Consider the following 72,089-nt stretch of genomic DNA (forward strand, 5'->3'; position numbering starts at 1 on the left):
TGCACTTTCACTTGCATATCCCTACCTTTTTTCTGTTGCCAAAAGGGGGAGAATTTTGGGGATTGATTAGGTAGTCCACATTGTATATGCACCATATGCTTTACATTATCATTTTATACGTGTGCATATAGTGAGGGGGAGCATTGCCCTATTATTTATGCTAGTCTAGTTATCTCCTACCTCCCTAATCAATTTGTTTGCCATCATAAAAAATGGGGAGAATGTAAGCCCAAGGGTTCCCATGGGTCTAATAATTCACCTTACCTTCTTGTTTTGATGCTAGCAAACTCAAATTGATTAGCATTTATGGACTAATGTGTTACTTTGAGGTGTTGTGTTGTATACATGATTTTCATGTCATAATTGACATTACACAACTCTTCTCAACACATGGCTTGTGAATCAAGGATCAAGGATCAAGGATCAAAGGAACTAAGAGCTTGCACCTACACTTGAGACATCATCATTTGAAGATGTTCAAGTCAATAAGCTTGAAGATGAAGATTCCACAAGTTCCTAACAAGTGTCAAGAAGGAGCTTGGAGTTGAACATGCCATGGTGGCACCTAATGTACCATTCAACATGCATTGAAGATTCAAGGAGAAGTCACATGAGCCATATCAAGTTGAAGATGTTCTCTCAAGCCAAAGAAATCCAAGAAAGTGCAAAGGAGCAAATACAATCCAAGAAGACTCATGGTGTGCACTTTTAGATTGTATTTAGAGTCATCTTGATTTATGTAAAATGCACTTTTAAATGGTTTTCATACTTAACTTTTTATATCTTTAGAAACCATTAACACACACAAAAATGTGTCTGAAAACCTAGGACTTAAGCACAAAGATCATGGCCCAAAACCCCTGGAACTTTAAAGTTAAAATAGAATTTTAACCAGGGCCAGTTGACCGGGGGTCTCCCGGGCGACCGTGGAAGCAAGGCTGGAAATCCAGCACTTGCGCTCCAAAGGCGGGCCGGTCGACCGGGGTGAGCCGGGCGACCGCGGAAATGGTTCTGTCGAAACAGAACCATTCTAGCATGGTTTGGGACGGACGACCGCCAAGGGCTGGCGACCGCAAAAAGGTTTTGTGCTTAAATTTTTTAAGAAACAGGTAGCCCTAACCGGGCGACCGCCATTGGGCCGGTCAACTGCGACGGTTTGAATTTTGAAAATAAAAAAGGTGCCCGATAGGGGCGGGCCACCGCCGTGGCCCAGTCGATCGCGCCAGTCTGACAAAAGAGCTGTTGGGACTTTTGCAGGTTGACTTTTTCAACCCAGTTTATTACAGTTTTACCCCAAACGGTCATATTTTCAAATGGGCTATATATACATCATAAAAACCTTTCTAAATAATCTTTTTGCAAGATAAAATCCTATCTTAGTGAGCTTAAACTTTTAAATCAAAGGTTGTTCCTCTTTTGAACTCGATTTTTACATTCTATCAAGAGGATTCTCCATAGGGCTTCTACATTTTCATTTTTTGGAGATATTGTGAGCTATCAAAGTTTGTAATCCACCTATCTAGAGGCATTGAGAGTTCTTCCTTTTTTATTTTCTTCAATTGTATTCAAGGGTCTTCGATTCAGCCCGTTAACAACGGTGAATCATTGTAAGAGGGTGTGACCCCTCGGCAAGGCTTCGTGCAGAAATGGTTTATTCCCTTTGAAGATTAGAGGAGTTGGGTGTACGGCTTCGAGATTCGCCCTTTGAATAATCTCATTGTTTTAGTGGAGCGCCCCATGGAGGTAAACTTGGAAGAGTGAAGTAGGTCTTGTGATAGACCGAACCACTATAAATCTTGTGCCTTGTGAATGCCTTTTCCTCTTCCTCCTCTCTCTCTTTCACATTTTGGTGATTGGTAATCTCTACCCTTTTCTTGTTTTTTGTGTTTCATTGAACAAGGGTTAGAGAGTATAGACTTAAAGTAATATCTAAACCATAGCTTTCATCATCTTGAATATGGCAAATTAATTTCTAATAATCCAACTAATTGGGCCCAAAAATTTTAACTGACCAATTCACCCCCCTGTTGGATTGTCACACCTACATTTCAAGTACGCTTGCTTGATATGACAAAGCATGATGATGTATCTATTAATTTAATAGCTAAGAAGATGCAATTTAAGTTTGATAAGTATTGGAAGGAATGCAATGTGATGTTTGCTATTGCAGTGGTTTTAGATCCCATGTATAAGATTGAATATCTTAGCTTTATGTATAATGAAATTTTTTCCAAGGATGAAGCTAAAGCACAAGTTTCATGTATTAAGCGGGAGACATTTGCAATTTATGCTGTGTATGTATCCACTTACAATTCAAGGCAAAAGCGTGTTGTACACTCAGTGGAAAAAGAGCCAGAAGTGGATAGTGGAACTTGTAGTAGTGAGAGAAGGATTTCTAATATGAAAACATATTTTTCAAGATGAATGCAGCGAAAATCAGAGTTTGAACAATACTTGGAAGAAAAAAATCATCCCACTAATGACTTCGATATTTTGAGTTGGCAGAAAATTAACAGCTCAAAATATCCGCTACTTTCTCAGATGGGTCGTGATATCTTGGCCATTCATGTATCTACGGTTCCTTCAGAGTCAACTTTTAGCACTGGAAGTAGAGTTCTTGATAATTATCGAAGTTTATTGAGTCCTGGCGTTGTGCAAGCATTAGTGTAACACTCAAGATTGGCTACGAGATGATACATGTGGAGAGAATATGAATGAAGAAGTTGAAGTCTACCAACATGAAAATGATATTGAAATCATTGAATCGGGTAATTAATAACTCATTTGCTTTGATAAGTATGAATATATTTGAAAAATTCGTATGTATTTTGATTCCTTTTTTTAAGGCCTCACCGAACCTCTACAAATTCCGTAGCATGTAACAATCTTGCCATATCTATACCATATTTTGAGATGGGGTAACTTTCATATGTGAATTTTTAATCATGTATGTTATTTTTAATCATGTTTCAAGAACAAAGACTCACATATTCCTTTTATGCTTTGCTAAATAGTTGAGTGATCATCTTTTCTTTCTGGTTGCAGAGTTGAATGATGTGTTAGGCGTCGTTATGTGTTCATCGCTCCGGAGCTTGATGACTAAGATTGAAAGCCTCACCTCTGTTTTGTTCGGCTCTATTATGATGTTACAAATTAAATTCAGGTTTTCATTTTTGTAGAATGACTCTCTTTTTGCATTTCAAACTCTCTTATATGTGTCACAGTTGCAGTTGTGATTATGTGTCACGGTTGCAGTTGTGATTTTGTTAGTTGTGATTATGGGTCACGGTTACAATTGTGGTTATGTTAGATGAAATGCCACAAAGATGGAGCATTCCTTTTCTTTTGTGTTGAATGTTCAAGAACGATTGACTCGGTCCACTGCATTTTTCTTATTTTTTAATTTGAAGTTGATCATTCTAAATGGTTAGCTATAACACTATGACACTTTCTAATAGTCTAACTGCATCTAGATAAAGGACAATTATATGCAAGCAAACTAAAGTCATAATTCACTAAGATGAGAAATTTGTGAGGTCAGTCTCTTCTAGTTCTAGTTCACTTTATGTAAGTTTTAAATTTTCAATGCTTTCGACTCTAGATTGCCTTCTTTTGACACTTTATGTGCACGTTTTACTCTATTTGACACTTTCTTTTGATTAGATGTAATATATGCCCATGTCCTCATGAGGAGAAATCATATACCACTTCTGCAAATGTGAGTTTTTCAAGATATCCCAACATGTCAGTGGAATAAGACTTCTTGACACAATTATAGTTGATTCTGAATCAAGATAAGTGTGTACTCTCTGATTCTTTCCTCTAATTTTTACGGTGAGTTAGCAATTTGATGCTCTTTCGATACACTTATAAATTATAATTGTATCATAAATTTAAAAAAATGTGTTCTTTGAAGCACTCCTTTGATATATATATATATATATATATATATATATATATATATATATATATATATATATATATATATATATATATATTATGGTGATGAGAGCTTCACATTTTGGTGCTTCCAAAGCTTACATACTTTTCTTGATTTAGGATCTTATTGTTAGAGTATGTGCCCTAAAAGCCAGTATATTTCGCAAGTTAATCAATAAAAGTTTCTTTTTATGATAATTAATGGGTAACTATAAGTTAAATATGTGTGGCATGCTACTTGTTATTGACACGTATTTGTCCTTAGGTAGCAAAGTAGGAAACCCATGCTCATGAATTCACAGATCCTAGGGAGCAAGGAGATATGGGATTCTGGTTCTTTGCAGACCTTAATAGTTCCTAGTTGGGGTTGAAGTTTGACACCTCTTTTTGTATACAACTAGCATCTATCTTGCCAACATGCACGAGATGTGGAGTGACTTATCTCAATCACTCGGGTAGTGGACCCTAAGCAAGATAGAATGGGTCTGATAATGAGGTTGCGTACTGAACGGGATAATATTAGAATAGCTTGTGGACATGAGATAGTTGAGCTATTCAACCAGACAGAACCATTTTCATGTTCTTTGACCTGAGGGGTCATATTGGTCTGTTGGCGAGTCTCTCATTCTTGGTCTATCTAACCGTGATTCTCTTGGAGTCATTAGAGGATAGTGGTGGAGTGTTGGACAAACCTTCAAAGTCAATAGTGATGCCCGACATGGAATTCTCCACCTATTTCATAGGATAACATCTACGGTTTTGGTCAGAGCAATAGGCTTTGAAAAATACCTAGCCAGGTGGATTTGATAAAATGTTTATCAAAAGAATTTCACAAAATAAGTTTTGAAATGTTTTCAGCAAATGCATTTGCGGGCCAACACTGCTTGACTGAAAGGTATACCGTGAGTGAGCCCAGGGGATAGTTGATATTCACCCCCATAGGACTCAACTAAGTAGATGTGAACTTGGATAAAGGACTTGCACATTTGATGTGATTAGGGGTATGATGATTTGATGATTATCTTTAGGGTTACGTCTCGATAGAAGCCACTGACTCAATGCGATTGTAGCATTGGCTACGGAGCAATAATCGCAGTGGGGCCCACTTGTGGGTTCTGCAGGATCTACCGTTGAATCCCTCCTACGATCCCACTCACTACTTGATTGACCTATTATTATTATCTATTAGATAGAAGTTCCGCATTTATTTGGTTGCTTACACGAACTAGTTCCGTGGCATTGGATGCATTGAAAGGATATATACAATGTATATATTTATATGCACTATGGAATACATTGGGAATACCATAATGGTTAAGTATAAACCATAAGGGTATTTTAGAAATTATACAAAAATATGGATGGAGCTTTTTATCCCATTGGATGGGAGAAAATATGTTTATTTAATTAAAAGAATTAAATAAATAATTATGAGTTTAGCTTATAGACTGGTTTTACTAAAACAGTCATAACTTACTCATCTCTGGTCAAAAACTAATGTGTAGTACTCGTTTCGAAGGATTTTTGAAAGATCTACTACAACTTTGTAGTTTATGATCTTTTCTAATTCGGTCATTTACTTGTCCAAAAATAATGTCGAAATTTGACCTATAGGCTTATAGCGGGAATGTTGAAAAAGGAAACAATGTGTGAGATATTTTTGGGATTATTTTTATCCAATTAAGCAACCACGTTTTTTACTTGGAAAAAACTCAATTTAGGAATTTCTAAAAGTCCAAGAATTTTTAAAAACACCCCCACATTGTTTGGTTTCTATTTTGAAAAAGCCAACTAGCTTGTTTTCAAATTAGAGCATCTAATTGTAGCTAGTTTCCATGTTTTGTGAGATTTCTCTAGAAGCTTTCGGTTGTGTATATGGAAATTGAGAACTCTATAAATACAAGACAAAGGAATGGAATTTGCAAGAGCTCTTCCATAATTTCATGTGTTGAAAATTGGTAGAGACATCCCAAAGTCTTTTTCTTCTTCTTCAATTCCATCAACTAGTTTTGTCTTTTCTAAGTCAAAGACAAACATCCAACAAAGCTCCATTGAAGTAAATACATATTCCCACATTTTAATCTGATTTAGATCAGGTTAAAAAGTAAACAAAGAGTTGTTTACAAGAACATTTGTGCAAAGAAATGAATCAATCGGTTCAACTTGCGGTTTTGCATCGATTAGATCGTTGACGGATTTTTCGAAGAGTAAATCACGCAGACGTTTTTCTTCTCATCAGTAAAATAAGGTATTTATATTTATGTTTATTAAATCACATTAAAATCAATTTGTCCCTTGGAATCCTGGGTTAGAGCAAAATTTTATTCTACATGGTTTATTCTTCCGTAACGTGTAGCAATTTTGCTCGGAATTTAACAACCAATCTAACACTCATTGTTACATCCAGGTTAAACAATCTTAACAAGCAAGAGCGTAGGAATAGCGTGAACTGGTGATCAACTTTGAGCATAGGAATGGCGTTAACTTTGAATTGTTGCGAAAATGTCAGTGTTGTGCTATTATGCTACATCTTTCATCAGTTATACTACTTATTAGTTATTAGTCTACTTTGTGCTACTCGTTAGTTTCCTTTGTCAAGTATTTTGTTTATTGTAGCTTCTATAGTTGCTACCTAACCTTTGTGATGTTGTCTTAAAAAAATTAGTGAATTGATGTCTTTGTAGGTCTAGGTTTAAGTGAACTGCCGTCATAAAAAAAAAATTGAATAAAGCCAAAGACGACGATATGAAAAAACCCAACCCGGCCCTACCCGGCCCGAGAAACTACCTCAGGTAGGGCCGGGTTTAAGAATCCTGGGTTTTCCAAAAAGAAGACCCGACCCGACCCGACCCAAGATAGTTTCTTGGGTAGGGTAGGGTTTTAGAAAACCCGACCCGCCCAACCCGAGTTGCAACCCTACTAGCAACCTATGAATAAGAAGAATCGATGGCAAAGAAACAGATTTCAAGCTCGTCAGATTGTCTTTGGTTCCCAAAGGAGCTAGATGCGCCTCTTTTGCACAAGGCTATCTAGGCAGATAGCTTGAGTGAACTTGATGCCCTACTATTTTCAGAGGTCTATCATCTTTTGACTCTACTTCCAGAATTTGTTGCTTTTGAGCCTTTGGGGGTGAATCTAGAGGTTTCTTTGTTTCTGATGGCCGTTCTGTCATTTGAGAATGAGCAACATCTTTACACTCATTTTTATTTTGTTCCATTGGCTCTGCTTGATGGTTGTTTCTTTGTTTTCCATTGACTGTTCCATTTTCTTTCGTTTTCGCTTCACAGTTATCATTGGTTGAATCCAAGTAATTACTACCTTCAGTATCTGAGTCTTCTTCCTGAGTTCTGTCTAGTAAAGAGTAGACGTTCTTCAAGGGAATTTCGCTATGTTAGATTTGTGTGCTTTCAAGGTCCGGAGTTTGCTCTTGTGCGATAGTGCCTTCTTTTTCTTTACCTTTGGTAGCTCCAAAGCTAGTAGGTCTTCATTCTTTGCGGTACTTTAATTCTTTCGCTCTCTTTTCTTGGGCAAGCTTCAGAGGAGTCACTAAAATTCTTCCGTTGTCGCAGCTTCTGTGTCGAAAATCATATTCAACCTTGTGGAATTGGGGCCCTTTTGAAGTGTGGATTGTTGTTTCTTCAGAAATTCCATACCGTCTTCCACACACAACCGAGCAAAATTTAATCGTGAACCTTCGGACGTTGGAGAGTCCATGTATAAAGACTTGCCAAGGTTGCTTCCTATTTTGCTTATACCCTTTGCACTCTAAAATCGAAGAGGAGAGCCCAGTAGACGGATCCAGATGGGAATCGAAGTAAGAACAAGTTTTTTCACGAGGATTCTGGATGTCCACCTTCATAGTATACGGGGCCGGCCAGCGTATGAATGATATGTTGCTTCAAGAACTTGGTAACAATCCTCTTGGCAGCTAAATTTGAACAGAAAAATTCCATTACTGAGAGTAAATAGCCGCAATTCTCCATGAAGTTTCCACTTCTTTAAGAGAATGTCCTTCAAGGCCCAAAAGTAGGGGCGTTTGCCTAGAAAATACCTCACAAGACAATTATCCCACCGTCTCCCTAATTCTTTGATCTCATCTTCATCGAATGCGATGATGGAAGTTCCTTCTATGTCTTTCTCTGGTTCTATAAATTCCAGAGCCGAAGCTTGGTGGCTCTTGTTCTTGGCAAACAAAGCACTCCATGTCCAAATGGGAAGGTATACTTCTGGGTTTTGTACTTTATTATTTCCTTCCAAGATTTTTTCAGGATTTGAAGTTTGAAGAACATAATTTTCCTACTCACCTCAAATTTCGTTTAAATTTTTCGGGGTTGGGATGTTCCTGGTGAGATTTGCCTTTCGCCAGGAATTTTGACAGCTTGTGGGCCCTGCTATAAAGGCGGTTTCCTTGAAACCATTGCCGGCGCCCCTTGGTTTTGCCTTTCTGCTGGATTTTCTACTTCTGTGCAACTAAGCCTGTTTGCATGAATTTGGACATTTTCTTTTTGACCTTTTTGACCTTGCCCAAGACTTTTCATTTCGAGGGTTGTGTTCAACCTTGCGTTTCCGAGGGCAGGGGTGGAGGGAATAGCAGTGCTAAGTTTTTCTTCCAGGTATTCTGCTAAGGTTGGGGACGCTGGTGGTGGCTTTTCTTCCAATGTTAGTTGGGGCATTACTTTTCTGTGGTTGGGTCTTTTTATTCCTGCTGGAGGATTTTTCTGTCAATTTTTCATTTCGAAGAACTGGAGAAACGTTTGTGGGCTTTTCCTCCAGAGGTACTGCCAGTGTTGGGGCTACCGGTTGGTGCTTAACTTCTCCATTGCCCTCTATTGGACAAGAGACGTCTTGTTATTGTAAACTATCATATTTGGCCATCTCCTTTAGCCTTTGAAACCTCTCTGCAATTTCGGGACTGGGGCAACTTCCATCATTTGCTCACTGAAATTTTTCCAGGATTTAGGGTCATCCTTCCGGGGGGCGAGATCTGGTATTTGTATTTTTGTTTTTACTCTTTGGAGAAGAGCTCTGATCTTTTGATAGCAATTCGTTCATCTAGTTACGCGTGGCCATGGAATCTGTGATTTCTACAAGAGAAAAAACCCGAGCAAACCCTCTCAAAACTCCCACCCCTTTTCATTCTCCGTGAAGAACGTAAACCCTAATCTCCTTTGAAACCTGAAACCCACATAGACAGATCTTCTTGGAAGCTTCTAGGAGAACATGGACGAGCAGGGTTTTGACACAGGGAGAAAAGAACAGGAAAACAGAGCAGATAGAGAAGAGACTATTTTCACTGTGAGGGAGAGAGAGAGAGAGAGCAAATAAACCGTTTTCTCAAAGAAACAAAATTACCTCTAAGAGAACATAAATATAAATCCCTCCCTCGATCAGTGCTCACCATCACATCCTCGACATTCACAAGCTCCACCGATGCCAAAAAAAAAAACCCTAAATCCTCTATTTTTTTTTGCCTTGGAAGAGTCGAAGAGAGAACCCCCAAACTATCATATGTTTTTTTGGGAAATGATATCTGCGCGAAAGTGTTTTGATAAACATGTGCTCCACTAGTATGTCGTGTAGTATTTAAATAGCTTTAAGAGTTTTTTGAGAACCGTAATATCCTCTAACATACTACACGACAGACAAGTGGAGCTCCTGTTTATCAAAATACTCTGGCGCTGATATCATTTCCCATTTTTTAATCATACTTACTATAAATACACACACTTTATGTGAGAGTATTCTGTCATTTTCTATGATGTAGGGGTATTTTAGTTCATTTTTCATGAGATAAAGGTATTTTGGTCATTTAGTATGAGATTTGAGTATTTTAGTTACTTTCTAAAACTTAGGATATTATGGTCATTTTGGATGACATTGGTATTTTGATCATTTTTAATGAGATAGGAGTATTTTGGTCAATTCTCATACAATGTAAGTGCTTTAAGATTTTTTTTTGTTATTTTTAGGATTTTGTAAAATTCTAGTTTATAGTTTTCATTTTTTATCCCGAGTACGTGAAATTCCATCTTTCATCTACAATTTCAGTTGCTCATTTTCTAGGTTAAAGTCAAAAGTTAGCATTAATTTTGTCCGAGACTGTTCTTCAACAGAAGCTGCTGAATAACTTCTTATTCTCGAATAATTTCTGCCCCCAAAAAATTATCTTCCAATATAAATGGCCCATAAAGAAAACAAAATATATGGTAAAAAAGGCACCCCGGGGATAGCTACCCAAGGGACAATTATCCCTGTGCTGGGCAGGCCAATTATAACCGTTATGTGCAAATAGTATTTAACATTACATGCATCTGAATGTAAGATTATGCGAATACTTTCTAGAGGGATCCAAAGCGGCCTTGAGGCACACAATTTCATCATGTGATGACCTTTGTCCGAAGATTGTTAATATTAGGGGAGTTCACCCCTAATCGCACAGATTAAGTTAGGTTTCAACTCGACCAAGCTGTCACGCCAGACTGAAGCATTCCTTTTTAACATTGTGGTGTTCTCAGTACCCTGCTTGTGCTTAGCCTACCAAAGTAAATGCAAACATGAGACGTTGGAGTTTTCAATTGCTGACTTTACTAATGTCATAAAAAAACTGAAATAGTACAAGTATGAGCTGAAAGTACGAATTGCTAAGAACTGGGTCACAAGACATTATCAATCTCTACAAAGATGTAGTAGCAACAGACATTAAGGGATTGATGTACAAAATTCTGCATTGTCATCTCTTGTAAACCATCTGTAATCAAACAGAATACAGTTTAGCAACTTTACAGAGACACAACACAGACAAAACTCCATGACTGTACCAAAAACTTACAAGAACCCTTTGCAATCAAAAGGAAGAGAAAAGAGGAGCAGAAGTCCAAATCATAAGTAGGGTCCCGTAACAAAAAGTAGAAAATATGTTAGTTTTGAGCTCAAAAGCTTTGAGAAACACCGAGTCTATCCAAAGTCTTAAGGAGTTCCCTAAACACCCAACCAAACCATGAGCCTTGAGCTTGAATTTTCATTCCCTCATCTTAGTTTTTGACCTAAGTCAGACTGATCCAAGCCTTTGCTAATATGGGCCCCTTGATTCATGTCTCCTGAGTTTTGACTTCACAGGCTTGGCGTGTACGTACCAACCCCCTTGCCTTTCAATAAGTTGATTTTGATTCATATCTCTTTAGTTTCGACTTCTTAGACTTGGGGGTGTGTGTATCAAAATCATTGTCACTTCCGTCATCAACCTTTTTATTGGATTTCTTACCGCTCGGTCCACAAACCGATACCTTGAACTTCCTTTCCTCCTTTCCTTGCACAGATTCAGCGTTCTCTTTGGGCCTCCAAATGAAAATAGACCTGACAGTATTAACAAAAGAAGAATAAATGTACATTAGATTAGCCATGCAAACAACAAAACCATTCATATATTCTAATCCATGGTGGAGTTGATTCTAGAAGCAATCTTCCATTTTCAAGTCAGCCAATTGAAAGAATTGGACCTATAGAGATATAATAAGTCAATTAACAATGCATTGATGCTCAACTTGATGATTTTTTATGGCTCTGTTTCTTTCGTCATAAATTGGGTGTGAAATTTGTTTATGCCCATTTTAAACTTTTAAAAGGATCCTACGGAAAATACTAAGCCCGGCTACGCCTACTGCTCCAAGACTAGGACTCCCTACATTTCACACAGAGTTAGGGGCCGTATCCCTAAAATCAGGCCAGTTGGACAATCCTAACAGCTCAATATGAAAAGGTCTGCTTGGAAATCCAATGTTGACAGTTGTCCATTAATGACCAGATGGCTAAGAAGCCACATGGCCATGAATTTGGGGCTACAGCCATCTAGTTGGTGCCCCAGCAGATCAACGGCTCTGATAACCAGCTCTGATCGCCATCACATGTGCCTCCAGGAAATCAAGTGTCATCTGGGTAACTAACAGTGAAGTTCGTTTAGTTATTTGATATATATATATATATATATATATATATATATATATATATATATATATATATAGGAAATGGTTAGTGAGCAGCTGCTCAGATAAGCTTATCTGAGCATAGCTCAGAAACCATAGAGGGGCCCGCATTTTGGGGGTGAGAAGAGAGAGAGAGAGAGCGGTTTCTACACACGTGTAGATAAGTTATCTACACACTAGCTTAAAATACAGTGGAGGGCACATTGTTTGGGTGATCCAAACCATTCATTTGATTGGCCCTCACATAGATAGGGTGTCCATAAAAAAATCAGCTCCATTGGATCATCCCAACCCTACGATTTGTTGAGGTAAAATGGACGTGTATAAACCTTCACAAATCTGTCCATTTTTTGCCTCCACGGTTCGAATGGTTATGATGATCCTATGGAGCTGATTTTTTGTGGACACCCTATCTATGTGAGGGCCATCAAATGAATGGTTTGGATCACCCAAACAATGTGGGCCTCCACTGTATTTTAAGCTAGTGTGTAGATAACTTATCTACACATGTATGTAGAAACCGTTTTCTCATATATATATATATATATATATATATATATATATATATATGGGAGAGGTGAGCGTACTCGGTCGAGTAGATAAGCTTATCTACTCGGTCGGGTTAAAAACAGTGGGGGACCACATTTTTTGGGTGATCCAAACCATTCATTTGAAAGACCCTTACCTAGATAGGGTGTCCACAAGAAATCAGCCTCATAGGATCATCCTAACCCATCCAACAGTGGAGGGGAAAATGGGCAGATTTGTGGACAAACTGTGTTTGTCCATTTTTTTCCCATTTTTCCCTCCACATTTGGATGGGTTAGGATGATCCTATGGGGCTGATTTTTTGTTGACACCCTATCTAGGTAAGGGCCTTTCAAATGAATGGTTTGGATCACCCAAAAAATGTGGGCCCCCACTGTTTTTAACCCGACCGAGTAGATAAGCTTATCTACTCGACCAAGTACGCTCACTTTTCCCTATATATATATATGAGGAAAATGATTGTAAGCTTGAGCGCTATGAAGCACGGGTGCGGGTGCGACACGACACGGGTCCGTGATTTTCCAAAACACTTGGGTGCGGGTGCGTTGAATATTATAATATTTTTTATTAAAAAAAAATTAAAAAATAGGAAAGCAATCTAATAACAATAACATCACCATTCACCAAAATGGAAAATTCTAATATTACTCTTCATTTCATACGTGATTAAGTTCATCATTAAAGCACCAAAATAACATAAAGCACCAAAATAACATAAAGTACCAATGCATCATCAATCCTAGAAGTCAGTCGCTTCTCCAATATCGACAACATCGTCCTCTACGTCGTCGGTAAAAACAATGGACTCCAACTCCGGCTCATCCAAAGAAAGACTAGCAACTTCAAGAACCCCTACATCCTCGAAGGAATCAAATGTATCTCCACCTATGTCCCACATCTTTGTCTCTCCTTGCTTATATTGTGGAGTTTGTCTTGAGAGAAGCCGAAGATTGCTATGAACGAAAACCAAATCTTCAGCTCGTTGTGGAGTTATCTTGTTCCTCTTGAGAGAATGCACAAAAGAGTAAGTGCTCCAATTCCTCTCGGCACAAGATGACGATGAAGGTTGCATAAGAATCTTCAAAGCTATGCTTTGAAGCATAGGGGCACATGTACCATGGACGGCCTACCACTCATGAGGCTTGATAGTGAACCGTTCATTGATGGAATCAACATCATTGAATAATCCGGACTTCATGGAGAATTGTGCGAACTCCACATTAGCTCTTGTGCGGTCCGAGGAATTGGTGAAGTACCTCTTGAAGCACTTCATCCTCTCGGTATAAATTTCTGCATCCTTATGTGGAGGCACCCGACTTGAATCTTCACTAAGCCATTGCTCACTATAATACCTTTAAGAAAGAAAAACTAATTTAGCTTCAAATTTCAAGTCAAAAGTTAGAACTTAGAAATAAACATAAATAACTAATAATCCAAATAAATTTAAAGTCACCTAACCTTGGATTCAATGAATGAGCCAAGCAATGAAGTGAAGTGTTGCTCTTGTTCTAACGAGCAACAAGAATCTCGTGCACCACGTCAAAAAATTTGGACTCTTCTTTCCTCTTTCCTTCCTTCCTATATATTGCCGCCCTTACTTTCTCTATCATGGTATCCCACAAATCATAAACTAAGTGAAGGCAAGACGTATCCGTGTCACACTCTCTAAGCATGTCATAGATAGGGGATGTAAATGCGAGTATGTAGTCGATAGAATCCCACCATACGTCATCCAACACCTTCTCTTTTACAAACCTCGTTTTTCCCATGCCATCCTCCCTATAACAAGTCCATTTGTCGTTAATAACCATTGCTTGAAGACCTTGCTTTAAGAGTTTCAATCTCTTAAGCATAACAATAACACTCGCAAATCGAGTCTCCGCCACGGAAAGCAACTTCAAAGTGTTGAACTCGTTGAATATGGCTAGTCTCAAGGAATGATTCATTATGAAATTCTTAATAATGCTAGCATCTCCCGAAACATCCGTTATCCAACTACATTCGTCATATGTAACTTGATTTGCTTCCACATTCTTTGCCGCACATATGTTCTTCAAAGCAAGGTTGAGGGTGTGCACCACACATGGGGTCCAAAAGATGGAAGAAAATTGTGCCTCAATAAGTTGCCCGACCGCCTTGCAATTTGCGGCGTTCTCGGTAATTACTTGGACAACATTTTCATGCCCAACTTCCATAATTACCTCCTTCAACAAGTTGGCAATGAAATGTTTGTCCTTTGTCTCCCCCGAACAATCTACCGCCTTTAGAAACATAGGCCTACCCTCGGTTACCGCCATAAAGTTAATGAGAGGCCGCCTTTGTGAGTCACTCCATCCATCACTAACAATGCTCACCCCTTTATCCTTCCATGTCTCTCTAAGGGGTTGCAACAACCTCTCAACATTTGCCCTCTCTTTTTGTAGTAGAGTTGTTCTTAGCAAGTTGTACCCCGAAGGCAAATAACCAGAAATTGGATTGTTAGCCGCATAAGAGTATGAACACGCATAGTGTGGGTTCCTTGCTAGATGAAATGGCAAGCCACCGGAGTAAAACATCCGAGCAATCACGCCATGTAGGTGATCGCGGGCCGCCATGTTAAATGCCTTTTCAATAGCACTCACACTTCCACTTGGACCACTTGTCTTCCTCCTCTTTAGATCAAAACTTGGAGGGACAAACATACTACTTGGGTAACTCAATGATCCACTACTTGATGATGGCGGCAATGGCACTCTCTTGGGAGCATTTTGCTTCATAGCCTCCTTGCATTCTTCCTCCAACCTTTGCATTCCGAGTAGGTCATTTGCTTTCACCTTAGGACACGCTCTGATTCCTTATCCTGATACCTTCAACAAGTGCGCTGTAACCCTTGTGTATGAGCTATTCCAACTCTTATGACAAATTCCATTCCCATCTTACATTCCCTCCACCCTTAGGATCTTTATCAAATCTAGTGGCATACCTTCATAAGGGCTTCGAGAGGTCTTCATCATTAGAAGTAGAAGGTGGTGCATTTGTGGCTTGGGCGGCACTACTAGCCCCGGATGAAGACATTCTATTAAAAGAACAAACACAAATTTAGTAAGCAAATAAGATTATTGGACTCCCAATCGGTTGTCACAAGACTCATAATCTTATATCTTGATAGTCTAAAGTCTAAACCCCTAATTGAGAGCCCAAATCAAGTTATTGGAGTCAAAATTAAACATAATTTTGACTCCTAAAATCAGTTTTAGGCTCCCAATCGATTGTCACAATCTTAAATTAACATGGCCCTAAAGGGTAAAGGATAAAGCCCTAACGACCTAACCCCTCTAATTGAGCCCAAAACGGATTTTGGGTGTCAAAATTAAACATAATTTTTGACTCCTAAAATCAGTTTTGGGCTCCCAATCGATTGTCACAATCTTAAATTAACATGGCCCTAAAGGGGAAAGGCTAAAGCCCTAACGACCTAACCCCTCTAATTGAGCCCAAAACGAATTTTGGGGGTCAAAATTAAACATAATTTTTTACTCCTAAAATCAGTTTGGGCTCCCAATCGATTGTTACAATCGTAAATTAGCATGGCCCTAAAGGGTAACGGGCTAAAGGCTAAAGCCCTAATGACCAAACCCCTCTAATTGAGCCCTAAAGGGCTCCCAATTGAATATCACAATCTCAAATTAACATGGCCTAAAAGCTCACAATTGGAAATTTGGGATTAGGGCTTTAGGCCCTAAAGCCCTAAATCCCAAATTCCCAATTGTGACCTCCAAACTGAAAATCAGTTTAGGGCTTCAAAATCACAATCCATTTTAAGATTATGCCAACCGATTGTGAGCTCCAAATTGATTTTTATGTGACTCACAATCGGTTAGGGCTTTAGGCTATTTTTTAGGGCAAATCACAAATAAAATAATGCAAATCACAAATAAAAATAAAGGAAAGAGAGAAAGAGAGTAGAGATATAAAAAAAAGAGTAGAGAGAGATACAAAGAGAAAGAGAGAAGTAGAGAGAGATAGTACCTTTAAGTAGGGTTAGGTTAGGGCTCCGACGGTGGCGGAGGCGGCGGTAGTAGTTGCAGGGAGAGAGGAGAAACCGAGAGGGAGAGGAGAAAATGAGAGAAGCCCGAGAGAGTGTGAGAGAGGAGAGTTGCAAGGAGAGAGAGAGAAAGAGAGAGACGCAGAGAGAGAGGAGACGCGGAGTGAGAGAGAGAGAGAGTTGCAGACGAGAGAGGGTGAGGCCATGAGGGACGAGACAGAGAGGGTGAGGGAGAGAGTTGCGTGAGTGTGAGTGAGGGGGTTTGGGTTTTAAAACCCCTTTTATATAATTTAAACACCCCCCCCCCAAATTGCTATTGGCAGCCTCTTTTTTTTGTTTTTTTTTTAAACACTTAAAAACGTGTCGGGTGCGTCGGGGTGCGCACCCCAACCGCACCAAACCGTAAAAATTAGAAAAAAAAAAGGTTTTTAAATCGGGTGCGCACCCGACACGCACCTAGGAAGCACCCGAGCGCACCCGTGTCGGATACGCACCCGATACGGGTACGCGGGCCATTTTGAAGCACTCGTGCTTCAGAGCTTGAGCGCACCAAGCTTAGGTGAGCTTGAGGGCGCAAAACTCATGAGTCCCACATTTTTTGTGGGGATCCAAACCATTCATTTGCAAGGCCTCATCATAGATAGGGTGTGTACCAAAAATCAGCTCCATTGGATCATCCTAACCCCTCCAAAGGCGGAGGGGAAAATGGGCAGATTTGTGGCAAACGGTGTCTGTCTATTTTGCCCTCCACTTTTGGATGGGTTAGGATGATCCTATGGAGCTGATTTTTTATACACACCCTATCTATGTAAGGGCCTTTCAAATGAATGCTTTGGATCATCCTAACAATGTGGGCCCACATGAGTTTTGGGCCCTCAAGCTCACCAAAGCTTGGTGCGCTCAAGCTATATATATATATATCAACTGCTCAGATAAGCTTATCTGAGCATAGCTCACAAACCATAGGGGGGCCCACATTTTGGGGGTGATATATATATATATATATATATATATATATATATATATATATATATATAGAGAGAGAGAGAGAGAGAGAGAGAGACAGAGAGAAAAATGTTTCTGCACTGCAGCACAGGGAGTTCCCTGCGTTGTAGCGCGTTATAACCGCCTCCCATTGGTCACTTTTGTGGCCCCGCAAAGTAAGACCCGCTAAACGAACCAATGGGGGGCGTTATAAACACGCTACGGCTGCAGCGCAGAAACACTTTCCTCACCAAACTTATGGTGAGCTTAAGCGCCCCAATCACATGGGTCCCACATTTTATGTGGTGATCCAAACCATTCATTTGCAAGGCCCTATCATAGATAGGGTGTATCCCAAAAATCAGCTCCATAGGATCATCCTAACCGGGCAGATTTGTGGACAAATAATGTCTGTCCATTTTGACCTCCACAAATGGATGGGTTAGGATGATCCTATGGAGCTGATTTTTGGTACACGCCCCATCTATGTAAGGGCCTTTCAAATGAATGCTTTGGATCATCCTAACAAAGTAGGCCCCAATGTGATTGGGCGCTTAAGCTCACCATAAGTTTGGTGAGCTTAAGCTCACCAACACTTTCCTCATATATATATATATATATATATATATATATATATATATATATATATATATATATGAGAGAGAACGGTTTCTACACACAAGTGTAGACAAGTTATCTACACACTAGCTTAAAATATAGTGGGGGCCCACATTGTTTGCGTGATCCAAAGCATTCATTTGATGGGCCCTCGCATAGATAGGGTGTCCATAAAAAATCAGCTTCATAGGATCATCCTAACCCTTCGAACCATAAAGGTAAAAAATGGACAGATTTGTGAAGGTTTATACACGTCCATTTTATCTCCACAAATCGTAGGTTGGGATGATCATATGGAGCTGATTTTTTGTGGACACCCTATCTATGTGAGGGCCAATCAAATGAATGGTTTGGATCACCCAAACAATATGCCTTCCACTGTATTTTAAGCTAGTGTGTAGATAACTTATCTACACTTGTGTGTAGAAACCATTTTCTATATATATATATATATATATATATATATATATATATATATATATAGTGAATTGGACAGGTTTTTTCAAAAAGCTAGAATAGAGTAAAATTAGTCGATAGTATTTGAACCTTGAGCTCCCAGACGCCATGATATCATCTCGAGGATGTAGCTTATTCACAGGACTGATAGTCGTAATGTTTGGTTCCATCACCTCGGCAACAAGTTGCCCTGTGCTGGTGTCTATGAAATCAATGGGATGCAACGCAACTCCATTATAGTTCTCACTTATGTAACGACCAATAACTGCAAGAGACTCTGAAGGATCCTGTAATTGTCAAACATTTAGATCCAAAGATGCATGGAAGTTTTCTGTGACTATAAATATGAAAACAAATCACCTTTGGATCCCACTCAGCTCGGAAACAGGTCAAATGCCGGTGGAAATCATGGCTGTGCACAATCTCTCTGCTTGGGGACTCCAAATTTCCAAAGATAGAATCCCATACTCGAATGCGGTTGTCTTGAGAAGTAGTTAAAATTTTGCTCCCAGTCAGTGGAGAGAAATATGCAGAGTTTACAACACGGCCGTGAGCCATGCTGCTCAGTGAAAATCCAGCTTCCAATCGACGCATATCCCAAATACGTGCCTGGGAGGGGGAAAAACCATTACTGCATGGTAATAATCATTACAGGTGTATTCTCAAAAAAAATAACCATTACAAGTGTACTCCAAAAAAAAAATCATTACTAGTGTAAAGTAAAATAGCTCAACAATGAAGACAGCTAAGGAAGAAAACCAAACATGTATAGATTCATAAACACAAGTGTACTCCTATGGAAATGATTTATGGAGTAAGGCCTATTTACGTTGTGGCCCAACAAAAGAACGGTTAGGATCATCCTATGAAGTGTGCCCCACTGTAATTTTTGCAAACATACCGTACTTCACGTGGACATATAAAATCCATTATATATAAGGAAAGAGTCATGGACTGCATCGACAACCATTATCTAAAGGAAAGAATAATGGATGACAAATATACAATCCAACATCTAATGGGTAACAAAAGCCAGTACTTACCACTTGTGCTAAAGTTTAGATCTACATCTTCAGAGGTCTCGGGAACAATAATTGGTTGGAACAGTACACTTACAAACAGAACACTTGAATGCATTTTTACTACCTACATCTCATTGTTCGTGCAATTTACTGAGCTGAAGCCGAAATCCATGCAGCTTTGGTCTTAAATTGCAACCACAAAGCCGTTCTATAGAACCACTGTTGGTGCTTTCAGATGTCAAGAGTGCTGTCAAGTTTCTTTTCATACCTGGTTATGGATTGAGTAAAGAACAATCTTCCAAAAGTTCTGCAATTGCAAGTCCAAAATGACAACTGGTCTTCATTAGAACTCAGCTCTTGCACATGTGTTTCACTTGCTCTTGTTGCTGACAAGTGTTAGGCCCTTGCTTGATTTGTCTTGTAAATTGAACAGGGTCAGTGAGCTCACATTTCTGAACATTTTTGCAGTCTCAGTTCCCATGTGTGAGCACAAATTCTTGCAAGCCCTTATTTCATGCCAGAATATACTAAAAGTAATTACATGTATTATGGCTTGATAGTTGGTAATTGAAAATGTTGCATTAAAGAACATAGCTACTACCAGTCCAGGTGGTGCATGTGCTAAAATACAGTGCAGAGTCTCTAGCTCAATTGTATATTTTCAGCTTAGTAATGAAAGCTGACTAGTGAATATGACCGATTGATCATCCATTTTCAGGAATAGATTTCAAAGCCTAGGAGTACATTGGAGAAAAGGCTGCAAAGCACACCAAGTCCCTTCCCTTAAGTATGCAGACTTTTCAAGAAAAGGAGTGAGAAAGGCATATGAGAGATGAGTATGAGTAGTGCATTACACACATCAGTCCCAAGACACTCTTCGTGTGTGTATGGTGATAGAGAGATGGAGATCCCCAAGTTCCATCGAGGAATGCCAGATGACGAGATCTTTGCTTGGAAGAGCATCGTTAAGGAATTTTTCCAAGTCCAAAGAGTTCATCCAGAGCGTTAAGTACCTTTGGCCACTTCCAAATTCCGTGGCGAGGCTCGTATATGGTGGCATAGCTTACTACATCGTCGACGGGAGATTGACGATCCTCTGATCCAAACATGGGAGGAGATGAGGAAGGTACTTGAGCTTGAGCTGATTCCATACTACTATCCGTGTCTGGTGCGACAGAGGTCTGGGATCCAAGAGTGCATTCCATCGCCAGCACCACCAATACTACGCGTCACTCCGCCTACTCCTGTTAAAGCACCAGTAAGATGCATTTGATGTGGTATGCTTGACCATAGTTGCCAGGTCGGGAAACGGAAGCGTGAAACGGAAACGTGAAACGGAAACGTGAAACGCTTGAAAAAAATCAAAGGAGAAACGTGAAACGCGTTTTCTTGAAACCTTTTCCCTCTTTTTACCAATATATTGACCTAATTTTTTACTTGTAACAGCCCACTTTAGAGTATTTATGGCTCCTCTTTTTCACTAGATGGGGTAGTCCCAGCAAACTATTGGGGCTAATACTTTATGCGGGTAAGTGATATATTCACCCCATTTTCTTACTTGGAACAGCCCCCTTTAGTGTATTTATGACTCATCTTTTACACTAGATGGGGTTGTCCCCAGTAATTTAATCTCTGCTTAAACCATCTTGTCCTTTTTAGTATTTAAAGAGCTGTCAAAAGGCATTACATTTCCCCAAAAAAGGCTCTCAAAAGCCGATTGAAGAAGAAAAGACAGCTGTGCAAATCAAAATATGGTTGTGATGTATTGCCCCTTTTGTTTACTGGGGACAGCCCCACCTAGCATAAAAGATGAGCCATAAATACACTAAAGGGGGCTGCTCCAAGTAAAAAAATGGGACGAATATTTTTAATATCTAAAGAACAGTCAAAAGGTTATTACATTTCCCAAAAAAGCTCTCACAGCTCACAAGCCAAATAAAAGAAGAAAAGACAGCAAAATATGGTTGTGATGTATAGCCCTTTTCGTTTACCGAGGACAGCCCCATCTAGTGTAAAAAATGAGTCATAAATACACTAAAGGGGTTGTTCCAAGTAAAAACTGGGGTGAATATCTAACTTCCCTACATAAAGTATTCGCACTTCTTTTTAATGGGACAGCCCCATCTAGTGTAAAAGAGGAGTCATGATTCATGAATACACTAAAGGGGGCTGTTCCAAGTAAAAAATGAGGTGAATATATCACTAAACTTTTTTCAACAAAACCCCAACTCTGCCATCTCTCTCTCTCTCTCTCTCTCTCTCTCTCTCTCTCTCTCTCTCATTAGCACCGGCCGAGCCGCCGAGAACTGAAGAAAGAAGAAGGGCAAAATGACCTCTCTCTCTCTCTCTCTCTCTCTCTCTCTCTCTCTCTCTCTCTCTCTCTCTCTCTCTCTCCGCCATACGTTTTACATCCGTTTCCCAAGAGTTTCCAGCACGTTTCTCAGGAGTTTCCAGCACGTTTCCCATCCGTTTCAAGGTTTTTTTCATTGCGTATCGTTTCCGTTTTGGAAACGCGTTTCCCACTTTGCCCCAACGTTTCCTGCATCTATGTGCTTGACCATGATATGTGGAGCCGCCCGACTCGATGTCCACCTCCACCGATGGCCGCTACCATTGAAGCTGATGATGACAGACAGCCAGAGTTTCAAGATGCCGGCGAGGAGACCATTATTCTAGAGCCAGACACGGACGGTGATGAGCTTGGAACTAGGGTTGATGATGAAGCTAGTAATGAGCCTATTGTTGGTGATGTTGTGGTTGAGACGGAGCATACAAAGACGGAGCATATAGAGAGCAATGTGGCTGAGGAAAGTGATTCCTTGACCCCCATAAACACAAATAAAGAGCATGAGTATACCGATGTAGTAGATAGTCCCATACCATAGTCACAAAGGAGATTTTGGCAGACATTGTTCATGTAGATATGGTGCTGCCTATGAATATTACACTTGACAAGGGCGGGATCTTTTATGCGCTTACCTCGAGTGGCCATTTACAATCGATGATTGGCCTGGGCCGGGTTACCACTATTCCATTATGCCACACTTGCCAGGATGGACCGCTTTTGATGGCCTATATAAAAGGCGACTTCGACGGCCTTCTATTCCTATTGCAAGAGTGGATCATTTTACGTATATGACAGGCAGATTACCACAACAGCATGGCTGAAAGGGAACTCGGAGACGAGTTCTTTCAAGCAACCCCTTAGGGTAGTTTGTTTTTATTTCATACGGTGGCTAATTTTTCTCATTTCTTGTCTTTAGTGGCCTTTTCCATTGGTAGGGGTAGTTTGGTTATTTTGTGGTTTAGTTGTCTTTTTGGGTCATTTTGGCTTAGTTAGAATATACTTGTCTTTTACATTGTAGGGCAACTTTATATAAGCCCATTGCCCTCTCATTTTGTAGTAGCTTTGGATTTGAATTTAAAAATTGAAAGGGAATCCCAGCATAGGGAAATTGGAGTGAAAATTTCCTTCTTGGAAGGAGCTTCTTCGTATTTTCATGGAGATTGGAGGATTGTGAGCTGAATTTCCAGCTTTTTTCTTCAAATTCCAGCATATTCTTCCTTGTTAAGCAAGGATTTCCATCAAGATCAATGATTCAACGTCCCATCGCTGAATCTACATACAATTTTTTAAAGAAAATCCAAAAAAGAAACCAGATCAGCCACAATTGGAGCGATTCCATTTCCTCTGCATCTCATGTATCCAAGTCCACTTCAATGAAGCAGGAATCGTCATTCAGAGTGGGGAATCGCGATTCCGAATTGGGAATCGAGTCAATTCCTCAAAAATCAAGAATCATGGTTCAGATTCATGGGAATTGCAGTTTTGATTTTGGGAATCACGATTCCAAAATTTTGGAAATCGAAGTTTTAGGAAGGTGGGAATCGTGGTTTTACACAACAGGATTCGCGTTTTTTTGCTAATGGGAATCGGGGTTTTACATCGACAAGAATCGCGAATTATGTTTTACGGAAATCTCGTCTCCCATTTTAGGAGAATCACTGAGAACCGCGATTCCCAATTGTTAGGTTTTTGGATATGTTTTAAACAAAAATTACAAAATGTGCCATCTTCTTTCTCTGTTATTTTATTTTTTTAAAGGGTTGTCTCGTCTTTTTAGTTTTAAAACCCTAACTATATAAGTAAGAGATTTCTCTCTTCTTCACTTTCACCCTAACCCTACTATCTCCCTCTCCACTCTGGCCGTTTTCCACTCTCCGGCATCTCACTCTCCAGCGTCTCACTCTCCGGCGGATCTCTGGCTAAGGGAAGAAGCGGCAGAAGAAGAAAAGGTTAGTGGGTTTTTTTTCATTTTTTCGCTTGATTTTTCGTTTTCCTTTGCCTTTAAAAATTAAACAACACTACCAAGTTTTGATATTTGCACAAGGCATCGTGTCTTTTCTGTTTGGAGATTGTAGGAATTTTTTGGAAAAGTCTGGAAAGGAAAAATATTTCTAAATTTTCCTACTGATTTTTAGTTTTTTACTGAGAAAAACTTAACTTGAATCATTTTCCTCTAAATTTTGGAAAGAAAAAAAATTATGGAGAAGAGATTTCCATCAGAAATGTTTTACTTGCAAATCCAAACAGGGCTTTAGTATTACAGGAGTTTTTTCTTTTACTTTTTATAGTCCTGTATTTTTTAAAAAGTATTGTACGGACCACATTTCCAAACCGTCCATGTGATGGGCCATATTGTGCCCAAAAAAGCATTTCTATAGGATCATCTCAACCATCTGCATGATCCAAAGTTCCAAACCGTCCATGTGATGGGCCATATTGTGCCCAAAAAATCATTCTATAGGATCAACCCAACCCTCTGACTGCATAGTATGGATACCTCTTTAGATCAGAGGGCTAGGATCATCTTATGGAGATGATTTTTGGGGACCAACCTATTAAAATCACATGGACGTTTGGACTTCGGATCATCCTATGATGTGGTCCGTAGACTCCGTAGTCCGTACAGTACTTTTTGAAAAATAAGGGACTATAAGGTCTGTAAGTAGTTAAAGAAAAGAAAAGACAAGATGAACTATGCAATTATCAAAACTTTAAAACATGGTTGTCCTGAAGCTGAACTGCTGATATCATTTTCCTTTTTTTATCATTTTCAAACAAGGCATTAGTAGTTAAAGAACTGTTGGATTTTTTTTTGCTTATGCTTCTCATGTAAGATGACTTCGTTAGTTGATAGTTGATACTTGGTACTTGTTAGGTTAGTTTAGTTTGTCAGTTATTGTTCTTTTACTTCCATGCTTATGTTTCAGTTTCTTACCACAATGTAACTAAGAATTGTTTATACGTAGTTATGTACAGGAGTGGACATGGTTCTGGTTCAACCCGAAGAATCGAACCGAACCGGCCTATTTGGTTTGGTTCGGTTCTGGGTTTGGGATCCTAGAACCGAGAACCAAGTAGGATCATATCCCCCCCCCCCCCCCCCCCCAAATCGGATAAAATCACCCTCCCCCAAAACGGTTTTCGTGAGAAAAAAATGCTTTAGACTTTACACTTGCTGCTTGAGGATAAATTCACCCCACTTAATGTTTTGCTTTGCCTTTTAAAGTTTTAATCGTAAGTTATTAAAAACGAATAAAATCTCAATCGTTATGGGTAAACCTAGAACCGAACTGAACCGATCAAGTTCGATTCGGTTCCGGTTTAGTTCGGTTCCAAAGATATATGGTTCGGTTCTGGTTCCAAATTCTAGGAACCGATTGCATATGGTTCGGTTCTGGGTATACCCCGGAACCGAACCGAACCATGTCCACCCCTAGTTATGTACATCAAGCGTTATAAACTTATTATCAAAATAGATCCTGTATTTTTTTATGGATTTTCCTGTAATAGGATTTTTTGTTTTAGAACTCACACTCAACTCTCAATCATCCAAATTCCAAAACATATAGGGTGGAGAGTGGGATGGCTCAAGCTGACAATGGTTTGTTGGCATGGATCAATGGGTTGACTTCCGTGGAAGTCATTAATCTTGGCAGCGTGGGACTATGCACCTTACCCTTTCTTGCCTCTATTCGTGTTGATTAGGGTTTGATTCGGGCCGCAATCAGATTCTGGGATCCCGACATGCACGTCTTTTGTTTTGGAATGCAAGAGCTTTGCCCGATTCATGAAGATGTTTGCACGATGCTCAAAATTTCCGACGATGGTCCCTTATTCAAGCCTTCCTTTAAGCATGGCTATGATAACGCATTGAGCCATCTGATTAGCGTGCCAAAGAAGTCCGTAACTCACTACCGTGATTCGCGTGGTATCTTCATGCCCAAGCCAGGAGAAACCTTCTCACAAATACGCTACTGGATGAGAAGTATCGATGGTGCCATGGAAATGCCAAAGCACTATGTGCTTATCCAACTTTTCTCTTTCCGTCGGACTTGATCCCTTCATATTTTGTCAACTTGGTCGATCAAGTTCGTCAATGTCCACGTGCAAATCTATCTCCTACTATCTTGGCCAAACTTTTTGATAACCTAGATAGTGCTTGCTGATCTCCTAGATCTGACTTTTTAGGAAGTTCCGTCATTCTTTATGTAAGTATATGATGATTTATGGAACATTGCTGGTATGTTCTTGATCATGGATAATTATTCTGGACTTTCTTTTTTATTTAGGTCTGGTTAGTGGATAAATTACAAATTTTGGCTCCACCTTCACCGAAAAGCCCTTGGTTGATGAATTTAAATACTAGGAAGGTGTTGGTTTCGAATCCCGCCAGTTGGGCTATATGGCTTGAGGGTCGCGGAAGTATGGACATTGAATACTCTCCCATGGTTGCTGATTCGCTCTGCAGTCCTTGAGACTTTTGATCAAAAGTGCATTCGGATAATGGGTTTTCAGAGCACTTCCTTTTACCTGCCTCAGCGGATCCTTCGACAGTACTATGGAGCCCAGCATCACATAGCGACGACGGATGTTGTAGACAGTTGACAGGGTTAGGATGATCCTATAGGGCTGATTTTTTGTATACACTCTATCCATGGAAGGGCCTTCCAAATGAATGCTTTGGAACCCCAAAAAATGTGGGGCCACATGTGTTTTTGAGCTATAGCTTAGATATGTGGCCCCACATTTTTTGGGGATCCAAAGCATTCGTTTGGAAGGCCCTTCCATGGATAGGGTGTGTACCCTTTCGGCCTGAACCCTTGAAAATGAAGATAGTGACTGAGATTGCTAGTGATTGGAATCGGCGAACCATTGTCACCCTTGAGAAGGAAACCACCTCGGTCATTGGAGAGGCGAATAAGTATTTTGGGAATGGTTTGGAACTGGTGACGAAACTGGTGCTGCTGGGAGCGGTGCTAGGGTGTGATTGATTTCTATTTGATAATGTATTTTGCGGGACGAGTATCAAGTCTATGTAATGGTTAATTATGTAATCCCCAGATGTTTCATAGTAAAATATTCTACTATTATACTCCGACAATGTTAAGTAAATTTTAATCTTATGATACTTCTTTAATGCTTGACTTGAAGCCTAATTGATTGTGCATCATTTATGTCATTATGTTACTTAATTCTTTTTTAATATATTGCCCCTTGTATCTTTGTAATGTTTCATGTATATTACAGTTTTCTATTTTTATGCTTGACTTGTCACATCTTTCATTTGGGGCGCCTTAATCAAACAAAGCACGCACTCACAGCATACTTGCATTTTTGCATTGCACTACGTCCCTCTTACCCCCAGGAATTCCCCCACAATAATACGGTCTGTTGGATGTTCCATTGGATTGGACTTTGCAAAAGGGATACCCAACTCTTAGCCTCGTACCCAATTGGGTATAAAAATGGACCTCGCACCAACAGGTATATTGGATCGGAGACCATGCTAAGGGAAACTGAGCCTACCAATGCATGCATGCATGCAAAGGACTTATAATAGGGAAGCCAACCCTGCTTTAAGTCATCACTCACATTGCGAACTAAAAGTTATGTTTCATTCAAAAGATCTATCATACTTAGAAAAATAGGCAATTGATAAAAGATGGACGAGACTGTGGACCACGAAATTCACGATGAGGAATTTGAACATGGAGTTGATGACTATGTTTTTGAAGGGGACCTAGAATACTACTATGATGAGGAAGAAGACCTAGATGAAGATTATGATGACATAGTGTTGAATCCGACAGCATGGTTGGAGACAGTACTATGGGTCCACATAATTCAGGGAAAAGAAAGTTGGGCCAGGACATGAGGGAACAAGGAAATTCCAATGCAAGCAGTGTAAGAAGGTGTTTACTGGGTCTCATACAAGGGTGCGCGCACACCTTATGGGGTCACCGAAAGGTAAAAGTCAGGGAATTCAATATTGCATTGTAGTTGCAAAAGACAAAGAATTACAAGAGAATATCAAAAGACAAGTTCAATGAGCGGAGAATTTACTCGGGAGAATGCCACTGAAGAAATCACAGCTAGACGTGCCTGGCAAGGCTTCCACATCTGTGGGGTCAAGTAAGGCTGCTGAATCACCAATTGTAATGTCTTTCAAATCAGCGCAGAGAAACGATGTTGACCAAAAAGTAATGAGACTTTTGGCCGCTTGTGGAATTCCTTTTAACGCCCTCCGATCTCTTTATTTTCAAGAAATGATGACTGCAGCCGCTTCGGTGCCGGGATACAAGTTGCCTTCGTATGAAAAGGCAAGAACTACTTTATTGGACCATGCAAATGAACATGTGACCAGGGATTTAGGTGTTTTGAAAGAAAAATGGCCTGGACATGGGGTTTCTATTGTTTCCGATGGATGGACGGATGTGAGGAACGAAGCGTTGATTAATGTGTTGGCATCGAATATGTTTGGTTCGATATTTCTCTATGCACACGACTTCTCTGCCGTGGAGAAGTCAGGAAAAAATATTGCGAAGTTTTTGCTAGAAGTCATTCAAGAAGTAGGGTCGTTCAATGTAGTGCAAGTTGTGACCGTTAATGCAGCCAATTGCAAGCTTGTTGGGACCAAGGTTTAAAGGTTTATAAACACATATTTTCGTCTCCTTGTGTTGTTCATACATTAAATCTGATCTTCAAAGACTTGGCTAAATGTGAAAAACAATTTTGGATTAGAGAGACTTATCGTTCCTGCAAAGTCATCAAATACATCACCAATCATTCGCAGGCTCTTGCTATATTTAGAAGTAATTCTAAGTTTTGAGTTGCTGAAAGTTGTAAAAACTAGATTTGCAACTCATTATAGTATTATACAACACTGAAGAGGCTTCTTGATGTAAAGGAAGCTTTGCGGATGACAGTATTGACTAATCCTTAGAAAGAATGGATGAATGCTTGCACCGACAAATTCATGATTGATAGGGCCGAGGATACAAGTAAATGTATAGTGTAAGATGAATTTTGGACGGATGTAAAATTGGCATTATTAATTACAAAGCCCATTTATAAAATGATTAAATTCACTGATCAGGAAGGCTGTCTTATATCATAAGAGTACGAAGGCATGGACAGCATGTTAGGGCAAATAAAAGATAACTTGAAAGGTGTGCCTAACATGTATGAAAATGTTCATGAGATCGTGGTGAAGCGGTGGGGGAAGATGAATATCCAAATGCATGCCTTGGCTTATGTCCTCACTCCAAAATTATATGAGCCTGAATATCTCGGTATTCCAACACCAGGTGGTGGTCAACGAGTCACCCCAGGTATATAATTGTTTTCCGTATTGTGAATTTTCATAATGTAGTTGTATTTATCTTCATTTACGATGCCGACTGATAATTGTTCAATTTTTTTCCAGATAAGGACACTAAAGTCGTGGGTGCTATTTATGAAGCCATTCGGAAGATGGCCCCCGATGACGAAACAAGTGATACAATTAGACGTCAATTATATGATTTCATAGGAAAGGTTGGGAGGTTTTCAAGTCAATTTGCTAGGAGGGATGCAAAAAATCCCAAAGTGTCTGTGACCGAATGGTGGCGCTTTCATGGAGGTCATGCATTGGTGGGGGAAGATGAATATTCAAATACATGCCTTAGCTTATGTTCTCACTCCAAAATTTTATGAGCTTGAATATATCTCAGTATTCCAGCACTAGGTGGTGGTCAACAAGTCACCCCAGGTACATAATTGTTTTCCATATTGTGAATTTTCATAATGTAATTGTATTTATCTTCATTTACTATGCCGACTGATAATTATTCATTTTTTTCCAGATAAAAACACTGAAGTCATGGGTGTTGTTTATGAAGCCATTCGGAAGAAGGCCCCCGATAACGAAACGAGTGATACAATTAGACGTCAATCATATGATTTCATAGGAAAGGTTTGAAGGTTTTCCAATCAATTTGCCAGGAGGGATGCGAAAAATCCCAAGGTGTCTTTGACCGAATGGTGGCGCTTTCATGGAGGTCATGCATTGGAGTTGCAATCAATAGCAATCAAAGTTCTCTCATAGCATATCAGCACATCTTCTGCAGAGAGTATGGAGCATGTAGATTCATACACAACGTAAAGCGTAATCAATTAAATTCACATCGTGCTGATACCCTTGTGTACATCCACTCAAATCTTCGACTACTATCTAGGTTTAAGTTCTCTCTTTAGTTTTTGCATGTAATAATTCTTTTCCATTATTTTCGAATTATTTATTTTATTTAGAATTTATTATTTAGGTATCATGAGGCTGCATATAAAGAAGGACCTAATAGAAAATGGGACATCAACCCAGAGCTCCCGGTTATAGATGACTCCTCTATCAGAATAGAAGATATGTGATGGAAGGATCACGATGATGATGTTCCTAATCTTCTACAGTTAATGCATCATCTCGGGCATTACCTCCACTCACTATTCATGACTCGGAGAACGTTAATGAAGCTGCAGGACCTGGGACTTGGAGAGAGGTTAGCAGCTCAGATCCTAGCATTGCACGACCATCCAACATTCAAGGTCTTATTACTAGTTTCATGGGGTGTGGCCGTGGAGAAAGTACGGGGGAGGTACAATTTGTCAATCTCACACTTGAATAGATATATTTTTTAAAAAAATCGCACTTTCACTTTTTTAGTGAAGATATTAGTTTTGTAAATATTAATTCATTTATTTACATATTTGCATTGCACAAACTGCAGAAGGAAGAGGACGAGGACGTGGACAAGTTGATCGTGTTTACCTGAAGGGAAAAAGAAGCTATAACTTAATTATCTTTTTATTTGATAAAACTTTAGAAAATCTGTGACAACTTTGATATTTGCATTTTGGAGAGTGAATTTTTGTTTAATGGTGGAGAGCTTAATGCAATTCTGTAATAAGTTTGGTATTTGGAGAGTGAATTTTTTATTAACGGTGGAGAGTTGAATGCTTAGATTTGCTATTTGCTTGTATTTTTTCATTAAATTTTATCATTTTTTTTACTTATTTAATTCTTCCCTTCGCACTTCCCCTCGCAATTCCCTGACGATTCCCGCTTTCCGTCATCTTGAGAGCCTTCACTTCCTGCTTCCGCTTCCCGCTTCGATTACCGCTTTTGATTTTGCGCATACATGATGAGAAGAAGGAGACATGCACAAGTGGATGGAAAAACACAACATGCACATAAACAACCATGAAAGTAGATATAATTAAATTTATACATGCACTATTATCTGTCACATATCCATTCTCATTTGAAGTCATAGAGATAGGTTTTAATCTATGCATGTCTAGATAGATAATGCATAGAAACAGAATAATCAGCATAGACAAATGTATGCCTACAAAACATGCAGACAAATTTGCACACATACCAAAAAAAGAAAAAATAGCCAAAAAACATGCATAGATCTTCACAGAGATGGGTAATCCCATAAAAGATTTATTTTTATTTTTATTTTGAATAGTAATCCCATAAAAGATGGAACTAATAGTTCATTTTTCAGCCATAAACTGAAATCAGAAACAACATGCTTTGAAAAATACAAGAACAAATATTTCAGTATTTCATATGTAAGAATATAACTGAACTGCTTGCAAATTATGCTTCTTAAAAATCAGTCTAATAGTTGAAAATACTCACAAAGTGATCATTTCCGCAACTTAAAAGAAGCTCTGGATGAACAGGATTGGACTGGAGTCCCACAACCTTGGTACCCTTTTTATGAATTAAAACAGGCTCGCCTATTTTCTTGTTTGAACGCATATCTGCCCTAAAAAAAAGCATAAAAGATCAAACAATGACAATTCATTACAGGCAGGACATGTACTCCCAGAAGACAGGGCATAAAAAATCCAAACTGAATAATGATATGAATGGACAATAATCCAACCACCATGGCCTATAGGCCAAACCAACACCATATTGCCATATAATATCTAAGGTGAGATGAAAGTTCTCAATCTTTGTGATGGGATTTGGTTTACTCTTAGAATTCCCATTTTCAAAGATACATTATGTTTTTAAAAGCAAAACTAAATTTGGAATATAGAAAGAGATTTGAGTGGGAAATACCCAGACATGAGGCATCTATTTATAGCTTCAGCTCAAACATAGTTATCAATTCTGTCCTATTCGAGGTGGAATTCCCATAACATCACATTCAGAAAGGAGCCCAGAACATAAACTTAATAAGAATGAACAGGACAACTCAACTCAACTCAACTCAACTAAGCCTTTGCCCCAAACTAGTTGGGGAAGAATGAACAGAACAAAACTCCAAAAAGCATTTTCAAAAAACAAAACTCCAAAACTTCCCAATGTTTCGAAAATTCGTTATAGAACCCCCAATTCCAGACGGAACTGACTGAAAACTTGTTTCAGTCGTCTGTCATTGCGGGTTTCTTGTCATCTGTCATTGCGGGTTTCTTGAACAAGAAAGATTCCAACCGGATTGGCATGAAAAATTAAAAACCCTAATGGGTCGTTTGGATCCATGGATTTTAGAATCTTTGATTTCTTCAAAATTGTAGATGGGAGACAAGAGAAGAGGGGGACCAGCCGTCATTTTCTGATTTCTCACCCTTCTTTCCATCAGCAAGAGAGTAGGAGATCATCCCATGTTTCTAGGTTTTAGAAATCTCGGGATGGGGGAGAGATTTCTAACACCTAGATTTCTTACTTAAAATCCAAGATTAAAGAGAAGTGAAACGGATGGTCTACTTCTCTTATCTCCCATCTACAATTTTGAAGAAATCCAAGATTCTATTCCAAGTGGCCCCTCTGTTTGAATCACAGGAACTTTTTGGAAAGGAAAAATATCACAAAATTTTCTTTATTCTTTTACGCTTGAAAAAAGATAACCTGAACCAAACCTATTCAATTTTTCTTTAGAGGCACCTTCAATTTTTTATAATATCCCTCTAAGTTTAACTATAATAACATCATTATCCTCTAAATAGTGGAAATAGAAAATTTTCCCAAAAACTTTCTTTCCATGAGAAATGTTTTTCTTGCCATCCAAACAGACCTTAAGGGATATTTGAGACTTTTCACCCTCCCAATCGGATGATAGTAAAAATGCATAAAGAAACTCCTATATCGGGCATATGCAGGGTTATTCTCATTCCCAAGCCCTATCTCGAGCTTGAAGACAACAACCTTTTTTCGTAGGTTTTCTTTCTCTCTTCCTCGTACAAAGTTGATCTATGGCTAGAGACGACCACATTGGTCCCCTCCAACCAAGAAATTCCTATGAGGTAGATGTAAGGATAATTCAGATTAAAGAGATTACAACCAATTCCGTCCGAAAATTTACATGCCCCAAAGGATATTTGAGATGTTTCACTCTCCCAGTGGAACGAGTTAAAATGAATATGGAACCTCCTATATTGGGAAGAAGATAAAGGGTTTTAGTATGATTTCACTCCTGCTATATAGGAAGAACGAGTAGTTCTTGGTAGAATTTACATGCCACAAACTTTTGGATTCAAAATTCCTTTAGGAACCCTTAAAGCCCCCTTTAAGAACACTTAGGTCGCGATTGAGTCCTAAGTCCTAAGAAGTCCTAGAGTTAGAAGTGTGGTAAGCCCCATCACAGCTGGTTGCTATAATTAGAAACCAAGCATTAGACTAGGTTTCACTTAGTCAACCCTTTTCCCCATAGGACACGCCTAGGTAAACTTAGGACGTAGGGCCCACTTGCATTAGTCTAGAGTGTCTTACATTAGATAGGACCATATAGCATCTTAGATGAAGTCCTAGGATAATAAAAGTCATCCAATTGAATTAAATAATTTTCTTAAACTGTTAAAACAGTCATTTCCAATCTAAATCGGTGTCTTAGATGTCTTAGGCATGTAGCTTAATCTAGGCCACTGAACTACGTCGACTTTGATCGCAGTGAGGCTTAGGTACGTAGGCAGCTTGGATGCTGGGATGGCATTCCATGCACAAGTCGACCCTACACACCTCAGTAGGATTTTTAGGATTTTATTTTGTTTATTCCTTTCTCATTTTGCAAACCCTAAATCAAATTGATCAAATCACTTAGGATCTTTCCCAAAATTAGATTCTAGGAGAACTTTCACATAGATCGAATCAAACCAATTTAAGAGAATCAAAAGACGCATCTAGGAATCACATCGAGATTAGATTTTATGATGCATGTCACATAGATCACATTAAAAGAGTTTAAATGAGCCTTTTAAAAGAAATTTAAATGAGTTATTCATTGGAATTGAAGACCGGATTATCGGGCAAGAACGGTGCATATGGTGGTAATCCTCCATACCTTCCATTCTCGTAATCAGGTAACGAATCTAGATTTCTGGGATCGCAAATCATTGCAGTGTCACTTATGGGTCCTAGGTCCCTTACCTAGGTGGCGACTCTGATCATTCTCTTTTGCGTGAAATTCGGATTTCTTTTGCGATCCAAAATCACGGAAAAGATGATTTATATCAATAATAAAAAGGCATACGCCATTCGCGTGGGTACGAGAGACCAACAGAGGGATGCGGGCCGCGCCCCCGTCGCAGGATCGGGTCCCACAATAAGATGCGTAGGTAAAGCAATTCTCATTGATTATTGTTATTTGTTTTTGTATGATTAGATTTTGAAATTAATTATTGTACTTGGCGATTCATATTATTTGAACTTTTTAGTATGCAATTGTAGTGTTATTTTCAAAATTGCAGTTGCACGGGGGTTGTAGTTGGCATTCTTTTGAAAATCTTACAATTGACTATTCAAACCAAATATTTTGGATTTTGATTTGAACATGTGCACTTTGTCCTTGCTATACAATCTTATCACTCCACATCTTTCTAAGCAAGTAAAACAAGTGGAAAAGGAGATTGAGAATCAATCGAAATGACTTATCACTTTAAAATAAATCAGGCTTTTTACACCTCCAAAGGATGGATTTGGAAAACCAGACAATGCGGGCTGAGTTTGCCAAGGAAGAATACAGACTGAGTTTGTCAAACATATTCTTCCCTGAGTTTTTTTTTTCAATCTCCGCACAGAAGAAGCACAAAAATGGGGAGGGAAATGGTGGTCGAATGTCACGTTTCTCTTCGTTTTTTTTTTCACCTGATGATATTAGAAGTAGGTGGGGATTGCATGTCACCTTTGGCGGGGATTGCATGTCACCTTTGGCTGAGAATAAAAGTAGGTGGGGACTACATATCACCTTCTTTAGCTGAGATTCGAAATAGGTGTTGGACCATGAGAGCAGAAGTTCTTTGTTATTTTCCATGCTTACTCTCTTTTTTTACAGGGATTGCATGTGCACTAATTGTTAAAAAAATTAATAAGCAGCTAAATACTAACACTGCAACATACTTTTCCTAGATTTTTTTCCACCTTCCGTGGAGAACCCATGTCAACGTGCCCACTTAGAGAAGCAAACTACATGGGTTTGAAGGCATTGCTTACATTGAGGAGGGAGACGATAATGAGGACAACAATGACAACTTAATGTTTGGGATTTTGAGAATTAATATTAGTTGTGACTTATTATTTTTAAGATTATTATCCAAAATGCATGGATTTGGATGGGAAATGGATGATTGGTATGTGACGAGTTTGTTAGCAACTAATTCGTATTATGATTTTTTATTTTTATTTTTTTGAATGGTGATGAATATATATAAAAGAGGGAGAACCGGAAGACCAAGATGATCAAACAAGTAAAAAAATAAAAATAAAGGGAGAAAAAGAGAATGGAGAAAAATTAAGAGTAATGCTAGGGAAACCGGGAGTAAGACATAAAAGGGGACCGAACAAATTGTTTCACGCCACAACATCACTAGTGACGTGAGCAATCCCTTAAGTTTAGGGAAATCATCAAAAAGTAAATTTTTCTTTAACACGTGGCATATTCTCATTGCAGGTCCCGTTTTAGGTCCTACTCTAGATCTCCATATCATTTCCCAAAAATTAAAACAATTCGTATTATGATAATAAATTATTAATCATGATAGTTTCTATTTAAATTAGTGGATTTGGATGGGAAATGGATAAATGTTCATTTTATTATTGTTTTTGATTTGTTTCTATTTTTTGTTTTTTTTATTTTGCATATAAATCTGAATGAATCTTAAGATTTATGATTTAAACCTTGATATGATTTACGACTTAATTCTGATTTTCATAACATTTGTAGTTGTGAATAATTGCTATGAACTGCAACCATGTGCTATTGGAATCTATAGCCAGTGCTGTAATACAATTGGATGCAAGACCATTAAAAATTGAATGATCTAGTCTTTGTTCACTACAATATGAAGTTTAGAAAGAAATACATTTTTTATAGTGTTGCTATTGTACATTATTGATTTTTACACCACAAATTTATGCTTCTACTCAATATATTTTTGCAATAATTAGAATTAGTATCATACTGCAATGAGGTCATTGGTATCATACTGCAATGAGGTCATAGCAAGAGGAAATTAACCACTAATGTTATGAAGAGCGGATAGCTTGGGATCATGTTTTCCTCAATCAGGATGAGCAAGGTTGGCAGTCATTAAGTGACCCTGTGTTGTTGTTGCACCAAAAAATAAGAGGAATTATGTGAATATTAACTGGTTGATTATTATTTATAATAGTAACACATTATTTAAGACATGAGACTTGAGAATATTTGAAGAAATTTAGGACTTTGTAGTTGCAGTTTATTTGCTTATTTGTGATTGGTAATATGGCTTGTAGTTATTAATTAGATTCATCAAGAGCCAACAATTTAGAGAGTAAAATAAGGGTTTATTTATTACTTAAGATGCCTAAAAGGTTTCTAAATTTTTCTAATGATTTTTAGTTATTGCTTCTTTACTAAAACAGAACATTGAAATAAGCAGGAGGTCAAAGCGATCCATACTAAAAGAATAACAAGATGACCTCCAAAATGGAATTAACAACTAGGATTAGGAATTCAACAATCCATCATTGTTAAGCAACTTATTTCAAATGTGTACACATGCACGCGTCCGCGCACGCATAGAGAGAGATGGATGGATCATATACCACCCTGCTTCCTAGTTTTGATGAGAAGCACATGAGTGATTTCTATGTTGATGGGGGAGCGAGGTGAAGCTTGACGAAACGGGTTTCTCCACAGATTTGCATTTTGAAATCGGATGGCGAGGCAGGGGATATTACCTGAGATACCACAGACAATATTGAAGCTTCTCTATTTTACAGGGACAGGACAGGGATAGATCAGGGTTTAGGTCTAACACAGTGAAGGAGGAACCCTTCATGTTTTACTGGTGAGGTTAAGAAGCCGGGGCAGACGATATCCAAGGGGCATAAGAACTCTGATTTGATGCTTAATTTGCAACTTGGTATCAGATTTTTTGTGTATCAAATGATGGAATTGTTGAACCTTAGGCCATGTCTGGCTGTCAGGGATTTTTTTTTTTTTCATGATAAATCAGTCGATCAATCATAGTAGTCAGAGGGAAGGAGGGCAGTGGGAGGAGAGAGATTTGAAAGGTAACCATTGATGAGACTGACAAGTAGCTAAATATCAGGAAAAAGTCAATCCGATTTAGAGTAGAGTTTAATGTTTCCTGATTCCTGATTTTTGTTTCCTGATTGTTGGCCACTTCACCCACATCTCCACTTGGAGACACCGATTAATTATGGAAAAAAATTCATGGTAGCTAAATGTGCCCTTAGTGGCATTCTATTGCGGGGATTTCATACTTCGGTTGATGGATTTTGCAGGTATTCTGTTTGGAAACCCGCATAAGTTAATATGGGGATCTTAGGCTGGCCGATTTTGTCCCCAGGGAGTACTGGACAAGGTTCCTGCCCAAAGGATTGAAGGTTACGCCCCCGCATCAGTCTGTGGAGTTCAGATGGAAGGATTACTGTCCTATGGTTTTTAGGTATGGATTCTGTAAATGGGTAGTTTTGATTCCATTTGGTCTGTATTTGGGTTCATTACACCGCTTTCTAATGGCATTAGGAGATTGAATTCCTTTGACGTGTTGGTTATTTCATGTATCATACTGATGTTAAGAAATTTGGTGCTTGTTCAGATATCTGAGAAAATTGTTCGCTGTAGATCCAGCAGATTACATGTTAGCTATTTGTGGAAATGATGCATTGAGAGAGCTGTCTTCCCCCGGGAAGAGTAGTAGTTTCTTCCACCTGCCCCAGAACAATCGGTTCATGATCAAGACAGTGAAGAATCTGAAGTAAAGGTTAGCCAACTTCTTTACCTTTTTTACTTTTTTAGCAATTTCCTCCTATCATTCACTGTCAATTTCTGTTTACTGAATACCAGAAATTAATCACTCTAAAAAATGTAAACCAGTCAGTATTTGCTATTAGTTTTTTCGTCAGCATGATCCAATTCCTCCAATCAAGGGCCCCAAATTCTAGATGAAAAAACATAAAGGTAATTCTGTTCTAACATTTATAATCATTGATCATCGGTGTGTGTGAGGAATGCTAAACTCTAAACTCATAGGAGCCCTTGCAAATAAAGGGTAGAAGGGCTCTCCCATTGGTCAATATCCATTAATGACAGTCACGATTGTAATTTTCTGTGCCATCATAAATGGATATTGACCAATGGGAGATCCCTTCTACCCTTTATTTGCAAGGGCTCCTCTCTCTCTCTCTCTCTCTCTCTCTCTCTCTCTCTCTCTCTCTCTCTCTCTCTCTGTATATATAACACTATAGATAGATGGATGGATAGATAGAAATAGGGAAATGATTTCAGCACTCCAATGTTTTGATAAACATGCGCTCACTTGTCTGTCGCGAAGTATTTAAAGGGATGTCAGTGCAGAAATCATTTCCCTACAAATATTGTGTCTATGTAACCCATGTATGTTATGCCACTGTAGAAGTCAATGATCATACGGTGACAAAATACAATTAATTAACAGTAATAGTTTCAATAACAACTTGAAATATTTTGTGTCATGCTGTAGCATAATATAGCAGAGGTGCCTATGATGTGTTTAGTCTTGGGAATAGCAAATACTCACATGTAAAGATATCCAAAATTATCTGCCACAAGAACGAGACCTTTTTCCGAATTGATGTCCAACCCATATAGCATCCGCCAATTTGTTGGGCCCTAATGAAAAATCATATATGACTCAGACATGATACCAGACACTTGTAGGTAGTCCTTGTCAAATATTTGAACTTAATGAAAAGAATATCATAGAGTACTCCAATGCTTAGCGAGTCAAAATGGCCAACCATGGTAACAAAATGACAAACTAAGGACTTCACAAGAACCGGCTCAAATGATGCAATATTTAGAGTGTTTCCAAATCCGAATGCTCAAAAAACACATGGATCGGATTTGTGGGAAAATGACCTAATTATTAAAAAAAAGCTCGAAAATCATATTATAACATTGGATTTTTCAAATCCAAAAGCTTGAACAAGTTAAAACTTGATTGTGTTTTGAGTTCTGTCCTGGGTCCCCATCAACTCCAACTCAAGTTTTTTAAATTTGATCTGGATAGATAAACTGCATGATAACATTAACCATTCATATGCATGACAGCAAACACTCAAATGGGTCTAGGAAAGAATTACATTCCATCCATCTGGATTAAGGTCCATCAAAGGATCCGATATTCCAGTCTCCAAGTCAGTGCAACTGATGGTCCCGTCTGAGGATGATGTGTACACGGCTACATCATTTACAGGATTGAACCTGCAAGGAGTGGCCAAAGTATCCATTCTAAGACTCAAAGAAAAAACTGTAAACAGCAAACAATGAATCTAAAACTAACAAATAAGATGGACTCACTTCATGTTGTTAAGAATGCAAGAGTGAGCGGATCCATATACAGTCTTCTCGTATACTTTACCATAATCCCAGATTCCAAGTTGTCCTTTCTTTTCCAGAAATACAGACCGAAGACAGCATCAATCATCTAAAAGTTTGTATCCTTTCACCAAAATAGATAATAGAAAAAAGAAAGATTATCAGTCAACATGTAAGAATGGAGTAGCATACTTTATCTCCTGATAAAAGAACATTATTATTAGTGGGATGAAACTCCAAGCATGTTACACGCCTGCTGTGGAATCTGATTATCGCACAATCCACTTGATCAGGGATTACAAAAGCTGGCTTGATCTGCCAAAGAAATAAGTCTCGTGAATGCTGTTGTCATACATAGACAAGCAACAAACTGTTATAGATTCATCCAAATTGTTTCTAATGGCTTCAAAGTTCACATTTTCCTCTCGAACAGTCAAGGATCCTGATTTTTACAATTCTTGAAATCTTTATTATGACAGTTTGCTTGATCATCTGAAATCAACTGCTAAATCAAGTTACCATCCAAAAAGAAAACAGAACTAAACCTAATACCAAAGCATAATAATGGGATTTCCGTCATGTTCCAATGCCAAAATTTGCACCAAATCAAGCTCTGACCCTAATAACTAGGACTGTCAATCGGGCGAGCTTGGGCGGGCCTAAGGTGCTCAAGCTCAGCCCATGTCTATACAACGGGCTTCGGGCCTGACTAAATTAGAAAATTTGCTTGCCCAAACTCAGCCCAAATTCCACAACGGGCTTTGGGCCGAGTTCGGGCTTGCCCATCACCTCTTATTTTCTGCATGAGAAAAGACTAATAAATCTGAGGTCGAACTATAGCCTATAGGATATGATGATCCAAACTGTTCATATGGAATGGGCTGAAGAGAGGCCCAATTTGTATACTTCAACGATTTGGATCATCATATTAAGTGGGCTGAAGAGGGGCAAAATAAAGCAAGAAAAAAAATCAAGAAAGGAAAAATCCAAATCAGATTTTAGGGAAGGGGACTTGCTAGCCAATTTCATAGAAAGCCATTAAATTTGCTGGCTTTTGCATGTGAGAACAGCCACACCGATTATTTTTTGCCAGATTTTGACTTATTCATTTAATAAATCTGAGGTGGCTGTTCACACACGCATAAAGCCATCTTCAATTTCTCCATATTCTTCTTCTTCTTCAAATATTGGAGGAGTGAAGAAGACAAGAAAACAAGAAAAAAACTAGAAAAAACCTTACCAGATATGCTTTCTCCTCCTCCACCTTCTTCTTCTTCTTCGTCTTCTTCTTTGTGCAAAAACCACCGAGGGTTTCTTCGTCTTCTTTTTTGTGCAGGGAGCTTAATAAAAACCGTAAGTTTTTGTGGTTTTTGAGTACGGGAATTGCTATATAATATGCCTAAATACGTATACCTACCCCCCCCCCCCCCCCCCTGGTTAATTGGTGCAGCCCCCTCTTTTGTATAATACCGACAAAAAAAAAAGATTTATTCTTAACATCCGACTAGTTCACTGTTAATGTTTAAGCACCTATTTCATTAATATCTAATGATTTTTAAGGGCATAAAAAATCTTGAAAAATTATATAGTACATAAATTATCGGGCCGGGCCTATAACAGGCTAGAGGACCCTTGATCAAGCTCAGCCCAAATTGGAGTTCGGGCTTCAACTTTTGACCAAGCTTGGTTTGGCTTGTTCTCATTTTAATTATGGGCGGGCTTTTAGCGGGCCGAACGGGCGGGCTTCGAGCTTGCCCATCCCGATTGACAGTCCTACTAGTAATAACGCTTAAGATAAGCAGATGAATGAAGAATTTTCAATGATGGTTATTTGCCCAATGGAAATTTTTCAACATAGTGATCAAAACTACTACTATTTAGACAATCAACAGCAATAAAACAGCTAAAAGAGAGGAGACCAAAAAAGTGCAAAAGAAACAGAGCTACAAAGGGGCGTACAGTAGGAACATTGGCTCTCAGCTGGCGCTCAAACACGTAATCCAATGGGGTCCTAGTGCTCCTTCGGGATGCAGGAATAACCCCATGCTCTGTAGCTATTCGATGTGGGCAAGTGAATGTAGTATGGCCTTCACCGAAAGAAAAAGAGATAACTAAAATCAGACAAAGAGGAGGATGGGAAATCCATTTGCAGAAGATAAACTTCAATTCAGGGAAAAATAAGCCAAAAGTAATTACTAAAAATTAATGTAAGGAACCTGGAAAATATACTGGGAAAACTACAAATGGAGCTGCCACAATTCAGAAGAAAATAAAATTCGAAAAGAAAAAGGATAAACATACAGTCAATCGATTTCATAACTACTTAATTTCCAGTTTTTGCCTTTTCATAATTTTTTTCCGAAATACAAAGGAATTACTAATGCCAGAGAAGGTGCAATATTCAAAACTCTGTTCATAAGACACCAAATCGAATTCTTTAAACATTTGAGAACAACTATAACTTTTTTTTCCTTTAAGAACAACTACAACTTGGGAAACTATAAACACAAGGCCAAATTCAATTCAAATAAAGCAGAGAAAAGTTCAGAAAGAAAAGAACTAAGAAATCTGTCGATGCAAGATGAAATACAAGTCAGAAAACAAAAGAAACAGACAATTGTGATCAGAAAATGAAGAATTTGCGTGATGAAACCGATTTCAACAGAAAAAAAAAGTAGCCTGAAAGAAAAACATGTAACTAGAATCATAAACTTAAGAATTTGGAAATCAACCAACATAAAATGAAATCGAGTTAAAAAAATGATTGATCAAATTCTATTGAGTCTGACTCATAGTTATCATTTATCAAAGAATGACTCTGGTTATCAAGTGATTGAACAACCGGGATCAATTTACTTACAATTCATAGTTGACATTCATAAAAAAAATGTATCTAATGATATGAGTTCAATAGAACCTGTTTAGCAGAAAGACGGATCATATTTGGTCAATCCCTAGAGACAAACTCCTTACCAGGCTTTTTGCATAGAAAGCAGGGTTTTTTCGGACAATCGATATACGTTGCCCCCTTAAATCCCGCTTCATGACCCGTCCCTTTGCAAACCTAAAACCAAACAAATATAACCGGTCATCAAAACGAACAAAAGAAAAGAAGAACAAAAATAACCCTATAAAAATAGTAAATCCCGAAACCTTGCAGACTTTCTTGAGACTGATAGTGATGGGCGCTTTGTCTTTCTTCTTCGAGTTCTCAGAAACCAATCTGTTCCCTCCATTTTCATTTTCTGAAACTGTTTTTAAAATCGTTTCCTGTTCTTCTTCTTCGTTTTCTTCTTCAGATGAAGACGAATTTTCTTCAGATTCAGAGTCCCTTTCTATGACGACTCTGGGAAAGCTCGATCGTCTGGTTTGGGGTGGCATTTTCGAAATTAAAATAAACGAGAAGGGTAGAATCTGGAGAAAGGGGGAAGAGCGAAGGGTTGAATTGAAATGAAGGTGGGAGGGAGAGAGAACCCGAGTTCTGTTATAAACGAGACAGGGAGACGAAGAGTTAGTAAAATTACCTTAAACAGATACTATTAAATAAAATGACCAGTGTATCCTTACTGAGAATACGAACAGTCATGGGCTTATAGGGCGTGGGTGAAGGGTACATTTCAGAAAGCAATAAGGATAGTTTGGTCAATTAGTTTCGCGGAAATGTTAGGGTTCGACGTGGCGTATTAACAGCCGAGAAACGCTCTCCCGCCTCGTTAGGCGAGTTCGTCGTTGAAAAGGAAAAGTGCTAAACACACTCGCGGACTTAACATTTCGCAACCCAAGGATTAAAGTTGGCCATCGATCTGCTGGACCAACACCAGATCGTATGGAGATCATTGTCTGATGGCAAACGGATGATCCTAAATCCTTGATGACGAGGGGATTCCTAGAGTTATTTAGAAAATTATGATCATTGTAAATCAAATGACAAGATCTAGTACACAGTTACACGTGAAAGCCTACTATTGTTGTAACTGACTAACTGGAATCTTACTTAATCTTAAGAGGAATGCTGGCATCAAGTGGCTAAACAGCAGCTCGAAGGTAGTTAGGTAGCTATTGGAATTCTCCATTTGTCAACAGCAGTTGCTACAACTGCTTGGTGCAGGTTTTGTTCTCCATGGGGGGGTTAGTCGCGCGGGATTTGAATATGCAGACATTAATGTGTGGACTTTTCCATATTGTCCATGACTCTTTGAGGACTTGGACTTTAATGTGCGGACACTTGTGACTTTAGGGACTCCGATGGGGACTTTTTAGAGTCATGCGGACATTGAAATCACCTGTTAGTCATCAACAAATACATGAATTTGAAGTCCTATAGTTTTAATAATCAATTTTTACTATTATCCCATGAATTTGTGGGCACTACTAAAATATCTAAGTAATATTGTGCATTTGTGGGTCCTGCTAAGGTAGTCATTTCACTTTGGATAGGGTCACAAGCTCATCTGTCTAGGCCAATAATAAGTTATTTGTTAGATTGATCTAAGCCGTCTACTTTACAGAGCTTGGTTTGGATCTCCTATAGCCCCAAAAATCAGGTCAGCTATGCTGGCAATCTTAACTGCCCCTGGATAGGGCTTGCTTTGGATCTCCTATGAAGACCACAAGAGATCCAAAGCAAGACTTATCAAATGGACAGCCGAATCATTCCAAGGTGGAACACACTATACCTTTGTGGATGTGTCCTATCACATTTGTTCGGTAGGAGGAATGCTTTAGAAGGCGCATTCTTGTTGCACAATTACATTATATGCCCCACCATTGATTGATCCATAACGTCAATTTGATACGAGAGGAAAATGTGTGCCTTATACATTTAATATGATTGGGCCTTCTACGTGTGCCTTTACATTATGTGCTCCTCCTGCTACACATGGAATATAGTCTTCTTCAATTGGAAATCTAACTCCATGAGGAATACTTACATTAAATATGCAAAAAATAAAATTTTGTGCTCTAATTGTAAATAGGGGTTATTTCATTGTAATTGATGGCTTCTTCTAGAATCTAAAGCTTAATAAAGAAACCAGATTCAGACATTTGTACAGCCAAATTAAATCCCTCTAATGCATGTAATGGCCTTTTCAATTTCAAAGGAAATGAAAGGAGAACTTTAGAATTAACAACGGATTTATCCCCAATTGAGAATACAGGCACCACCTAGAGGTTAAACCATCTCCAACTCCACACAGCTTGAGTCTATAGGCTGAACCGAAATAACAACAAACTTGAAACCGTAGGACTCTCTTATGCACATTTGATCAAACATGTGACATGCATAGAACTCTAAGAAAAAAAACTTCATTCAAATGAGAATTGAGCTATAAAAAAAACAGAGAGAGAAATGTGCTGTAATTTTCTTCTATTTCACAAACACTCAAATAAAAAGATTGAATAAAAATAAATAAAAGGGATGAGAAGAAGAAATGGGACTGTGATTTTCTTCTCTATAAGAAGGAATTCAGCCCATTACTACCAATACCAAGGCTCTTTAAACATTTTTTTTCACTCCTCACCCAATATCAAAAACTGTACTAATATACTCTGTCTTCAATGGAACAACCCTCTCAATCTCATCAACTTAATCCTTGACACCATATCCAAACCACGAAAAAAAAGGTATACAATAGCTAGGATTTCTAAAACAAGAAGATATTACAAAGAATACATTTAAGAGGATAGAGATACGAAGAGAAAGTGACATTGAGGAGGGAGGAGATGGGCGGAAAATAGAGTAAAACCCTTGTTTTATCCATCAAAAGGGAAGATCGTTTCTGATTCGCAAGAGAGATTAGGGCAAAGATTGGGGTTCTTATTCGCACTGGAGTTCTTGAAACCCTTTTTGCAATGGAGAGGGAGAGGGAGAAGAGCATACCTCGAAACCCTTTGCAATGACATTCTTGATTCGCAAGAGACTAGGGCAGAGAGCCAGAGATTGGGGTTGCTCAAGTCGGGAGCCAGGGACTTCAAGTTTCGCCTGCGTATGGTGAACATTTGAAGCAAGTTTTTTTGTTTGAGTTGGGACTTCAAGTTCGCTTCGCGCGGCGAGAAAAGTTCGTGACTTCCCGAAATTTTGACTAAGGGCGCATTTGAGAATCCTTGAAAAACAGACACGCTCCACTAACTGTGGATTCATCAAATGCGCCAAAGACCACAAAAATCCGCCGCGACTAACCCCCTACATGTATTCACGTAATGCACCCTTTAATTGTCTCAACAGCAGTTACAACAACTGCTTCTTGTAATCCTTTATCACCCTCCCTCAAATGCAGGGGTGTGTCAACGACCATGAGTTTGGACCGAAGAGAGGCAAAACGCAAAGACGTCAGACCCTTAGTTAGGGGATCTGCTAACTGATGTGTTGTGGAAATGAATTTCACTTGTAGGGCACCACTAGCAAATCTCTCACGAAATAAATGATAATCTACTTCGATGTGTTTCGTTCGAGCATGCAAGATAGGGTTTGCCACAAGATAAGTGGCACTAATATTGTCACAAAGTAACAGTGGAGCATGGCGTAAAAAAATATTGAGGTCGCAAAGTAGATGTTGAACCCAACATATATCTGTTGTAGTAATAGCCACAATGCATGGTATTCTGCTTCAGTGCTTCAACGAGATACGATGGATTGTTTTTTGGAGCACCAAAAAATCAAATTTGACCCAAAGAAGAGGCAACTACCCATAGTGGATCGACGATCGTCTAGAGAACCGGCGCAATCAGCATCCAAGTAGGCTGTGAGTTGAAAATCAGTAAGAGGGTGGAAACATAAGCCATAAGAGATGGTGCCTTTGATATATCAAAGAATACATTTGACCACTTCTAAGTGAGTCATCGTATGAGCTTGTAAAAAAAGAAACTTGATTGACTACATAGGACAGGTCATGTCGAGTTAGCGTTAGGTACTGAAGAGCCCCGACTTAGTAGCATCTACTGGAGAAGAACCATCGGATTTAGAGAGTTTGGATCCACTTTGAGCTAGAGTACTAATAGGTTTGGCACCTAACATAGAACTGCGTTCTAATAGATCCAAGGCAAATTTTATTTGCGTGAGATAAATAGAATTTGAGATACGAGTGACTTCCATTCCGAGGAAAAAATCAAGAGCACCAAGATCCTTTAGATCAAACCGACAGGAAAGTGCACGGATAAGTGAGTCAATGCCAAGTGTGTCACTACTGGTAATAATGATGCCGTCGACATAGACTAATAAGAAAATTGAACCATTAGAGGAATGCCCAAAAAATAAGGAGAAGTCGGAGGAACTATTGAGATAATCAAGTTCAAGAAGGACATCCTCAAATCGAGCATACCAAGCCCGTGGGGCCTGTTTAAGTCCGTAAAGGGACTTGTGCAATTTGCAAACAAAATGAGGTCGAATAGGATCCACAAAACCAATGGGTTGACACATGTAAACTTCCTCCTTTAGAGATCCATGTAAGAATGCATTTCGGATATCCAACTGTCGAAGTGGCCAATTGAAGGTGATAGCAAGAGATAATATTATGCGAATTGTAGGGGACTTGACTACATGACTAAATGTTTGATCAAAGTCACGACCGGGTATTTGATGGAAGCCTTTAGCTACTAGACGAGCTTTGTACCTTCCAATAGAGCCATCAGAATGACGTTTGGTGCGAAACACCCATTTGCATCCAATAATGTTCATATGTGGTTGGGGAGGAATAAGAGACCACGTCTCATTCCGTAAGAGAGCATTAAATTCATCGAGCATGGATTCACGCCATTGTGGACTACAGGAAGCCTCCGTGTAGGTGGTGGGGTATGGTGGGATAGAAGATGCAAGAATGGAAGAGAAACAAATAGGAAGGGGGTGTTTTGTAGCATAAAATGCTTTTGGTTTTCGAATACCTGTCTTAAGGTGAGTGATCATGGGATGTGTAGAATTTGTGGAGTTGTTAAAAGGTTGGGAAGATGGTGAGGGGGGAATAGTGGAGGCAGGGTCAGGTTGGTCGAATGGTGAAGGGTTATGTGGAGGACCTGTCGTAGGGGACAGGTTGGGTGAAGCAAGCATGGTAAGGGGGGTTGGGATCAATGGTGAAACATGGGGAATTGGTGGGAAACATCCATTGGAGAAGGGTTTGTGAAGTAGTTGGCGATGGGGCAGGGGAGGTTGGTGTGGCAACAGCAAATGGAAAGAAAATCTCATCAAATATGACGTGTCGGGAGACAAAAATACTTCCAGTAGAAGTATCGAGACATTTATAGCCTTTTTGGTGCATCCCATATCCGAGAAAAACGCATTGTCTAGTGCGAAATTCAAACTTGTGGTGATTGTAGACTAAATATGGATAGCAAGCACATCCAAAACCCCGGAGAAAATTATAATATGGGGCATGGTTGAAAAGAAGTTCATAAGGTGATTTATTTCCTAACAAAGGAGAAGGTAGTCGATTAATGATGTATGCCCTTGTTTGGAGAGCCTCAACCCAATAGGTCTTAGGAAGGTGAGAATGATGTAGGAGGGCAAGGCCCATTTCAACTAAATGTCGATGTTTACGTTCGGCAATGCCATTTTGTTTTTTTTTTTGGGGGGGAGGGGGGGGGGGGTAGGCAAGAAATGCGATGAATAATGCCATGAGAGTTTAAAAAGGATTCAAATGATGTGGTTGTGAACTCACCACCTCCATCACTCTTACATGAAAGAATTTTAGTGCCAAGTGTTAGAGGAATTAGGTCAAGCAAGAGGTTGCTTGAAGCATTACACCCAAGGTATCTAGTTTGGAATACCAAGTTTGTTGCTTCCAGCCCCTATATATAGAGATACACTAGGGGTAATGACTGGTTAATGGACTCTAGCCCATGTAGGCCCACTACACCTGTCCATTATCTTATTGGGCTTATATTAGAACATACATGGGTTATATCATATACCCAACAATCTCCTCCTATGTTCTACATATAGCACAATCCAATAGATAGATAATGTGATGTTCAAACAAAATATTAAATCATCCATAGCACCATATCAAAAAAGATCTGTAATCCAACTGAAAACAAGAATACTTTTAAGACTACACAAGAGTTTTAGAAATAATCTAAACTCAAACAAAAGCAGTTTCACATGTAAGTGAACTATTTTTTCAACTTAAAAGAAAATAATAGTCCCCACTGCTCTATAAGGATTCACTCATCAAGTAAGTCATCCTCTTCAAAATCCAGATCGAGGCAAGCTCCTCCATTTCGTCAATTCCAATAAATTACCAAATATGAATTTCATGAAAATGAATCCAATCATTTGTGTAAAATACTAAAGTATCTAGTACTACCAGAAGAACTTAGTACCATTTCATATTGGCTGAAAAAACAAATATCAATAAGCATTAATGTCAAGTTGCATTCAAGAAGAAGACCTAAATAGTTTCTTTTGCAAAGAACCATTCACCATTGTCAAGTTTCAATACAAGAACAAGACCAAAATAGTTTCTTTTGCAAAGAACCGTTCCATGTTTTCATTTGGAATGTTACAACCATCATATCCAAATTGAGTTAAGTTGTATCATCAAGTTTGGAATGAAACAACCTTTCCCAAGAAGGACATGTCATGAAATGTGGAATGACATAAAGACGACTGTAAACATCATTGATACATATCAAGTGCTTATTTTGGCCAAGAAAGGGAGATTCGAAAAATTCAAAAATAACATGGATGTAGGTTAAGACACGTCCACACAGTCTTTAACCCCATCTCCCCCACAGTTTTGAATATTTGATCTTTGTTCAGTCCCTTCGTAAGAGCATCGGCTATATTATCCTTCGATCTCACATCAACCAAAGTGATAATACCTTGTTCTATAAGATAATTCAGTGTGGCATGTTTCAGCCTGACATGTCTCCTCTTACCAATAAAGAGTGAGTTCTTCATAATCATAATTGTAGCTTGATTATCATAGAACAAACTTAAAGAGTTAATCTTTAAACAGGTCAATGGAATGTCCAGGATTAGATCTCTTATATACTTTGCTTTATCTCCTGCAGAAGCTAGAGCATAAAGTTCTGATTTCATAGATGACAGAGCAATACAAGTCTATCTTTTTTAGTTCCATGCAACAGAGGCTCCACCCAGTGTAAATACATAACCACTGGTAGATTTACTGTCTCCTAATTCTGAGCCCCATGATGCATCAGAATATCATTCTAGGATAGGAGGATGTCCACTATAACATAGAGCATAACCTTGAGTACCTTTAAGGTATCTCATTAGCCTCATAAGGGCATCCCAGTGCTCATGGCCAGGATTACTAGTGAAACGACTCAGCAGACCAACTGTAAAGGCTATGTCTGGCCTAGTGCAACTCATAGCATAAATGAGACTACCAATCAGGCTAGAATAGTTTAACTGATTCACACTGTCTCCTTCATTAGAGATCAGCTTCTTGGTATAATCAAATGGTGTCTCAATCGGTTTGCACTTACCATATCTCTATATAGAAAGTAGGTTTTCAGTATAATGGGCTTGGTTAAGAGAAATCCCTTGCCTGTCAAAACTTACTTTCATACCAAGAATGGTGTCAACAACACCCAGATCTTTCATGTCGAATTCTTTACCCAAGGTTAGTTTCACGTCACTCACTACAGAGATATCAGAACCAAGAATCAACATGTCATCTTTAAACAAGCAAATAATTGTGACCTTATTCGACACATAACGATAATAAAGGCATTTATCTGAGTAACTCGTCAGAAACCCAAAGCTCTTTACTAGTTTGTCAAATTTTTTTGATGCCACAATTTAGGTGCTTATTTAAGACCATATAAAGATTTGTTTAATTTACAAACTTTATTCTCAAAACCTTTCATGACAAACCCTTCAGGTTGATTCATGTAGATTTTCTCTGACAGTTCTCCATTGAGAAAAGCTGTCTTTACATCAATTTGAAGCACAACAAAATGCTCAATAGATGTCAAAGCAAGAATAATTCTTATCGTAGCCAATTGACAGACCGGTGAGTAGACATCAAAATAGTCTATCCCACTCACTTGAGTATAGCCCTTAGCTACTAAACATGATTTATACCGAGCTATGAATCCGTCAGGATTAAGTTTCTTTTTCAACATCCACCTACAGCTCACAGTCTTAGCCCCTTTTGGCAAATCGACTAGCTGTCAAGTTAGATTTTACAATAGAGAGCTCATTTAATCATCAATGGCTTCTGCCCACAACAAAGAGTCCCTAGATCTCATCGCTTCCTTATAGGATGATGGATCATTCTCTAAATCGTGGGTTACAAAGTCCTCACCAAAATTTTTGGGTACTCTATCTATTGTAAAAAGTCTTACAGGAACTGATTCAGAAATCAGATTGGGACTACTGTCAAAAGTAACTGGTTCAGACTTAACCATCAATTCTGTATCGCCTGGTATGGTCAAACCTTGATCTCTGAGAAATTTATTCTCAAAGAAAACTGCATCTCGAGATTATATAACCATATTAGTTGATAGATCCAAAAACCGATCAGCAGCAGCACCATCTTCTGCACCTCCTACATAAACACAAGTGTTTATTCTAGTTCCCACTTTAAGTCTCCTAAGGTCTGGATCCTCACATAAGCAATACAACCCCAAGTCTTAAGAGTATCATATCTACAAGGATGTTTATGCCATAACTCATAAAGAGTAGAGGTCAACTTATAGTGTGGTACTCTATTGAGGATGTGATTTGCAGTCAAAACTGCTTCTCCCCAATAGCTAGTTGGCATGCCAGCTGTCAACAACATAGAGTTTAACATTTTAGTTAACATCATGTTCTTACGTTCAGCTATCCCATTAGATTGAGGTGAGTAAGGAGCAGTAGTTTCAAGTATTATGCCCGAAGAGGCACAGAATTCTTTGAACGCTGTCAGAGTGTATTCTCTTCCTCTATCACTCCTAAATCTCTTAATTTTCAAGTTTAATTGATTTTCAACACGATTCTTAAAAAAATTTAAATTTATCAAAAGCTCCATCTTTCAATTTTAGAAGATAAATATGACATTATCGAAAAAAACATCTATAAAAGTGATTAAATACTTCCTACCACCTCTAGTAGTGAAACTTCTAAAGTCACAGAGCTCAGAATGTATTAACTCAAGAAGTTGTGTGCTTCTAGAAACTGAACGAAAAAGATTTTCTAGTGATCTTGGTTTGTGCACACGCTTCACATCTGTCAAATCTAATCGATGTATTTAAAGGTATATTATAAGAGTTGAACTAACCTGACTAACGATGTCATTTGCTAAACTCAATCTATACATACCATCGATTAAGAAAGCACAACTAAAATAATAAGAGTTAACAATTAAAGTTACTCTACCACCCAAAAAAGATGAACACATGCCATCATTGTCTAAAAGACTAATAGAAATTAAATTCTTTTGAATAACAAGAACAACTTTAACATTTTTTAAAGTTAGTATTTTTCCTGAAGAAAGGACCAAGTTCGAAGTACCAGTGTGAGTCACCTTTGCCTCTGCTCCACTAGCCAATGTAACGGTCTCTTTCGCGGCAACAACATCAACTAGTAGTTTCTTAGAGTTGCAAACATGACAAGTGGCTCTTGTATCTAACCACCATTTTGAAGAAGTACTGGCCTCATCGTTGCCCAACATAGCAACAAAACCATGAGGCTCAGCCTTGCCCACCATCAGATGAGCTTCCTTCTGTGGGTGTCTGACTTAGACTTTTTAGGTAGCCTACAATCTGCCACAGAGTGACCCTATTTTCCACAGTTGTGGCACTTGCCCTTCTTTTTATGAAAGATAGTCTTTTTTGCCTCCAACTTGTGATTGTCACTTTTAGGTGACTTGGATTTCTTGGGATATGATACCGCGTTCGCAGCAGATTGTTCCTGTCTAATCATCTCCAAGTTATGCCTGGCGCGATTCCCATTTTCGATTCGAATGAATCGTTTGAGATCATACAGTCTCACTTGCACCTTTTTTCCATACACTTCAGTTTTAAAAGAATGCCATTGAGAGTCATCAACTTCTTTAGTCGAGTCAGAAAAGGTACTCAAAACGGTGTAAAAACAATTCATATATTTTAGACCGAATTGAGTCTTTCACTTCCATGAATTAAATTTAGACCAACCAAAGGACTGAAGTTTGACCATCTCAAACGGAAGAGAACTCTTTTCCATTGTATTATTTAAATGAAATTAAAATTAGAAAGAATGCACCTGGAGGGAGAGAATTCGACCAAGGAGAATTTGTCCCCCAAATTTCGACCACAAGAATTTGGCCACTGTAAGCCCAAGGGTCTACTCTCCTACTTGTTTTGATGATTCTAAACATAATTGATTGTGTTATTGAATACTAATCAATTTGCTCTGAAGTGTAGTGTTTAAGATATGATTGATCATTGATGAAACCAACACACTACATGGTCATGCTTGAATATCTACCCAACAAGAGTCAAAGGAGCTAAGTGAAGCTCACATCATCTCTCAAGCAAGCATACACAAAATGGAAGATCAATTGAAGACCAAGACTAAAGAGAAATTGAAGGTTGCATATGTATCATTGTACATCCCTTCTCTTTAGATTTTCAAGTCAAGGCAAAGTGTTTTAAAAATAGTTTTCAAAAACACTTAAAGAACTTTAAAGGTTTAGTGAATGGTTATGTGGTGGACCAACATGTTGGGACCCTCATAAACATTCCAAAATTATCATAGGAGTTGAGTTTGGAAAGCCAAAAATCAAACAAGCAATAAAATCTCAAAATATGCTGATTTTTAGGCTTCTCGGAACTCCGAGATTTTTCTCGGAGCTCCGAGCTCGGAACTCCGAGAAATGGTCCAGTAGCTTCTGGCCATTTTCTCGGAACTCCGAGAATTTCTCGGAGCTCCGAGAACCTCGCGACAGACCAAAATATAGCCGTTGGGATTTAAATTAATTTGTGATTTTTGTTATTCCCACCCCCAAACGGTCATATTTTGAGGAGAGATTATTTATACAACATCTAGAGGATTATTTTCTCTCTCTTGATCATTTGAAAAACTTCCTTAAGCATTCAAGCAAACTTGCAACCCTTTCAAGCTTAAGATTTTGATTTTTCCAAACTTGCCTTGCACTTGCAAATCTATTAAGTTTGGGTTTAGAGCTTTCACCTGCAACCATCATTGAAGAGCAATCAAGGGACTTCAAAGAGCATCAAGCTTTCAAGAAGAAGCTAAGCTATTCAACTTCCATTTCTTGTAAAGGTGTAAGGGCATCCTATCTTAATTCCCTAGAGAGCAATCGCTTAGAACTCGGCGAAGAAGGAGAGTCGTTGTAAAGGTGTAAGGGCATCCTTATTTAATATCCCTTGGAAGTGCAACCGCCTCGGAGCCGGGCATCGTGGAGGTCTCGCATAGTGGAAAACCTTAAGGACGATCTTAAGAAGAGTGGAGTAGGGCTTTGCCCGAACCACTATATATCGGTGTGTTCTTTCCTTTTCTAGCACTTTCATTATTGTTCTTGGTTTGGAATTCCATTTGTTTATAATCTCATTTGAACTAACCAAAAATTTAATCTAGAGAAGAAAATTCAAATTAGGGTTCATAATTAATTTTCAAAAGGGCTAATTTAGTGTTAAAATCAATTCACCCCCCCTCTTGTTTATTTCAATTGGTATCAAAGCCTCGTCTCTAATTTTAAAACCCTGACCGGTCTAGAGTAAAGATTCTAAAAATGGCAAACCATCCTCAACACCATGAAGGTTACTCAAACACTAGGCCACCCTACTTTGATGGAACAAACTATGGATTTTGGAAAACCAAAATGAAAATCTTTTTAACCCAAGATTACCAAATGTGAAGAGCAATTAATAATGAATATATATTACCCACTAGAAATCTAAATGATTGGACCGAAGCCGAACAACAAGCCTCAAACTACAACACTAAAGCCATGAATTCCCTAATTAGTGCTTTGTCTCCCGGAGAATTCAATAGTGTCAAATTTGAATTCGGCTAAGGAAATTTGGGACACCTTAGAAGTCACCCATGAGGGAACCAACCAAGTCAAAGAATCTAAAATGAATCACTTATTTAGGCAATATGAACTCTTTCAAATGACACCCGATGAAACTATTGCGGACATGTACACTAGATTCACGAACCTTGTAAATGGATTAAGGGGACTTGTAAAGTAATTTTCAAATAGAGATTTAGTGACCAAAATCCTTAGATCCTTACGTTTGTCATGGGAATCCAAAACCTCCGCAATCACCGAAGCCAAGGACATGAATACATTGAACCTAGATGAACTAATAGGGTACTTGATAACCCATGAGATGATTTTCAAAACAAAAGCACCCGAAATTGAAACTAAAATTGAAAAAGGAAAAGGAGTTGCTTTTGCTTGTAATGTAGGTGACAATGAAGATGCAAAGGAAGACATGGAAGATGAAGTTGCCCTCCTAACAAGAAGGATCAAATTCTTGCAAAGGAACATTGGAGGCATGAAAAATAGAAGGACCAATCCTCCATTCAAGAAGAAAGAAGAGCTCGGTGATGGATCGTCTCAACCTCGATGCTATGGATGCAAGAAGCTTTGACACATTCGCCCGGATTGTCCACTCAACAATGAGCCTTCTTCAAACAACCGTTTCAAGAGAAGAGAATGCAAGAAAGGAATGACCGCCACATGGGATGAGGAGATTGAAAGTGAAGGCGAACAAAATGATGGCGAAGATTGCTTGATTGCAAGAAACGTTTGCTTCATGGCCTCAACAAACGACAATCAAGAGGTAAACACTTTAAATAATGTCATTGTTTTAAAAGAAGTTCTAGATTCCTTGCAAAATACACATGATGAACTTGAGATTGAATTTGATAAAAATGCATCACTTGAAAATTCTCTCTCTAACATGACAAAAGAATTTGGTTGGTTAAAGAAAGATCATGAATTTTTAGAGGATGAAAATGAAAAATACAAAATTGAAATTCATGATTTAAATGCTTCTATCAAAATCTTAAATGAAAATCGTCAAGAATTTTCTATTGAAAACAACAAGCTAAAGCATGAAAATAGTAAACTATCTTTTGAATATGATGAACTAAAGAAACTAATTGAAAACTTTGAACATAGTTCATTGAAATTGGATAGACTTGTTAACATTCAAAGAATGCCACATGATAAAAGTGGACTTGGACACAAATGGAATACTACAATATCCAACTATAAAAACAAACTTGTAAAAGCCTCTTCTAGTAATACCAAAACTTGCTTTTATTGTGGGTTAGAAGGTCATTATAAAGTTGCTTGCATGCATACTAAACAAGATAAAATCAAATTGAACTCTAAAGTGAAAATAAATGAACATAGCAAGATTAGGAAGATTTGGGTACCTAAAGGATCTCACTTGCCTATTCATATGTAGGTATGCCTTAAAAGCCATAACAAGAAAAACACATGGTATCATTGTACATCCATTCTCTTTAGATTTTCAAGTCAAGGCAAAGTGTTTTAAAAATAGTTTTCAAAAACACTTAAAGAACTTTAAAGGTTTAGTGAATGGTTAGGTGGACCAACATGTTGGGACCCTCATAAACATTCCAAAATTATCAGAGGAGTTGAGTTCCAAAAGCCAAAAATCAAACAAGCAATAAAATCTCAAAATATGCTGATTTTTAGGCTTCTCGGAACTCCGAGAAATGGTCCAGTAGAATATTTTCTTCTTCTGGCCGTTCTCTCGGAACTCCGAGAATATTTCTCGGAGCTCCGAGAACCTCGCGACAGACCAAAATATAGCCGTTGGGATTTGAATTAATTTGTGGTTTTTGTTATTCCCACCCCCAAACGGTCATATTTTGAGGAGAGACTATTTATACAACATCTAGAGGATTATTTCCTCTCTTTTGATCATTTGAAAAACTTCCTTAAGCATTCAAGCAAACTTGCAACCCTTTCAAGCTTAAGATTTTGATTTTTCCAAACTTGCCTTGCACTTGCAAATCTATTAAGTTTGGGTTTAGAGCTTTCACCTGCAACCATCATTGAAGAGCAATCAAGGGACTTCAAAGAGCATCAAGCTTTCAAGAAGAAGCTAAGCTATTCAACTTCCATTTCTTGTAAAGGTGTAAGGGCATCCTATCTTAATTCCCTAGAGAGCAATCGCTTAGAACTCGGCAAAGAAGGAGAGTCGTTGTAAAGGTGTAAGGGCATCCTTATTTAATATCCCTTGGAAGTGTAACCGCCTCCGAGCCGGGCATCGTGGATGTCTCGCATAGTGGAAAACCTTAAGGACGATCTTAAGAAGAGTGGAGTAGGGCTTTGCCCGAACTACTATATATTGGTGTGTTCTTTCCTTTTCTAGCACTTTCATTATTGTTCTTGGTTTGGAATTTCATTTGTTTCTAATCTCATTTGAACTAACCAAAAATTTAATCTAGAGAAGAAAATTCAAATTAGGGTTCATAATTAATTTTCAAAAGGGCTAATTTAGTGTTAAAATCAATTCACCCCCCCTCTTGTTTATTTCAGCCACAATATATGTCACCACCAAAATTTGGCAACAAGATTCGGCCACGATCGTTCGGATCCAAGAGAAATTTGGATCCCTCCTCCACCATATTATTCCTTTGAATAATCTGCCCCAAGGGATTCAGCCACCAAAGAAGACCACAACCCAAAAGGGTTTCAGCCCTCTTCTTTACAGTTATATGATAGAGAGTGAGAGTGTTGCCCCAAAAAAATCCGTAAACGTGATATCCAACCTGTATTTAGTTTGAGCGAGCAACGATTTAATTGGGCTAAAAAATTGCCGATTAAAAGAAGTCTCACGTCTCTGTGGAAATAACCCAAATCGTGTCTCTGTGGGAAGAAACCCACCGCCAAATCGTTTCTTTTTGGGAAGAAACCCACGGCCAAATTGGAGAAGAAACTCACAGCAAAAAAACTATAGAAAATTAGGGCTTTAATTTCTATTCAAGCATGGATTGCAACCAGCACAAAAAATGAAAACTTCTTAGCTTCTTATTTATGTCGACCACCAAGGATATCGATGGATTGAAAACCACTAAGAAGGTATAGTGAACCGACCACAAGATGCATACAACCACTAATAAGAATTCGTTGTCACCAAGAATTCCAACCGTGAGAGATGGAGGATACGTCTGTAATTTGGTTTTGCCTCAATATTTATTTCCAACGGTGGAAGATATCAGACGCCCAACAAAAAAAATTATCGACCTCCCCTCCTCAAACGTTGCCGAAGGCAAAGAGAAAATAGGGAGTGAAAGAGAGCAAGACATGTTTCCTTCCTTATGAGAGAAGAAAAATTCACGAGAAAGAAAGAGGCAGTTGTTCAAAATTTCTGAGAGGGGATTAATGCTTCAAGATTGTTAGAAGAATTAGGTCAAGCAAGAGGTTGCTTTAAGCATTACACCCAAGATATCTAGTTTGGAATACCAAGTTTGTTGCCTCCAGCCCCTATATATAGATATACACTAGGGTTAATGACTGGTTAATGGACTCTAGCCCATGTAGGCCCACTACACCGGTCCATTATCTTATTGGGCTTATATTAGAACATAGATGGGTTATATCACATACGCAACACCAAGTGCATTTTCAACCATCCGCTTGAAATGGATAAAGCACGAAATGTGTCACTTTTATTGTGCAATGGGTAAAGCCAACTAAAACGAGAAAAATCATCAACTAGCAATAAATAACAATGATAACCATGCATAGAGGGCACAGGAGAGGGACCCCATAAATCTGAATGCACTAACTGAAGAGAAGTAGTAGAAACTCGACTTGATAAATTAAATGGAAGAGAAGCCATTTTACCGGCCATACAACTAGGACAAACACTATTGTTAGAATAGGAACGAGAACATGACAATTTCTTGTTGGAGCAAAGATGAGTGAGAGTCCGCATTGATGGATGACCAAGACGCATGTGCCATACATCACTACTAGCTTTTTCTCCAAGAAATGCTTGACAGTGCGAGGAAGGAGAGAAACCCAAAATTGTATAGAGACCACCTTTACTCTTTCCGCGATGAAGAAGCTTCCCCGTCAAACGTTCCTTAATAAAAAACCATCAGAGAAGAAGACAAAGACACAATCAAGGTCACGAGTTAGTTGTGCAACGGAAAGTAAATTTCTTTTGAGAGTTGGGACTTGAAGAACATTTTTTAATGGACTAATAGACGAAGATGTGGAGATATTAAAATTACTAGTATGAGAAATGGGTAGGAGTGAGCCATTTCCAAAAAGAACGGAGTCAGATCCATGGTAGTCAACCCTAAAAGCCGAGTGCGGAAGAGCCGGTGTCATATGATTGGTCGCACCAGTGTCGTGGTACCATTGGTGATCACCAGAGGCTAGTGACATAGCCGCAAGAGCTGTGGACTCCGATCCGGGAGAGAGATAAGGGGACAAGCTCCCAGCGGCCTCTAGGATCATCCACGTGTGAAGGAGAGCTCTACCAAGGAACTCTCGAAACGGATGCCACCCTCATAGCATAGCACGAGTGACGATATAAAAAGAAAGAGATACTTCTTAATCTGGAGCCAAGGCTCGAAACCAAGACGTCCCTAAAATAAACTTAGAGTCGTCATCCATGGATATGCCATGGAACCCCAAAAATAAATATTCTCTGTGCAATGGATAACCAGAAATATGTATGGGCTCGTGCCTGATTACGAATGGAGAAGATCCGAAGAGCACCCCCAATTCGTCCGAGTGAAAGCACTTGGTATCTTATGCCATTTATTATTAACCTTGAAGAGTTTTGGGAGAAAATCATGTAAAATGGGAATAAAAAATCTTCGAGCGGACGTCTACCTAAACATGCATGGCTCGGGGATGGAATAATAAACGCACACAAAATAATGAAAGAAGTGTCACCTAAGCATAGCTAGGTTACGAGTGACATTCCTAACTGGTGTCTAAGTTCTGGTGGACAAGCACATGCATACTACAGCTAAAGGTATAAGGTTTGCGCAGAAAAGTAAGAAAAACACAACAAAACATGCAATATAACCTATTGATATCACATACGACACAACACAACAAATCCTAAGACTCTAAATAATTTAACCCGAGTCTTTGGATGGTCTGATGTTCATCCAAAGAAGGCTACGTATCCCCGCCTCCCCAAGAATCAGAGTCACGTAGTTCTTTGTACATATTCTAAACTATGATGCCTAAGACATCTAGACCTCTATCCTAGCCTCGATCTAAAAGACCGCACTAGTTATTAAAGCTTCTTGTGCGATTATTTAAATTCCAATGGATTGTGGAATTTAGGGCACCCTATATGCCCTAATTAAATGTAGGTTAGCCCTAAGCTAATGCAGGTGATTCCTACAACTTATGTGTAACTAGGCTGTGTTTCCTAAGAAAAACAAAATACGGACTAACGCATCCTATTCTAGTCATCAGTCGGTGATGTAGATCGCCCACTGACCGGACGGAGGCGTTCCTATAACTCTAGGACAAACCCCTAACTCTAAAACAAGCACACAACCAATTAACAATACATCAAGGACAAACCCCTAACTCTAAAAAACTCTCTACCTAGGACACGTTTTTAAGTTTTATTCAAAAAAAGATTTTCAATACTATTTACAAAAGTTTGGCTGGACTTGGGATAGTGATCCCAAGCTGTACTATGTACCTCGTGAAAGAGGATCAAGCTAACGTAGTTTGAAACAAACTCTCCTACTACACTCCTAAAATCTTAAAGCTTATCAAATATTATTAATTTTTTCTGGTTTTCAAATGTTTTTTTTGAATTTTAAAATATTCCAATGTTTTTTGGATTTTAAAGCTTTTTCTAATGTTTTTGGATTTCGAATTTCTGATGTTTTTTTTATTTTTAAAATGTTTTAAGTATTTTTGGATTTTTAAAATATGTTCACCCTTTTGGTCAAAGACCTAAGGGAAAACACAAAGCAACACCCTAGGCCAAACCCTAGGGCTAACAGGGGAAACCCCTAAACTTAGTACACTAATGTCAAAGAGAAGAAAATGATCTAATATCCCAAACAAGCAAAGCTCTAATAGGACTGGGATAGTCCCTACCAAAGAAGTGCGATGACAACACTAACGAGAAAATCCTAACTACAAAATACTAAAGAAGGGATGTAAATGACTCAAAGACTCTCTAACAATACCACCTAAATGACGAGTGAGTCAAAGACTCTCTAATAATGCCAGTAAAAGACAAATGAGTCAAAGACTCTCTAATAACACTACCTAAATGACGAGCTAATGAGACTAAGCAAATCTCCTGGACACAAAGGTGGGCTCCAAGTAGCCTCATCATTGCCCTTGTAACGATTAAAGGCACATGCGACAAACAGACCGAGCTGGTCTTCAATTAAAAGGAGGTGTAATTTGTGAGACTTAGATAGTCTTCTAAAGGGTTGACTCACTTTTGAGACAAAGCATGTCTCCCTAAGGGTAGGACTTTCTGCTGAGACATAGCTTCTCTCCCTAAGGGTGGGCTCTAGATGACTCTTTCATTGCCCTTGCAATGAGAAGTGAAGAACTATCATCTAAAGGTGTCTAAAAGACAAAGAAAGTCTTCTAAATGAGAGGGAAAATGCTACTAGGACTTGTCCTAAACGATGGGCTCAGGCTAGCGCTTTCATCGCCGTAGCAATGAATAGAGAGAGTTAAAAACTCTAAGACATCAAGAAACAAAGCTATATTTTTATGCTGCAGACATGATTGTCTAGAAAACATGAATGACAAGAGTCTAATATGTACTAAAGTGTCTAATAAAAAAACCTGACCAAGAGTAATCATCTTAGCACCCTATCCAATACCAAGAAATCATAGAGTTAATGTAACACTACCAGGGGATGCATAGATGAGCATCTCCTTGTTATAATAACTAGAATATGAAGCTATTTAATGTTCAAACAAGTACTGTATTTTCACAATGTTCAAATAAAATGGTTTTGTACTCATGTTTTAAAAAAAATAAAAATTGAGAAATACAACTTTTTTCTGCAACCTGAATTAGCCATGACAATTTCCTGCTATCCTCATATTCACACACTAACAAATCATGAAACAATAGTCTATTATTCATAATAAAACTATGCAATGAGTTCAATCTTATTTCAACACCATAACTGAAATCATTTCACCATCCTAAGAGTCATATCAATTATTTAAACAGATTGTAAATCCCCAATAAATTTTCACACGGGAAAACCTATACACATAAATCCCCCATTTATGACAGAAAGCTCAGCTAGAGTCTTTTCTAATTCACATTTGTAACCACAGATTGACAATGATTATAATTAACCAAACGAACAGAAGTTGAGACCATATAAGACCAGTTCAGCTCCCATTCCTCAAATATGATCATAATATTTCATCATCTCATTAATGACATACAGGGAATGGAAATTTAATTTGTGAACAATTGATCATCTCATTAATGACATACTCATAGTTTTGTACCCAAAATATCACATGCAAAAGGACAGAGTATCAAGAGAAAATGTGTGGTCAATAAGAAAAAGCCCGTTACACTGTGAATTACATGATAAGACAGAGGGTTAACAACTCAGATTTGTGAATTTTTGCCCAAAATAAGCGTACAGTCATATTGACAAGGACAAGCCCATAGTAAATAAAAAACTTCACATCTAATTGCTCAAATATCCAAGAGGATGATATTCCTCAAGTGACAAGTTTACTCTAAACAAGGCTTATAAAAAGTTATATGGATACAAGGTTCTATGGACACCATAATGTTTTGACCACCACATTATATTTTGCTAATGAGAGCCATACCGCACACATACACATAGATACGCATATATACATTCATAGACACATGTACACATAAACACATATACTATTGTATTGTCCAAAACTGAATTGTGACAAAACAGGGTTGAATTATTAAATTGAACTGTGACAAAACAAGCCTAAATTATCGAACGAACCTGTGCTAAACAGGGGCTGATGCATGGACTGAAACTTGCCAAAACAAAGGCTGAAACATAGACTGAATCTTGTGTGAAGCAGGGGCTACAACATGGACTGAAACTTGTGCCAAAGCAAGGCTAAAACATGGACTGAACCTTGTGTAAAACAGGGGCTGCAACATGGACATTCAGAATTAAAGAAAACCATAGAAGTTTGACTGAAGAACAATTCTAAAGCCAAGAGCGAGTGGAAACTATAGCTAAAGAGCACGTCCTAACTCTATGCCAATAGCATGTGCGCATCATAGTTCAAAGATTATGGGATGAATGAAACAGAAGATAGTCAAACCCATATTTAGATGCTCTGGATACATACATAAAAATTGGCGAGATCAAAATCTGGACAATAGACGAGGTCCAATTCCTATCAACTCTTCTAATTACCACATCGAAACCTAAGCCTGAATAAAAATCAAGACTGGAAGTTTTAATGTGGCTTCTGTTAGAGCCCCAAAAATATCCAATGGCAATCTCAAATCATCTAGTCAAGAGGACACTGTCGGACTCTAATGCAATTAAAATATGAACAATTATTGCCATTCAACTACCCCCCTCTTAAAGAGCAAAAACAACCTACCATATTGTCATAGCAGACATTAAGCAACTAAAGGGACATTATCTCTCATGAAAGAAAAGAATGAAAAGAAAGTCTAAGAACTGATTAATCCAAAATCTCAAACCTTATTCAAAACCCCATTCAGACATAGGCATTGGAAACAAAATCCACAAATAAACTGAATTCTAAATGCTAATCAAACACCAGAGATGATAAAAATAAGAGGGGAAACAGTGAAGAATACCTTCTTTCGAAGCCTTTTTTTTTTACTTAGGATAGGTGCGACATCAATGGCGAGAGACGGGAACCGAAAATGATGCTGGAAATCTCATTCTCTTCCTTGAGATCAAACCATTACGACCTTCAGATACTACTCAAACAAACCCTACTTCAATTTCACTACCAACTCTCATTCACCAACCCCATTTAAGCATGAGGCCAAAAGAGAAGAAAGTAGCTGATGATAGGGTTTACAAATTGGAGATTGAGATAGAGCAGAGAATAGATTTGAAGAAGAAATTGGCAAGTGATTGGAACAAGGGAGCAATGATGCCGAGGGTTTTAGCAACTACAGTAATGGCAAAATGGGTTTGCAGAGATAGAATTGGAGATGACTTGGGGAATCTTGGGTGTTAATGATTAGAAAATGAGGCTTAAGAAGGAGGTTTTGATGGTAATAATGGCTGTAACAGAGGCAAGGGTGGAAGCGTGGCCGGAGAGGATGGCGATGGCTGGTGGTAAGGGCTGATTGAAAGGAGATGGTCGTTGATTTATGTGGGTTGAGGAAAATGGGTTTGGGCTTACAAATGAAGAGGGTTTTTGTGAAGATGAACAAATACGAGATGGGTTTACTGGGAGTAGAGATCAATGGTGGTTGGGGATAGAGGTTTCGATGGGTTATGGCCGGCGGGAGGGTTGACCGGAGAAGAGAGCTCCTAAACCCTCTCTCTCTCTCTCTCTGCATTTTCTTCCTCTCTTTCCTAGAAAATGAAAAACCTCTCCTCCCAAACCTTCATTCGATGGTTTTTAAGCTGAGGGAAGTGATAAATTCGACCCCCATTTCTTCCAGGACAGCCCTCTCTAATGAATTTCAATAATTTTTCATACTAGTATAAGGGGGGGCAAACAGAAAGCAGGGGCAAATATTTTCTTTTTTCTCCATAAATCCTAGGCCCTCATTTTACCTCTTATATTGAATGGCTAGGATCAAAACCTTGAAAATATTTAGGAAGCTTCCAAGGAAGCTTCCTAAGATACCTCATAACTAATCTTAGCCCCTAACCCCTTGGTAATCTAGATTAGGGCCTAATGGTGACTTGAAGGGGGAGGAAAAGCATCTTCACTATTTATAAAATTGCCCTGGCCTCGGATAATACACCCCTCAATTATGCTGTACACTAATCTGTGTACCCATATATCCTCCTGGACAGCCCACAATGGCGAATTTGAACTGACTTTTCAGGCTCCAGCACACCCCTTTTTTGGCGAAATCGCTACCCTTATGGATTCGCACTACGCTCACTATCTCGGCTCGTTGGCTAGGCAAACGCGCTCGGATCTTGACGAAATTTTGCAGGGACCATGGTGGGATCCTAACTTAACTTAGGATGAAGCTTGGGGTCCTAATTCACTGATTTGATGAGGTTTTACATAAGCAACGCGAACTTGGGTTCGGTCAAAATGGGATGTCTACAGATGCCCCTCTTTGGCAGAGCGTGTGCAACACGCGAGTGCTAAAGCTGAACAGACAACACAATTTGAACGACCTGAAAGCAAAGCAATTTTTTGGATTTTTGGTTCTAAGAACGACTGTAAGCCCAATGGTTTCCACCTTGGCATTCCCATCTTATTTTGATGATTCCAATGCACAAGTGATTTATGATCACTAATGTGTTTGATTATCTAAGTTGTAGATCACATTGGTGCTAAAGACAAGATTGCTTGGATTAAGGCCAAAGAAGCTCTCATTGGACCACATCATGAAGGCCAAAGACATCGAAGTCCAAGACGATTGAAGACTTGAAGAATCGCATTGAAGATCGAAGTCAATTTAGATTGTAAAAGATCAAATCTTAATTTATATTTTAGAGGCATAATTAAGTTAATCTCGCACACCCTAAATGTATAAGAGATTGTCCTTGTGGTGTTCCAACACCTTGGAACCCTCATAGCAATCCCAACTTGGTTGAGAATTGGAAGCCCAAAACAAGAAGTGAAAATCTGCTCAACATAGGCTTCTCGGAACTCCGAGAAATGGTCCAGTGGACATTTTCCAACTTCTGTTTGTATTCCCGGAACTCCGAGAAATATTCTCGGAACTCCGAGAACACTATAACGGTCAGATTTTTAGCCGTTGGGAATTTTCCAGGAATTACAACAATGCCACTGAACGGTCATATTTTGGTTTTCCTATAAATATGGGTATTCCTAACATACCAAATATCAATCCTCACACTCTTAAACTTTACTTGAACATTCAAAGAGTGAATCAAAGCTTATTTATGCCTCTCATCTTCTAAGATTAGGATTTGGATCATAGGCTACATTTGTACATCTTCTACTTCTTGTAAACCCTTGTGAGGGATTTTTTTGTTCTTTCTTTCTTACTCAAAGAACTTTGTATCTGGCGAGTGTTCGGAGAAGCGTAGCCCACTCTCCGTGGTGAAGATCGCCACCAAGGTTAAAGGCGGTTGGAATTGTAATCGGCATTGATCTTCGCCGAAGTTAAGAAGATCACTAGTGAAGCCATCAACGGGTTTGGTTGGTGGAGTGGAGTAGGCCTCACATTTTGAGGACCGAACCACTTTAAATCTCGAGTGCACTCTCTCTTCAACTCTTGCTCTTTATTTGCATTTGCACCTTTAGATTTAACTTGTGTACTTGAGTTTCATCTTGATCTCTTAATCTTCTAAATTTGGGTTTGAGTTTTAAAAAGGTTAAAACTTGGTAGCAACCTAAATTTCACCTCCTCATTAGTTGCCAATTCGGGACCACCCTTGGATTTTCAACGACATTCACAAGGGTAAGACTCTACCAACAATAGGGAGATAGCCTCTCTCCAACACTCACGACTCAACTATCTAAACTAGTTAGCAAAGATGAACGAACAGTAATAAAACACAAACACACTTTTTTTTTAAAATCAGGCTAGACCAAAGTACACACAACAATTGCTCAAAGAGCGCAAACCAAACAAACAAACCAATCACTTCAATCACTCAAAGAGTTTTCATTTTTCCTTTTTTAGAAACCACATTTTGACTTATCCAAGACAAGAACAAATCCAAACACTCAAAGAGTTTTTCCCTTTTAGAAACCTTCATTCATTTTTTATTTATAGAAACCACATTGTAACTTGTCGAAGACAAGTACAACTCCAAACACTCAAAGATTTTTTTTATATCTGTCAAATAAGACAAGGACCATTGTATTGAAACCTGTCCAAAACAAGTTCAAACCCAAACACTCAAAGAGTTTTTTTTTATACATTTATCTTGTCGATCAGTCTAAAACTTACTCGACCACTTATTAGGGTACTCAAATATTTGAGCAAACTTAAACATCTAATACCGAGGCGAAACTAAGTCTCAGCCAGGCGATAGCTAAACAAATCTTTGCTGAAAATACATCTGTTTAACTATTCGAGTAACTCTGACTCTTCTCTTTCAAGGTAGTGAATCACTCCGGATTACGCAGTTCTGTTAAACAGTTCCACAAAAATCTAGATTCGTATGTCCTGCTAAACAGTCCCACACAAACCTCTCCACAGATATGCATGACTCCTAACTCATTAGGATGCTGCACATTACGGAACGATGATTAGGCAAGTCACTACTTGGCATTACACTACTAATCATCTTGGTATTAAATACCCGGGCGAAGGAAGAAAAGACCAATCCGTGTAACACAGGATCGATGATTTTTTCCTATTAAAACCTTTTCAAAATGATCGAAGAAAAAGACCAAACCGTGTAACACAGGTTCAGTGATTCCCCCTATTAAAACCTTTCAAAAATGATCGAAGAAAAAGATCAAACCGTGTAACACAGGTTCGATGAATTTTCCTTATTAAAACATTTTCAAAATGATCGAAGAAAAATACCAAACCGTGTAACACAAGTTCGGTTTCAAATCGTGTAACACAGGTTCGATGAATTCCCCCTATTAAAACCTTTTCAAAATGATCGAAGAAAAAGACCAGACCGTGTAACACAGGTTCAGTAATTTCCCTCTGTTAAAACCTTTCAAAATGAACGAAGAAAGGACTAAACCGTGTAACACAGGTTCGGTGATTTCCTCTGTTAAAATTCCCTTCAAAATGAAGATTGAAGAAACAACCAGATAGTGCAACACTAAATGCGGTAATTTCTTATTCTATTAAAACACTTTTCAAACACTTGAAGGAAAGACCAGACCGTGTAACACAGATTCTGGTTATTTTCTCATTCCATTAAACATTTTTTCCAAAATTTGAAGAAAGTACCAGGTCGTGCAACACAGGTTCTGGTGATTTCTTACTCTGTTAAAACTTCTTTTTCAAAACAAACGAAGAAAGGACCGGATCGTGTAACACGAAGTCCTGTAATTTCTATCATTTTTAAAATCTTTAAAACAACAAAAGAAAAGGCTAGACCGTGGAACACAGATTCTATCAATTTCTATCCTTATTAAAACTTTCAAAATACATGGACACTAAGAAACTCAAGATGACTGAAAGAAGAGATCAACTCTTAATGATTTCAATGATGAACCAGTCATCTCTTTGCAAAGAGTAACTGAAATGCATGATTTTGGTCAAAGACCGGATTCAAGCAACTTGAAAGAATTGTCGAGTACCAACCCCTTTTCAAAACATGCAAAGCATTCGACTGAAGTTTAAAGATTGCTAGAGTAGATTCAAGACTCCGCTGGGGTAAAAATATTTCAAAAAAACTCAACTCCAAAGGAGAAAAACTTGACCAAGAAACTCAATATAAAGAATGTTCAAACTTCTCTACTCTGTATTTGATGAAAATATCAATCTCAAGTATCAATTATTACTTGACATCTTTTATGATGAAAGTCATAAAAGATGCCACTATTGTGATTACTTCCATGGAAAAATTCATTGGAGAGCAACACAAAAAGAATGGGCCAAAGGCTTTTATTAATGCACAATGGGGTCACAACAGATTCTTCTCATAAACACTTAGTTTACAAGGCTTTTCACAGGTACAAGAAACTTGTTCTGTTCAAAATTTTTATCATGTCTGCCATCTGTTGATGCTACAAACGGGCTTAAGAGCCAGGTGCCCTCTGAAATCTACTCTGCTTTACATTATCCACGGAAATCACAAATTTGCTGCTTATCTCAGTCTCCGAGTTTTTATCACCCTGGCTTTGGGAGGTATACTGACTAAACAGGACTCTGAAAATTGACCTCGACTTGACAAAAAAAGACTTTGACAACTAACGACCAAAGACTTTAACAAGTTCAAAACAGGACTCTAAAAGACTGAATCTGCTTCTTGAACTGATAAATATTTTAAAATGGTTAAAAGCCACCACTCTTAGAATCTTTTGAATACCATGTTTAAAGGTGCTTCAACACCTTTTCAGTATCTTCGTCATGGTTATTATCCCTTTAGATTGCTTAGTTTCCATCTCCTTAACTCAAAGAGTAACAAAAGAAGCTCTGTTGGCACCTATTCAGACATTAAAGAAGAGCCGAAGAGAAAATGAAAGTTCAACTGGCTTCTAGAAAGCTCTGTCCTCCATGAAGTCCTTGCCATGACTAAATCGCCCTTCTGGGTTTTCGGCTTAGCGGACCGCACGCCTTAATTTTTGCCTGGACAGTCTACCCTTGCTGATTTTCCATCCAGCAAGCTCAACACCCTGATTTTTGCCTAAACCGCCCTTTCAGGTTTTCAGCTTAGCGGGTGAATGACCCTAACTTTTGCCTAGACCGCCCTTGCGGGTTTTCAGTCTAGCGGATCTAAGACTCCATCATTTTTTCTTTCTTTCTTCTGTTTCTCTACAAACCTGGGCCTAAATACACCAGAAAGACTTTCAGGTAAGCTTAGGTTCAAAAAGGCTAAACCCTAATGTGTTTACACGTAATTGGACCGAATCTGGACCCTCCCGACTACCTACGTATCCCTGAAGAAAATGGGAATTAGGTCTGCGTAGTTCGCCCCATTTGGACTTCAAGAAATTTTCCTTCAAAATGCTGCAAAAGTTGTGACCGAACCCGAATTGATCAGGCTACCTACGTACCCTTAAAAAAGGATCAGGTCATAACGTAGTTCAAACCACTTTTTTTTATTAAAAAAATGCCCCTAGTTTGGATTTATCAAAGAAAACAAGTTTTTTATAGGCCCAAAGGGTTTGCAAAACGGTTTAAAACATTTAGGTTGTTGGCTCAAAGCTTAGGTCGATCAAAGATGGCCTCCTAGTGTACTTAAGCGTAATCCTTTTTTAACTGATCCAGGTTTGTAGGTTCATTTAATTTTTCTCCATTTTCATCGACGAAGTAAGGACCAGACTAGTTTGGCCTGAATTTACCTCTCAGATCAAATACCGGTGCCCTATAGGATTTCAAAACAAGGTCTCCATGCTTCAAATCTCGGACTCAGACTTTCTTGTTGAAAGCTCTCTCAATTCGTCTCTGATATCCATGGATATGGTACAAGGCTCTCAACCTCTTCTCATCTATCATCTGTAGCTCATCATGTCTGGCTCTAGCCCATTCAGACTCTAGTAAGTCAGCTTCCATCATCACTCTCAAAGAGGGAATTCTTAACTCAACAGGGAGAACTGCTTCCATTACGTACACTGAAAAATACGGAGTTACACCTGTTGAAGATCTGATCGATGTCCTATAGGCCCATAAGGCATATGGAAGCTTATTCGACCAATCCTTATAAGTCTCAGTCATCTTGCTAATGATAACCTTGATATTCTTATTCGCTGCCTCTACAGCACCATTTGTATGCGGTCTGTAAGGAGACGACTTGTGATGTTTTATTTTAAATTCTTAACACAGGTGTAACACCTCCTTCTTGAAATGCGACCCATTATATAAAATCAGCTCATGAGGTACGCCATATCTGCAAATAATGTTGGCACGAATGAACTTTGCAACCATGTTCGAAGTTATGAAAGCATACGAAGCGGCTTCAATCCATTTCATAAAATAATCAAAAGCTACCAGAATATACTCATGTCCGCTGGAGGATCTTGGATAAACTTTTCCAATTATATCAATTCCCCACACTGAGAACGGCCATGGAGAAGTTAAAGAATGCAACTCCGAAGGAGGAACATGAATGAGATTTGCATAAACTTGACACTTAAGGCATTTCTTCACAAACGCGAAGCAGTCTGGTTCCATTGTGGGCCAATAGAATCCAAGTCTCAAAATCTTTCTTGATAATATCTTACCGTTCATATGAGGTCCACACACTCCCTCATGAGTCTGCTCTATAAGTTTTGCAGCTTTATCTTTATCAACACAAAGAAGTTGTATGCCATCAAATGACCTTCTGTACAGCTCTTCACCGCAACTAATAAAGTTGGCATCCAACTTTTGAAGAGTCTTCCTCTTTTTGCTTGAAGCTTCTGGAAGATGCCCTTCATCAGGAATAAGATTCTTGATATCTGTATACCAGGGTTTCCCATCTGGACATCTAGCTGAAATCTCTATAGCATTCACATGCGCAGGAGCCCACTGTAGTCTAACAATTAGTGGTTGAACCTCCGTTGTTGCAGAAATGTCTAACATCGAGGCCAAAGTAACCAAAGCATCAGCGAAATGATTTCTGGTCCTTGAGAAGTGAGTGAATGTGATGTTCTTGAACTTCTTGACCAGAGATTCTAAATATGTATTATAAGGGATCAATTTATCTTCTCGAGTTTTCCATTGCCCATTAATCTGGCAAATGATCAAGATAGAATCCCCAAACACATCAATGTCTCGAATCTACAAAGCTAAGGCTGCCTCAAGTCCGGCGATACAAGCTTCATACTCTGCCATGTTGTTGGTGCACTCAAACTGTAACTTGATAGAAACAGGAATATACTCCTTCCGAGGAGATACAAGCACAACTCCTACTCCATGTCCTCGATTGTTGACAGCTCCATCAAAGTACATAAGCCACTTAGTACTCGAAGTCTCTTCTTCAATATCCATTATTTCTTCGTCAGGAAATTCTGCCTTAAGAAAAGCATTCTCTTCTACGGGTGTATCAGCCAACTGCTCAGCAATAACCCGCCCCTTCACTGATTTCTGAGTGACATAGATGATGTAGAACTCAGACAATAACAACAACCACCTTGCAGTTCTTCCTGTAAGGGCAGGTTTTTCAAACAAGTACTTTAACGGATCCATCCGTGATAGCAAAAGAACCTTGTTTGACAGCAGATAATGTCTAAGCCTCTGGGTAGCCCAAACTAATGCTAGACATGTCTTCTCCAAAACAGTATACTTTAATTCATATTCTAGCATCTTCTTACTAATGTAGGAGATAGGCTTCTCCCTTTTAGATTCTGGATCCTGCTGAGCAAGCATGCATCACATCGCTGTATCTGTGATAGACAAGTACAACAGCAACGGCTGACCTGGAATGACAGGTGATAAAACAGGAGGTAAAGATAAGCATTGCTTAACTTTTTCAAAGGCCTCCTGACACTCTTCATTCCACTTCTTCGAGGAATTTTTCTTCAGAAGCTTGAAAATAGGCTCACATGTCATCGTCAGATGTGCTATGAACCTTCTCAGATACTGAAACTTTCCAAGGAAACCTCGGATTTGCTTTTCTAT

The 72,089-nt window shown here is 38.6% G+C and overlaps 2 protein-coding genes across 2 annotated transcripts; both read right to left on the reverse strand.

Moving 5' to 3' along the window:
* Nucleotides 1-10,506: 10,506 nt before the first annotated feature.
* On the reverse strand, nt 10,507-43,250 carry DDB2 (damaged DNA binding 2). The gene is made up of 11 exons (XM_077366266.1): nt 42,930-43,250; nt 42,750-42,840; nt 41,736-41,863; nt 39,969-40,091; nt 39,759-39,847; nt 39,542-39,662; nt 38,977-39,068; nt 31,604-31,733; nt 18,910-19,158; nt 18,640-18,836; nt 10,507-11,292 (listed from the first exon to the last, which is right to left on the reverse strand). Exons 1-11 carry the CDS (start codon nt 43,155-43,157, stop codon nt 11,088-11,090), a joined length of 1,653 nt encoding a protein of 550 aa, XP_077222381.1. The 5' UTR covers nt 43,158-43,250; the 3' UTR covers nt 10,507-11,087.
* Nucleotides 12,747-16,469, reverse strand: LOC143856164 (uncharacterized). Its single transcript, XM_077366267.1, has 2 exons — nt 13,926-16,469; nt 12,747-13,819 (listed from the first exon to the last, which is right to left on the reverse strand). The coding sequence occupies exon 1, from the start codon at nt 15,254-15,256 to the stop codon at nt 13,976-13,978; it is 1,281 nt and encodes a 426-aa protein (XP_077222382.1). The 5' UTR covers nt 15,257-16,469; the 3' UTR covers nt 12,747-13,819; nt 13,926-13,975.
* Nucleotides 43,251-72,089: the final 28,839 nt, after the last annotated feature.

This window comes from Tasmannia lanceolata, unplaced genomic scaffold (assembly GCF_043159265.1).
Source record: "Tasmannia lanceolata isolate RefF3 unplaced genomic scaffold, GAP_Taslan_0.1 ptg000023l, whole genome shotgun sequence".
Lineage (NCBI taxonomy): Eukaryota > Viridiplantae > Streptophyta > Magnoliopsida > Canellales > Winteraceae > Tasmannia > Tasmannia lanceolata.

Coding starts and splice junctions, on each gene's coding strand:
- LOC143856164 (XM_077366267.1), bottom strand. CDS start 15,256: ATGCAAAGGTTGGAGGAAGAATGCAAGGAGGCTATGAAGCAAAATGCT.
- DDB2 (XM_077366266.1), bottom strand. CDS start 43,157: ATGCCACCCCAAACCAGACGATCGAGCTTTCCCAGAGTCGTCATAGAA. Junction 40,092..41,735: donor TGAGAGCCAATGTTCCTACT/GTACGCCCCTTT, acceptor TTTCTTTGGCAG/ATCAAGCCAGCTTTTGTAAT. Junction 18,837..18,909: donor GAGCTGAGTGGGATCCAAAG/GTGATTTGTTTT, acceptor TGACAATTACAG/GATCCTTCAGAGTCTCTTGC.